We start from the raw sequence: 72,089 nt of genomic DNA on the forward strand, positions 1-72,089 counted from the left end.
TTTCCTTGATCAGCAGGGCTTCCTTCCAACCATGGAGCAGCAACACACTCACCTCCAGTTGGGAGAAGAGACCCAGGGGAGGGAGGGGGAAGGGGGTGTTCCAAACATTTTTTGCTTTTTAAAAAAACAGGACTTTGTAGGAGGAATGGCTGTTTTTCTGTCTGTCACTCTCTGGTTTTAACCTGCTTTTAAAACACTGTATTTTGTGGGAAAACCTCATTCACAGCCCTGTGTGTATGTTTAAAATATGCTTTTGGAAGACTGGCTGCTTGCTTTTAAAATTAGGTGGGGAGGAATGGAGGATTCTGTCCCTGCTTTTTTTTTAAAAGCTGGCTGAAACATGTTGACGGGGTGTCTCTCTCTATTTGGAGAGGCAGGGATGGGTTAAACCCCCCCCCCTCTGCTCTGTGTGTGTGTGTGTGTGTGTGCCCACCTCTAATCAAGATATTCTCTATCTTATTTTATATTTGTTTTGTACAGATTTTGTGAGCAATGGGCAACGGGAAGTTCTGTATGTATATGTACTGAACTTTGGTTTTATAGAAAACAAATGATTTTAACTCCAGTGGGATAGCCATGTTAGCCTCCTGCAGCCAGAACAATAAGAAGTCTTGCAGCACCTTAAAGACGAACAAATGTATAAGCTTCCATTGGTTCAAGCTTACTTCATCAGATGCACAGTATAACCTTTTGGCCCTGACTCCAGCCTGGTGGAATGCTCTCCCAGTGGAGATCCGGGCCCTGCGGGATTTATTGCAGTTCTGCAGGGCCTGTAAAGTGGAGATGTTCCACCAGGCCTATGGCTGAAGCCTGGCAATGCCCTTCCTTGGCAGATAGTGTTATGCCTACAAAGGCTATTTCTTCCAATGCCCCACCCAACTGCTGGAGCCAGGAGTAAGAAGAGGGTTTGATTTATTTCATTGTTACAACAGTGGGAGGGAACAAGGCCCTAGAAGCCCTCAAAATTGTTTCCCTCTGGCTCCTCCCTTGATCAGCAGAGTGGTTGTAACAATTATGACATCACAATATCAGTGTTCTTATCAGTGTATCTAACAATTCCTTTTCAGTGGGTAGCAACGTGTATGATTCCAAGTTCTCCTCTGACAGTGAATTCCTTAGCTTTGTCTTTATGATCTTTAGCTTTGAAAATGTCCTCTCGCATTGGACCTGAGTAACTGATAGTGTGCAGATGACTTTATAAAGTTCATAAAGGTTATCATATGCCTTATTATGAAGTCTGTTGGATGCCAGAATTTTTAGTACACACGATGGGCAAGTGCTACAAATTTTACACTTGTTGCAACTGGAATCCATATTCTCACCATCATTAAGCAATTGCTTTAATACATCAAAGTTCGAGGCAAAAGAAAACAATTCCAATATTATTTGATCTTTGCCAACTTGTGGAGACAGCTTAATAATACCTTCCAATGCTTCATCTTCAAGGCCCTTCTCTGCAATAGTTTTAAATTTTGCTGGGTCCAAGCTGGATAAATCTTTATACAACTTTTTGTGTTGTGCAAAGCGTGAATCGAGTGACTGGACAATGTGGTCCATTATTAGGTTAAACACATTTACTCGAAAATCAGCTAGAGAATCTGAGGAATTTCCTTCATCATCTATAAGCTCATCTGCCATTCTTTTCTTCTTCCTCTGCCTCTTACCTGGCAATGCTGTTTCCAAAGAGTCAATTTCCAATGTTTGATTTTCCATGCTGGTAGAGGATTTTTTTGCAAGGGGAAAATAAAAGGAGAAAGGCAGAAAAGGTTGCAGATATGGGGTAGGTACTGTGATAATGGATTTAACTGTTTATTAGTCGATGTTTGGTAAATTGAGATGGCCTATGGCTATAGACAATAAACTCTTTGGACTTTGGATATGGGGTAGGAGGGATACTGCATTTTGGGAATGGGGGATGGGTTGCCAGATCCAGGCTGGGAAACTCCTGGAGTTTTAGGGATGGAGCCTAGAGAGGACAGAGAACTCAGTGGGGATGCAATGCCACAGAGTCCATGTGCACTCGCACACACACACACGCGCACACACACACATACATTCTTTTGCTTACATTCTCCACTCCCTGCTGGCTCTGCAGCCAGCCAGACACACACACACACACACACACAGGACAGTGCTGGCTGCCCAAGGGGAGAAAATGGAGAGGGCGACTCAGCTCTGTTCTGTTCTCCTGTGGCGGGGCAGAGCACCAGGAGGACAGCCAGGCAGTAGGCAGCCACAGCTTCTGGGATGTAAACCTCTTGCTTGGTAGGGGTGAGGACTGCCTACTCCAGCACTCCCTGTACAGGGCCTGCAACCCCAGGCTGAAGGGGGGGGTGGAGCCAACCCATGAGGAGCCCTGCACTGAGCTAATGAGCTCTGAACTGGGAGAGGGGGGAAACAGTAAGCAGCCACCAGCAGCCAGGGCACTCTAGCCTTCCACTGATTGTTACCATAGAGATTAGGAGGAAGGAAATTCTAGAGTGTCCCCTGGCAGCCGCCATTTTTCTCCTGTTGTGGGATTCTTCTAAATTGGGGGATTTTTAACATATTGTCTAATGTTTAAGGGGACCCACTTCATCAGGGGCCCACAGGGCCCACTTGCCATTAGGCAAGCTGACACCCTGCCCAGTCCGCCACTGGCAACACCCTCCCCTCCTCAGTTCTGAGGCCCAAGGAAGTCCCCCTTGAGCATCCAGCAAGATGGCAGAGGAGTAACAGGGCAACTGGGGCAGTGCCCCTCCCACCAAATCAGAAAAAAAACTAACATGTGGAAGAGAAGAGAAGCTTGTTGCAATTCATGCAAACCTTAAATTTTCAAAATTCTGTGTAAGAGTAAAATGACATCTTAGCATCAAAGCTTTCAGAAACTGATTCTGATGAGAAACTTGAGGTTCTGATTCTTTTATTATTAAATGTGACCAATTTGGACATTGTAAGGATCTGCAAGGTAATTCTAAAAAGACTTCACTGCATGAGTTTAAAAACTTTATTGATAAGCTACCAGTTTCAGCTTTTACTCCATCTGCGACAGGAACGACATTTCTCTATAAGCACAGGACATATATAGGATTCTAAGCGCAGGTAAATTCCCAAATCCCCACCCCCTCAGGTAATGGTCATCTAAGTTCAAAAGGACTTAGGCAAAAATCTAGGCAGGGAAAAAGCAGAGCTACTGTATGCAAAGTAGTAAAGAGTCCAGTAGCACCTTTAAGACTAACCAACTTTATTGTGGCATAAGCTTTTGAGATGCATCTGACGAAGAGAGCTGTGACTCTCAAATGTTTATCTGACGAAGTGGCTCTCGAAAGCTTATCTGACAATGTGGCTTTTGAAAGCTTATGCTACAATAAAGTTGATTAGTCTTGAAGGTGCTACTGGACTCTTTACTATTTTGCTACTACAGACTAACATGGCTAACTCCTCTGGATGTATGCAAAGTATCAAGGTCATGAGTGTCCGTGCAAGCATTTCTTCCCAGGCTATGGAGAGAAAAGTTTAGGAAACATACAGATAACCATGGAGACAGCCCCTCCCCTTGCATAATTTATTTATTTATTTTATTTATTTACTTTGCATTCTATTCTGCCCTCCCCATGGAGGGTTTAGGACGAGTTACAGGGCAGATTCACATCACAGTCAGGAAATAGCTTCAGCCTTTAGTTATACCCATATTATTAGAGCACAAACATTACACAGGATCTTGTTGGGTATGACAGGTAATGCACTTGACAGACATAATTAAAATGCTAGTTGGTCTCTAAGATGCAACTTGACTCAAATCTTGCTCTTCTACAGCAGACCAGCATGGCTACCCACCTGAAACTAACTGCTGAATAGTCAGCTTCTTTATGACTTATTGCCTTAGAGCACAATCCAGCAAAAGCAAGAGACTCTTTGGTTCATGGACAGCCTGCTTTATAGTTTGCACATCAGAATATTTATTTCTTAACTGATTCTTAGCAATACTGTTGGCGGCTGGTGTGAGCAAGCTAAGCTTGGCAAGAGCAGTGCCACAAGATTCTAGAAAATCTAGGAGCTTCTGCAGGTTAATGGATCAATAATGTACATATGAAGAAAACAGACTTCCAAGTTCGCCAGAATTTAGACACAGAAAAATACCTACAGTCTTATTATTAGTCTTATATACAGTACTTGTTCATTCCTGGAGAGAAAGTAAATTCTTTCTTCAAATGTAAAGAAAATTTCAGAAAAAGATGAACTCATGGTTGGCAGCGTTGCATATTATTCCTGGTCTTCTATGAATAACAGTAACATCGCACATCTTTCCCTGTAATTGTTGCAATATTTTATGTCTCTATAACACCACACACACCCTGCATCTCCTCATAAGCATTCCTCCAACGTGCTGCCTAACTCCTCTCCAGAGTGCAGCACATAGTTTCAATCCTATATGACGCTCAGCGCATTACCTCACTTGATTGCTATGACCATCGTTGTGTAAACAAGCACTATGATGCAAAAAATATGTTAGAAAGAGTAACCAGAACATTGTGTTTCTTAACTGAAAGCTCAAAATGACATAAAACAGGCAAGCATCTTCAACAAGGATTTAAATGATTCTGCTGTGCAAAAACCGAGTAATCCCAGACTTGATCAAAATCCAAAAAAGTTGTATCCAGACACATCATTTTATTTTTAAATCAGTTTCCTAAGAGGAAAGTAAGGAAGGTCAGTGTGTGCAAACCTGCTCCTCTAGCCATGTGCTGATGTTCTCATTATGTAGCTCAAAAATTCCACTTAGGAAGCTTTGATTTTTCAAATACTACATTTCATCCTTTACTACTCTGACTAGAGTCTTAGCTGAATTAAGAGGTGAACTTTACCTGCATACTGGAGAATTAGAGTTAATGCGTGTGGTTGTACTTTTATTGTTTAATCTACTGTGGTAGTATTTTAAAGACTTTAGGGAGAGATATTTTGTTGGCATTCACAAGCAAAATGAAAATAGACACAGCTACCAAAATTCAGCATTTGTATTAGCAAATTGTTTTTTAACAAATATTGCTTTCTTAGATCAAGGAATTAACCTTATTGTCTAAACCACAATTCAGAAATAACACTGTCAGAATATCCTTGATTGATTAATTAATTAATATTTTCAATTTATATTCCACCCTCCCCGCACAAACTGGCTCAGGGCAGATTACAGTATGATAAAAAGCATTTACAGTATAAATTATATTAAAGCAGTTTAAGTAAGAGTATAAAAACATAGTATAAAAATAATATAAAATAATAATATAAAAATAACATAAAATAAATAGCAGCACTCAGTAACAGGATAAAAGAGCTAGACGATGGATGCATCTGATTGGGAAGGAATCTGATCTCCTCTGTTTGGCCGATGGAGGCCAAGCCCAGCCTCAACCATACACCTGGAGGAACATCTCTGTCTTATAGGCCTGGCAAAAGGATAACAAATCCTGCCAGGCCCTGGTCTCATCCAACAGAGAGTTCCACCAGGTTGGAGCCAGGACCGGAAAGGCCCTGGCTCTGGTCGAGGGCGGCTAGGCGGGTTTCCCTGAGGCCAGGGACCACCAACAGTTGCTTATTTCCTAATCGTAACATCCTCTGGGCACATACCAGGAGAGGTGGTCCTGCAGAAACGCTGGTCCCAGTCCGCATAGGGCTTTATAGGTTAATACCCAAACCTTGAATCTCATTCGGTATTCCACTGGTAGCCAATGCAGCTGGCGCAGTACCAGGGTTATGTGCACACCATTTGGCACACCAGAGAATTGGCCCCCAGAATGACCCAGTGCTTCTGCTTCATGCCAGAAGTTATGACATTTTCTGGCAATGCAGTACCCACCACAGTCCTCCCATCCCCTGGTTTGGTTCCCAGGGGACCGGGCAATACTGATTCAAAGAACTTATTGCCTTGAGCCCCCATTCTCACTTCTCAAGTTCCTCTCAAATAGGAATCCCAACAGGACTCATCTTCCAATACATGTTTGCCCTGTTTCAAAAGTTCAAGCTGCACAGATTTCTCACCTGTGGAACCCAATGAGGAAAAGAGACTCTTTTCCTTGTCTTCACAGATAACCTCTGGCCTCCGCGGTATCTGGTATCTTTCTCTGCCTACTCTCTGGGCTTTTGTTTCCTCCAAGAAGGGAAGTAGTTGGCCATTGCCAACTTGTATTTGCCACTCACTCATCATTTCCAACTCAGTCACACCAAGCTCCAAATGATGAACTCATTATGGCAGGAAATGGATGGGCTGCCTGTGGAAGCCAATTTCATAAAAAAAATTAATTCAAAGTCTGCACTGCTCTATCATTGGTCATTTTCACTTTTCAGTTGTGTGATTGTTTGCGTTTTGACAGGCTGTGAACTACCTTGAGGGCCTTCAGGTGGCAAATATGCTAATAAGTAAATAAATAACATTTCAGATTGGGGAAAAAGTCTAAGGCCAGCAGGGGCTGTAAATAAGTGCAGAGTATAGATGAACTGGTCAACACAAGGGCCCCAAAAATATTTGCAATGCAGTAGGTTATAGGGCAGAGCTATGGCAAGAAGACTAGACTGACGGATCTTGCTTATGTGGATGCAGCTGTATTTGTTATCCAGCCTAGAGGGCAGAAAGGTGTAAATCTGATTTACTAGAACCGTCATACCTTTCAATTCCTTCTAGATCTCTTCAGCATTTTTAGTACATTTGTTTCCATCATAAAGTTGGAGAAAAGAAGATCAGGCATCATACACCCAAAGCAAGTCAACATCCTGTCCAAAATTTGGCCCTTTTCATAGAGGAAATCTTTCTCCAGATCAGAAAGGCTTGACTTATTTCTAAATCTTGTTAACCCTCATTATATAAAAAATATAAACAGAAGGCATGCTGGAAGGTGGGATGGAGATATTTGGGGGGGGGGTCTATAGTGGATATGGTGGATATAGTGGAAAAGAAACCCTGAAAAAAATAACTCTCCTTGTTGTACTAGCAGCTAATCCATTGATAGATAACAACATCCGTGCTGTTGTCATTAAGGCAAAATTCGGAGCTGTTAGTGAGCCTTAGCTGAGCTCTGATATAAACAAAACTGCACTGAAGTATTTGGGGTAAATGGATATGTACATGGTGATTGTGCGGTATCACCTCATTAAACTACCACTCAGCTCCATCTGCATTTGCACAATGGCACTTCCTGTCATGGTATTTCATTTTTAAAATACGGCCGTCAAGCATGACACTACTCGTTTTAATCTCAGAGAATGAATTCTTACTAATGCACATACAGAAGATGAGCAACACCCCCACCGTCCTTTAAACCAAGGTTGTCCTTCCACCAAATGGGGAAACCTGGCCACTAATTACATCATTGCATATTGACATGTTCTACTGTAATAACAACAACAACAACATTCAATTTATATACTGCCCTTCAGGACAACTTAATGCCCACTCAGAGCGGTTTATAAAGTATGTCATTATTATCCCCACAACAAAACACCCTGTGAGGTGGGTGGGGCTGAGAGAGCTCCAGAGAACTGTGACTAGCCCAAGGTCACCCAGCTGGCTTCACTAGGGAATCAAACCCTGCTCTCCAGATTAGAGTCCTGCACTCTTAAGTTACCACTACACCAAACTGGGTCTCAAAGTGTAGACGCTTCTCTGGCATTGCTCATTCACAGTGGACCAACTGAGTCTGTAATTACAGTTGTGTCTCACCCTGTTGCGAAGGTGCACCTTAAACCAGGGGAAGGAGTTTGGCTGAGGCAGAGTATTTTGCAAAGAAAGATTAAATGCCGCAGTTTAGATTTGGCTGGTTGTGCGGCTAAGAGCATTCTGGAAATAGAGAGCACATTTGGTGAACCGTGAAGGCTACTGGACTTTGAATCTGTGAATCTAGCACTGCTGGTTTATGTGGGTTATTGAGTTACACAAAACTCAAAGTTATCTATGTGATTCAGTTTCCCTGTAATTTAATATACAGAGCAGTCAAAGAGGAGGAGGTTTGCAGTCAGAATATGTGAACATAAGAGCTGCATTAGAATAAAAAAACTGAATGTCCCACTTGTCAACCACTATCTCACTGCTGGTCACTCGGAGAAGCTGCTGCAATTTTGGGTTGTAGAATGTATACAGCATTCATCTTTGAGGTTGCACAAACTCCTCCAGATGTTGACACCTATGAGATTGAATGAAGAAGTGGACTGAACCTGCTATGTCTGAATGAGATTGGTTTCTATGGATGGATGCCTGCATTCCACGTTTGCCAGTTCTGATTTCTAAAAGCGTCAGTATTTTTTCCCCTTCTCTCTCCCTCCGCCCCCTCACCTTCCCTTGGGAGCAAGTTTCCATATCACATGGGAGATATTGCATTACCCTTTCATTTTATTATATAGCTGAACTTTATTGGGTAAAGGTGCCATTTGAGTGCAACTACAGATATCCAGAAAAATTGGAAACCTAGCACCAGGTTTGTTTGGAGATTGGAGAGCCTTTTGGGTTTAAAGGTTTCTTTATGCAATATTCAGCTCATTTGTAATTTTTGCTGTATAGAATATAACACCAAATAAAGAGATTTGTGTGAGTGCAATCACCATGTGAAGTGACCCACGGCCTGCTGCAATAATCTGTATCACATCACACAATATAAGAGGTAAAATTGGTTTTGTGTTTTTCTGAAAATGTTTTACAGTGTAGTTATTGCCATCATTATAATTCTTATAATTTTTTTCTTCCTCCTTTCTCCTTTCACATTTCCAGATAAGAAGATCAGGAGCATTTTTATACATATTCGTTTGTGGCCGTGTGGGTTGGTTGGTTTGTTACAAAAATTGTATGATTGACCCATGAGGAAGGCCCAGGGGCTGAAGCATGTATGGTCTGGTTTAGTGTTGGCCATTTGACAGTATCATCAACTATATTTGGAGAATGTTATACCTATTTTAAGCACATATGTGTAACCTGCTATTCAGGCCCTATGTTTTTGAGTACTGGGTACACTGTATAATAAATACTTATTTTGAATATACTTGAAAGGTTTTTAGCTTGACCCTTATAGTATCTATCTTTGTTTCTATACCCCCATAATGCCAGCTCTACTTGTAATGTGGTAAGTAAATAAGCAAATTGTTATAGATAGCAGAAATTTACATTTCTTTTTCCTTTGAAGAAAGTAACTTTCTAAAGGATACTCACATTCCCATAATTCAAAGGAGCAATATGAATGTCTGACATGAACATATTTTAGATTCTATTCGCTTTAAACCAAGATTGACCTATCGACAATGGGCCAGCAGGAGGTGAGGGCTGAGCAAAAGTTGCATAAAGCCAGGTGGGCCATTTATTTTACAGCTGATGTAGGTATATGATAAGAACCCCCTTGGTTGACTGATCCCATTTCTGATCTATTCTGTTGTCTTTCATTACACAAATGTAGCTTTACATCTGGTAAAGAGAGAGACTGGAAAAGAACAGAGATTGCCTAGAGATTTCCATTATTCCTTTCCTCATAAAGAAATAGATAAATAACTTGCCTGGGTTGAATTGGTTTCAGTGAAAGTACTTGTAACTGTGAGCAAGACTGTAGCCCGTGGGCAACACATTGTAAAGCATCCTCAAATCCTACCAAAATTAGTGGAACTTTAATATATTCAATGGTGCTTCTGGGATTGTACACAATTTAATGTAGATTCCATATAGGGACAGCAGTGTCAATATTGTTTATTAAATATAGTCCAAGGCTCTAAACTTTGGTTACATTCTCATGTTCAAATTCTCCAGCAAGACTGAATTCTCAAAGAGGATTTAAAATCATCCCTGGATTAATTTTAACTCAGGTTGGCACAGTCGTGTATAACACCAAACCTTGATAGCAGGAGGCCACAGGTTTGCATGCAAGAGGAGAGGCAAGGGGTAGGGGCATGTGATCCTACAGCTGATTTTCTGGTTTATTTTATAGTTGCATTGGGCAGCTCACATTTGTTTTCCTATTTCTACAGCTAAAATCAAGACATGTAAAAATGAAACAGATTTGGTGAAAACCTCTCAACAGTGAGTCCAATGCAGTGAGAACTTTCCCTGCAGAAAACACAGTGAATCTCTCATACAGTTTCAGTGGAGCTTTTGCAGAATATCCTGCTGGCTTGTGCTCAAAATAAAATCTTTTCTTTTTATTCAAGTGTTGTTTTGGCTGGAAGGATGAAACAGGCCAGTTCTACAACCTGAGTGAGGCAAAGGAAAATGTCAAGAGTAGGATGTGGATTTCTGCCAAGAATCCCAGAGGACTGGTTCCAACTCATCCTGGCTGGCCTTTTCTTGATAGGGCAATGCCTAGGGGGCACGGAGAAAGCACGGCACTCAAGCAGGGTTGCAAACTCTGCTTTGGAAAATTCCTGGTGATTTGGAGGTAGTTCCAGGGGGAGGGTGGAGTTTGGGGAGGGAGTGCATCAGGGATGTGATACTATAGAGTCCACCCTCCAAAGCTGCCATTTTCCTCAGGAGAACTGATGCCTGTAGTCAGGGATGGGTTGTGATTTCAGGAGAACTCCAGGCCCACCTGGAGGTGGCAACTCTGTATCCCAACAATGCACCTAAGGTGCATTAATGTACCTTTTCACAGTTCTAAAGAGTCTTTTGGTGCCTGAAAGTGCTTAGCTTAGGTCTCATCTCAGCCACAGATTCAGTGGGCAGCAGATGCACTTGGACTTCTCTGCCTCTGAGGAGTGGTTTGGGTTGGGGCTAGTTTTAGCAAACACAAGAATCATCCTCACATCTGCATTCATGGGAGCACTATTTTATATCAGGAAGGAGCTATTTAATTTCAGCTGTAAAGACACTGAGTATTTCAGAGGTTGTGAAAGGGAGTGATTGTGTTCTGCTTCACAAGTGTGTGGTGTGAATGACTGGCACCAGACTTAGAAACATAGAAACATAGATCTGAAAGGTACCTCAAGGGTCATCTAGTCCAGCCTCCTGCACAATGCAGGAAATTCACAGTTTTTCCACCCCCCACCCCCATTCACCTCCCTCAGTGACCCCTGTATGCCCAGAAGAAGGCAAAAAACCTCCAGGATCCCTGGCCAATCTGACCTAGAGGAAAATTCCTTCCTGACCCTGAAGTGGTAATTGGCATTATCTTGGGCATATAAGGTCCACAAGAGCCAAGCACCGGCTCATCCCTTCATACTCATCCCTTCATCTCTTCATCTGTGTACATTAATATTAAGTCAGAGATCATCATAGTTGTTAGGTAACCTTCTAGCCTCTTTTTAAATACCTATAAGGAAGGAGAGCCCATCACCTCCCGAGGAAGCTAGTTTCACTGAGGAACAGCTTTAACTGTCAGGAAGTTCTTCCTAATGTTCAGCTGAAAACTCTTTTGCTTTAATTTTAACCTATTGTTTCTGGTCCAACCTGCTGGGGCAACAGGAAACAACTCTGCTCCATCCTCTGTTACAACCTTTCAAATACTTGAAGAGTGCTATCATATCACCTCTCAGTTGCCTCCTCTCCAGACTAAACATACCCAGCTCCTTCAACCTTTCCTCATAAGGCTTGGTCTCCAGACCCCCTACCATCTTTGTGGTCTCCTTTGGACATGTTCCAGCTTGTCAACATCCTTCTTAAACTGTGCTCCCCAAACTGTACACAGTACTCCTGTCTAGGTCTAACTAGAGCAGAGTAAAGTGATGCCATCGTTTCACATGCTCTGGGCAGTATACTTATGTTAATACAGCCTAAAATCACATTTGTCTTTTTAGCTACAGAATCACATTGCTGACTCATGTTCAGCATATGGTTTACTAAAACCCTTAGATCAAGGACTGACAATTTAATGGCTTGTTCCAGGATCTTTCCAGGTATGGGCATCACACTAATAGTTACCTGGCTCCACTTTTCTCCCCCTCTTGATTATGGGGGCAACATTTGTCTGCCTCTGCCTCCAATCTTCTGGCACCTCACCTGTACTCCAATAATTCTCAAAGATGATAGACATAGGCTCCGCAATTACATCAGCAAGTTCCTTTAATACCCTAGGATGCAAGTCATCTGGCCCTCAGGACTTGAGTTCATTTAAAGAACCTAGGTGTTTATGTACCACCCCAACATCTATCCTATGCAGCAATTCCATTTCTTCCTTATGTGTTCCATTTTTGCCAGGGTGAGCGTGGTGCCCCTTGCAAGTGAAGACTGAAGCAAAGTAGGAATTGGGCCATTCTGCCCTCTCTTTATCATTTGTTATCATCTCTCTGCAGTGGACCTAACATTTCCTTATCCTTTTTCCTGCTCCGAACATAACCAAAGAACCCTATCCTTTTTATTTAGCATCTCTCGCTAGCCTAAACTCATACTGTGCTTTAGTCTTTCTAACACTCTCTCTACAAGAACTGGCAAGTTGTTTATATTCATCCTTGGTTATACAGCCCTCCTTCCATATCTTAAATGTGTCTTTTTAAATTTTCAGATCTTTAGAAAGCTGTTTATGGAGCCACCTCAGCTTCTTTAGGTATTTTCCATTTTTTTTCTCATTGGAAGAGTTTGTGATTGTGCCTTCAGTATCTCACTTTTAAGAAGCTCCCATCCATTTTGAATGCCTTTTTCCCTGAGTTTTTGTGACCATGGGATTCTCCCCAGTATGACTTTGAGCTTGTTAAAACGAGCTTTTCTAAAATCCATACATCTGTCTCTGTTCAAATTTAAGATCTTAAACTCCAGAATTGCATGGTTACTTGGTTGCCCACTACTTTATCCTCATCGACCAGTTCTTCCTTGTTGGTGAGAATCAAGTCCAAGACAGCAGAACCCCTTGTTTCCCTCTCCACTTTCTAGAAGATTCAGTTGTCAGCAAGACAAGTCAGAAATTTATTAAACCTTATGATTTTAGCAGAGTTTGACTTCCAGCAGATATCAGAAGACAAACATGGCACAGACTTTGCAGGTCACTACTTCAGTTCCCTCAACAGCTTATAAAATACTTGCAGTGCTTTTCTCCTTGCTCATCTGTTTCCCTGGTACATCTTCTGATTTTTCTTACCTCTCTCTATGCCTTTCAGGGTAATCAAGGAGGTGATCTCTCAGACGCACTGGTAACCCTGAGGAACCAGAGAGTCAGGCATGTTATGAGGTTTGTTTCATATGTTGTTTGGGTTGGGTCTAGGTGGTGTGATGATGAAGGTTCAAGAATAATTGTTATCTGGAAGGTCTTGAAGGGCCTGGTGCTGTTAGATGAATAAAATTCCTAAAGTATTCAAAGCAATTAAATGCATGGCTCTATTGGGTTTTGTTTTGCTTCTAAGCCCTTAAAGCACCATGTGGTAATGGCTTTTTCTTTGAAAATTTTATCTGCAGCATTTTTTAAAAAGCTAGATGTACAATCCAGCTGCTGTTAAGTGTTTTAACTCTTTACCAATGAAATCAGTGGGACAGATGATTAGATTTGGCTTCATTGTTCCCAGTTTTTTACTGGAAAAAGTCAAGATTTTACAGACAAAACTCAATTGAATGCACCCTTACATGTTCACGATTCTGGAGAGTCTGTTTTAAAGAAGATACTACCTCTGTTTTAAGGCAGCTGAAATATATTGCAAAAAAACATTTTCTGAAGTCATGGAGAAGGTACATAGTTAAGATACATGGAATGCTTAAATGATCCTACTCCTTTGATCAGAAGATCTAACTTAATTTGAAAACATATGGAGTTGGTGATGTCTGGGTTGATCAGTCTAGACGGGCAATGTGTGTGGGCCAGATGCAGAGTTTGGCTGTACTCTCGACTGCCTTCCTTTAAAAATGCTTATGCATTAGAAGCAGGAATTTGATTGTGTGTGTTTGATTTATTTATGTTAACCGAAAAATCAGCAACCAGCAAATCAGCTGGTGTCCTGGTAACCACAAGCAGCCACAGAATCTAGGGATTTCATTGTGGTAGAAAAGGTGGGAGCAGCTGGTATTATTTTTAGTTTGTTAATCAACCACATACACTTAGGAAACATTTCTGAGGAAACAGTGGGTTTAAAAAAGTCAAGACTTGAGGAATTGAACTGTGATCCTATTCTGGCAAAGAACATAGAGGCAGATTTCTCTTCAAGAGAACCAATTAGAGACAATATACCTCAGACAATAACACTTTGGCTGCTGCACAACCCACTGGGAAGGAAGCAGTGTGTGAAGTTGCTGCATCAGGCCAGCTGTCCAGTGCATTGGTTAAGGTCCACAGCCTGACCTTCAAACCCATCCATCTTAGCAACAAGATTGCTGTTTTAGTTAAGCATGACACAGACATACTAGGCAAAAAACGCCCAACCCTCCTCATCCATGTGTTCTGTGCATGCGTGTGTCCAGAATTCAAACAAATCATCCAGTGTAGAAATAAAGGGGATTAGTCATCTGCACTGCTACCCATTAAAGGGCGACAACAACAAAAGGGAAGCTCCCGGAAACAACACGTGAAATACAAACCGGAGAGCAATGCAAATCATTATATATCAAATTATTTATATAATTAAAGTGCAAAAGTGCAAAAGTGTGCAACACAGTTTACAGAATTTTCACTCGAATAAAGTGGTCCGTCGCAAAGAGCAATCACAAATTCATATATATACACAATCAAAGGTGGAGAGTGCGCAATCAGGGGAAGGCAGTCCATGTGTCTAGAAATGGAATTAATAAGACAAAACTAGCCGACGGGCATCAGCTGTTGTTCTCAATTCCCGTTTCGGATCTTCTTCTTCCAGGGCTAGTATCCATGGGCTGGTAAGTAAAATTACAATAATGAATTCTAATTACATATCCCATGTACCAATCAAAAACACAAGTCAAAGAATTTTTACTCACTCTGCAATGCCATCTCTCCTCACTCCCCACAACAATTTCAAGCGCAAGTTAATCGACATTTGATATATAACGATTTGCATTGCTCTCCAGTTTGTATTTCACCCATTAAAGGGCAGCTGCATAAAAATCCAGTCACTTAAAAAGATCTATAGATGCAAGCCATTAGCCAGTTCATATATTTCCTCTCTTGTGACCAGACATGGACTGAGTTGAAACTTCAGACAGCTGAGTTTCAACCAGAAATCTCATGATCTGGGACTGAGCCTAGTGAGCCCCAATGGACTGTGCAGGCTCAGTCCTCAAAGACCTCTTTAGGAGCAGAATGGCATAAGGGGGTACAACATCAGTCTCTATCATTTCAGGCAGCATGAAGGCTTCACAATGGTTGGGACTGATTGGCAGCTTTCTGCTCTTCCCTAGACAACAGAGTCATACCATCTGCTTGTTGCATTTCATTCTCTAACTCCCAGGGACCCACCATGTTTAGATTTTGCTATGGCAAGCCATAACCCTGCTGTGACTTGGTCTTGAAATTATGACTCTAAAAATCACCCAGGGCTGGATTTAGGAGGGGCAGGGGGGTCGCTTGCCCTGGGCACCACCAAAGAGAGTGTGCTGGGGATGGCCGCTGGCTGGAGCATGCGGAGCTGGTGGCAGCGGTGCGGGAAGCCACCAGGCATGACGATGCTCAATGTGGAGGCTAGGCTAGGCAGGAGGTGGTGTGGTCCCATGGCATTTTCCAGCCCTCCCCTCCACGCCCCTCAGCTCATGCTCCTTCCCTGATTTGCCAGCCACATCACCAGCACAAGTGCCAGTGGAGCCTGGCAGAGAGTGCCTTATGTGCAAATGTGGGCCAGACAGGGGCAGTCCGCTTTCTGCTCACAGCCCCATCCCTACCATGCTCTTCTTACCTCCGCAACCCTGAGAACTTGGCCAAGTGCCAGGCAAGATTGCCCTCTCCCTTCTGCTCGCCTCGCCAGCGAAGGAGGCGAGAACACCTCACCAGGCAGTGCCCCCAGTCCAATTAGCAGCCTTCTCTTCCTGGCCAGGCTAGCGGATGGGAGCCCTGCATGGTCCTGAGAGCACACGCACATGTGGTGACAGGGGCGCCACCTGACTGGGGTTACTCCGGATGCTGGCAACCCATGCTATGGTGCTGAACTCATTTTTGTCCATTTTTCAGGACACTTCAGCCTGCACAGAGTAAGAACAAGTTATGAATTTGTCAGCACATGTCTGTTTTGCCACAGTGAAACAAGAATTGATCTCAACTCCAACACCATTCTCAACACCAACTCCAACACATCAACTCCAACATCGCCTTAAGAATTGCCCCCTCCAATGCTTGAAAAGCTAGCAGGCCTTTAATGAATAACAGTCAAATCATAATCTCCCATCAAGTTTCTAAAAACACTAGCTAAGAAACCTTTTGCAAAAAGTGCAAGGCTGCTGCTTCCCCAACTCCTCCCTTTCAGTTTCGTCTGTCTGTCTGTCTGTCTGGATACAGAATCAGCTCCAGAGGGTAAAAGAATAGAATTAAAAAAGTAAGAATAAGAATAGGGAGGGCACATGCAGTGCAATGAGCACAGAACTGTGGGCACAGGTTGAAGGGGGGACAGAGATATGATACCTTCCTCTGTTAAGGAAGTTATTGATGGTCAGTCAACCGCTCGCGTATCCCACACACCTGAAGGCAAAATTTGGCAACTTTGCTAGTTATCTCCTGGGAAGAGTCTGCAAGAAGGAAGGAGACATAATGTTGTTCAGATCTTCCTGGTAAAGTTGACAAGATTGGAGCTATATAGTGAGATTGGATGTTAATGCAGAAGGGGCAGTGCAGCAGAACATGTTTGATAGACTTTAATTTCTCTGTATGGCATGGACAGAGCCATTGAAGAAGTGGAACACGATGGTATCTGCCTTCCAGGAGGGCTGAAGATAAAGTGTTGAAGCATGCAACGGTAAAGGATCTCTGATATTTCAAGATCTCAAGGGATCTAGGATAATCTGCTAGTTGGAAGCATTTAGTCCAGCACCCTGTTTCCCACTGTATCTAAACAGATTCCCTGGAAGCCCCACAAGCAGAGGCACAGCAGGAGATGAGATGGAAGTACAGATAGGATATGAATCTGAGATCAGTTTCAAGAGGATAGGCTAGTGGGCCCCAGCATCAAACAGAGGTGTATTAACACTAGGTAAATGAGTTCAGAAATTTTCAGAATCTGAACTACCCACATGAGAGTTTTGTTGCAAAGGAGAAAGTTTGTTTCAGACATTTGGCCAATGTAGACACATGCAGATACACACATAGGAAAAAGGGATCTGCAGTCCTCTCTGGAAGCTTCTTTTCTTTTCTTTCCTTGAATGAGTCTCTCATGCTTTGTCTCTTTCATTTGAGTGCTTCAAATAATTTCCCTTGCCATCCTAAAGGCCTTCTTGTATTCTTTCAGATGTGCTTGATGGGGATCTTTAATTGCTGAAGATGAATGTATAAGCCAAAATAAACAGGAAAAGCTAAAATTTTAGCATGGAGAGCTGAGGTTTAGAAAATGTCTAGGGAGAGCCTAGAACTTCTGTGTCTTATCCAACCTGTAATGCTCTTTTATGTTATATCTTTCTTTTTCTTTTGTTCCTTGTAGCATGCAAATATCCTAATTCTCTTCCTGGATACAGTCCATTTAAAAGCCAGCAATCCTAACCCCCAGATTCATGTACACCACAGTGTCCTTGATTGTACTCCCTGAAGAGGTGCACATTTATTGGTTGAGCAGAAATCCTATATCAGTTCTACATTAGCCTATGTGCTTATGTATAGACTGAGCTTGTCTCATCATAGGGTTCTCAAGGTAAGAGATTAGCAGAAGTAGTTTATCATTGCCTTCTTCTGCTTTGCAGTGCTAACCAGGGTTAGTTGAAGTAACACTGCCGTTGTCTGTGAAAGATCCTCTGCCAGTGTCACCTTCCACTACTGCTGCTGCCCAGTAGCTAGCCTTCAAGAATTTCTCCACTTTCATCACCATTGGAACATTCAATTCTCTTCTGCTGATGTGACCATTGATTCCTGAAGGGGGTGGATGCATCTTAGTCTGGTGTCTCAGTTTTGACCATTCCACCTTGAGTGACTCTTCCAGGAGTTTAGACTCTTGACCAAGCCTGTGCTCCTACTGATGGTGTTGCTTTCAGCTTCACTGATACACTCAAACCCCCTCACCACGTTAAGGTGTTCCCAAATTTGGCTCAAAGCTCCTTATCTACAGTGCCCATGCACCTAGTATTATGCTGTGTAAATTGGATAAATATCACATCATCAGGCAAATTACACCACATTAAGACTCTATTAAAGAAACAGGAAATTTTTCTCCAGGCAATTGCTAACCTTAGGTATATATAAGTGGAATTACTGGAGGTCAATTTAAGCACTTTGAGAGTCCAAAAACAATGTAGAAAAGATTACAGATCATATTTATCCAATTTTGACACTAAGTTGCACTAAGTATGCCATTTTCCATTTCGCCTGATTTTTTTTTAATTAAGGGTTGAGCAGGGTGCTCCATCTGTACAACCAGAAAACGGTCCACTTACATAGCATGATACTAGGTGCATGGGCATTGTAGCTGTGGGCCAAATTTGGGAACAAGTAAGTTACAGATAACCAAAGGCAATGCATTGTAAGAACTGAAACAGAACTGCCCCATAGTAAAAAGAACTGCACACTGAAGATCTGGCAGACATTTTATAGAACAATCCTAAGCAGCAGAGTTATATCCTGGACTCAGTGGGCTTAGAAGGGCGTGACTCTGCTCAGAACTGCAGTGTAAGACCACTGGGAAAAAATGTGTCAAAAAGACACAATTTTGTTCAAGGAATAATTATTTTAAAACATAGCTACAAGAGAATATGGCTGTGCTTGTTCTTCAAAAACAGTGTTCCTGAATATGGTTCAATTGATCAGGTTGTTTAGCATCCTGGAAAGATGTTAGTGAGGGCCTTGGAGTTGTAAAGTAAAAACTCATTTTAAAAAAGCATGAATGTGGGGAATATAGGCTGCACAATCTGAAAAAACATTGTAATTGCCTAAGCAGCATTACTTGAACACTGCACAATTTTGAGGGAACAAAAGAAGCTGTAATTTTGCCCGGAGGTACTATGACTTAATATCAGATGTGAAAAAAAGAGACTCCAGGGATGTTCTAAATTCAACAGAGGAGAAGACCCCCCCCGCCCTCCCACAACTGCACTCCAGTACTCAGTTTACTGTTTGAATCAAAGATTATTGTTATGACTGCAATAGTATTTGTAGAGAAGTGGAATTATAAAAGTAAATTGAATAGTTAATATAATTCTGATGATAGTGTAACACTTATTCTACAAAGAAGGGCAGTGTCCCTTGAAGGATAAGAGACAGCAAACTCTGCTTCCTTATGTTAAATGGTTGCAGGTGGGGGAGATAAGGCTTACTTTTTACTCAACAAAATGTGTAATAATTTTTTTTAAAAATTCTCACTGGGCTGAACCAAGAAACTTTCTCAGGGTTACTCATGGATGAAGGCAGCAGCAGACAGACTCCCTTTTCTAAGCCTTTGATGCCCTGTGGTCTTGTGTTCCCTCCTTCCCTTGAGCATTCAGAGTCCATTAGAACTGTAGCACAAACCATAGTTTGTGGTCACATCTGAACTGAATAACCATAGTTTCTGCAGTCCCTTAAAATCAAGATTGCAAACCAGCTTCAAACCATGGGTTGTAAACCCAAGACATTATGCCTGAACCATGTCACAGTCTATCCACTGCACTATACTAGCTCCCAATAAATGAGAGACAGATCCACATAGTTGCACTGTGGCCAATGTGATATCTGAAGCATGTGGTTCTAGAAACCTGTTTCTGCATTCTCATTTCTCTTTTGCACTGGTGTGGTTGATGTATCCCTTACAGCAAACTAAGGACTGGGGAGAGGGCTGTTCCCATCATTACCACTCCCATTGCCTCCTTCATTCACCGTTGGGAGGAGTTGTGGGACTTTCTTTAGGCAAAACAGAAGGTTCTAGTTTCAGCCCCTGGTACCTCCAGTTAAAGAACAAGGTACTAAGTGAGGTGAGATTCTGAAGAGCTGCTTCCAGTCCAAATAAACAATACTGACCTTAATAAACCAATGGCCTGCTTCGTGTCAATGTGCGTTTTCAATGCTGCCAAGATCAACAACTCTCCAACAGCCTGAGTGAAGGAAAGCCTCAACTCTTCAGGATAAAAACGGCTGGTGCTTCCTAGTTGCTAGGTAGTATGCTTTGGTGAGTGAGAGTTATTTCCTTTGTGGCCATCACAGAATCTTTGAAGATCAACAACTGGAACAGAAACATAGGAAAGTACTTTGCATCCCCCCCCCCAACTTATGCCTTCATAACTCACCATTGCTTTCTAAAAATTGTATTTTTATAGCTTAATCTTCTCTTATTGTCAGTTGCATTTGAAGCCTGTCATCAAAAATGGCATATAAGCACTACAAATAACTAAATAAAATGGTCACAGTGAAGGCACTCTCCTTTTTTTCCCTGTAGGAAATAATGAAAGAATACATGCCTTAATGTGGTGATGGGGTTTGAATGTGTTAGTGAAACTGAGAGCAACACTGTCAAGAGTGCAGATTTGGTAAGAATCTAAACTTCAATCCAGCATGGAGCATGTGGCAATGCCTCCCTCCTCATCCAGTCGGGATCAGGTGCAGCGCAGGAGGCTACACCCGCCCCCATTCACCCAGCTGGGATCAGGTACAGAGGAGGTGGCCTTGCCTGACCCCTCTTCCTTCATCTGGCTGGGATCAGTAATGGAGGAAGAGGAAATGCCTGCCTGCCCGCCCTCCCCTTTCTAGAGCCTGTTGTATTTTTCCCCACAATGGGCTTTGTTGCTAGTAGTTAAATAAAATACAAAGTGATTTGGAAGGGGGCTCACAACCCTGGGTACAAGTGAGAACAGAGATTCAGCATGTGCCCACTTCTTCACATACACTGAAATTGATTTCCTTGAATATTAAATGCAGGTAGAGCATAAGAGCTAATTAGAAGAAAGATTCATAAGTAACTGATCAATAAATACAACTGAGATTAGAATGACACATTTGGTAGGACATGTAAATAGCAGTAACTTGGCATACAGATAATAAAGGAGTTAACAATATGTATTTATTTATTTATTACATTTACATTCCACTTTCCCCAAGAACAAGGCTCAGAGCAGATCACAGAAAAAATATAAAACAAGCAACATAATAACTAAAACACTTCAGTAAAACACAGTGGCATTCTTATTGCACATTCCCTCTATATACAAGAACCCCATGGGGGTGGGTAACAAGCTGCTTGATGTTCAGCAGACAGGGGGGATCATTTTCCCCCTGGTGGGAGAACTATTGAAGGGGGGAGGACACCCACCACAACTATCGTATGCCTGGCAGAACAACTCCATCTTGCAGGTCTGGTGGAAAGATGATAAAGCCTGCCGGGTCCGGGTTTCTGCAGACAAAGAGTACCACCAGGTCGGTGCCAGGGCTGAAAAGGCCCTGGCCCTGGTCAAGGCGAGATGAACCTTCCTGAGGCTGGGGACCACCAGCAGATGCTGATCTACCAAACAAAGGGCTCTCCAGGGAACATATGGCAAGAGGCGGTCCCGCAAGTATGTTGGTCCCAGTCTGCTAAGGGCTTTAAAGGTCAGTACCAAGACCTTGAAACTAATTCAGAATTCCGCTGCGAGCAAGTGTAGCTGATACAAAACTAATGTTATATGTGACCAGAATGGTGTCCCAGTTAGAATGCACGCCACCACATTCTGGACCAGTTGCAACTTCTGGAATAGGGACAAGGGCAGTCCAGTGTAGAGCGAGTTGCAGTTGTCCAATCTGGAGGTGACCATTGTGTGGGTCACCGCAGCAAGGTCAGGGGCTGAAAAGCAATGAACAAGCTGCCCAATATGATGAAGGTGGAAAAACGCAGATCGGGCAAGTGCTGTGTGACCTGGATCTCCATTGACAGGGAGACATCCAAGGCCATGCCCAGACTCCTCACCACTCACACAGGTGTGAGTGGCACCCCATCAAGGGCTGAGAGTCAGATCCCTGAACCCAAGAGCCCATGGCCCTGGTGCAGGACCTCCATCTTCATAGGATTCAACTTCAGCCTGCTCTGTTTCAACCATCCAGTCACTGCTTCCAAATCCCTGGCCAAATTATCTAGAGTGGAGTCTGGCTGGCCATCCACCAACAGATAAAGTTGGGTGTCATCAACAGATGTGAGAACCAAGTTTGAGTCCAGTGGCCTCTTTAAGACCCACAATGTTTAATTTCTAGGTATAAGTAAGAACAGAATGGCTTAGAGTGTGTACTGAGATAAGAAGCTGATATCTCTGTTAAGCCCTGGGGGTTCCATTGTCCTGATGTTGTAATAACTTGTAATTCATCAATAAAACAGTTACTTTGAGGTCCCCCATTGAGGTTGAAATGTTCTGCTATGGGTTTCTCAGTTTTATTATTCTTGATGTCAGATTTGTGTCCATTTATCCTTCGGCTAGGATGCTGAGAATGGAATTTCCCACATTTTCCTGTACCAGCTAAAGACACCGAAAAAACAGAAGCTAAATTGCCTGTTTCTGCTTTGAAATCAGAGATGTATGGAGTGAGTGAAAAAAAACCCGCCAGAATTCAGTGAGTGGGCCATCTCTTTAACAGCATGTGGAAACGGCTGAGGCCAAAGTTCTCAAAAATTCAGGGGATAAAGGAAATTTAGAGGGAAGGTAAAAAGGGTCTAATCCCTCCTTGAGGCTTGGATTTAAATCAATAATAATGGAAACACGGACAGAATGTATATCACAGACTAGGTTGGCTAAATCTAAGAGCAAACAAACTACTAGGAACAATAGTCCCCCATGGAGTACTTGGAGTGACTATTTGCATCATAGAGCAAATTGCCATGAATGTTGACAGATGAGATGACTATTATGAACAGATATGAATGTATAACTTCCTTAATAAAGAGGAAAATGAAACAGGATTTGAGCTAGCAGCCTGTTGGATGGACTTTGTTTGATTCATTATACCCCTGCAGAGGGGATTTGGACAGCCTTGTTACATTTCACAGTCCAACTGGGTCCTCTGCATTCTGCTGCACCTGTCAACACACATTTTCAGAGGTTAACAGAGCGTACATGAGATATATTTTATGCCTATCAGCTACCTACTTACTTGCCTGAATGCAGCACAGAGCCATCTCAGACCCTTTTGGATGTTTGTTCCAGTGGAGAAGCAGGATTTACAGAAGCACCAGCAGACTGATGAGAGGACGTTGCATTTAACTATCCATGTATTCATTCATCATCTGGTTAGACAAAGTGAAGACTTCAAGTACACCTGTTTTTCATTTGTCCTGCAACAATATTCTGTGCGTTCTTTGTCATATTCAATATTTATTGATATTTATTGTTATATTTATTGATATTAGACCCAGCTGTTGATGGTTATGAATATATATAATGAGCACTTTGCAGTTTATAAATTGGATATTATATTGTTCCCTATGGGCAAGCATGCATTCTCTATTGGCAATCATGTATTGCCTATGGGCAATCAGTGTCCGTAGTTTTAGTATGTCCCTTGAACTCCTGTGTCTTTAATGCTTCTCACTGGGTTTTTAAAAAATCTTTATTGTTGCTCTTTAGAATTCCATATTACAGAGATTGCGATAGAGAATTCAATTTACAATAATAACAATTCAATATAGGAATCAAATGTAACAGTGTGCAAGAAGAGATTAAAACTGAAAATAGAATATATTAAAATAACATCAAAAAAGTTTAGCTTACCATTCATATGTAAAATTCCAACATATTTCAGAAGGAGGTAAGCACCTGGGGGACATAGGAGGGTGGTAGAATACCATGTTTACTGAGGTAAGTCAGCAGCGGAAACCAGATTTGTGTGGCTTTGTCTTGGGACCTCCCATAGTTTTTTATGCCATGCATGGGAGCAGCAGAAACCAGATTTGTGGGGCTTTGTCTTGGGAACTCCCATAGTTTTTTATGCCATGCATGGGAGCAGCAGAAACCAGATTTGTGGGGCTTTGTCTTGGGAACTCCCAGTTTTTTATGCCATGCATGGGAGAGCAGTTGTCTTTCCATTTGGCTGCAATAGCCATTATTGCTGCTCCTACTAGAATGGCTATAAGTTTTCTCCTTGATGACAAATCAGACCTGTTTTCCCAGACATTTAACAGCAATGATTCTGGTGAATTTGGTATGGAACACACAATTATTTCATGGATTTTTTTTATGATGTCCTCTCAAAATTTGTTCACTTTTGGGCAAGCCCTCCAGCTGTGAGCATAAGTGCCAGGATTCCTACAATTCTTCCAGCATAAGGGATATCTAGAGCTATCCATATAGTGTACTTTTGGGTGCGTGAGATACCAGTTTGTCAAAATTTTGAACGCTTGCAATTGAATAGGGAAGGCTTTCATTGAAAATGATTTCCAGATGTAATTCCAATGTTCCTCTGTCAAATCTATTGAACACATAGTCTGCCAGGTCTTTTGATATTTTGGATCCTTAACTGCATCCTCTCCAAGCAAAATGTAATATATAATTGAGAGTAAACCTCTCATAGCACCCTCATTTGTACTGAGTATTTTTTCAAAGTCAGTTTTAGGTCTCTTTAGTGCTTTCTGTATATTTAGGTCTCTCATTAAATGGTGTAACTGGAGATAGCTGTAGCATGGTATTTTCGTATCTAAAGATTATTCTAAGTCTGCCTTTCCTCTGAGAGTACCTTTGTGAGTAATGTCAGCTAGTGTTAATGTGCTTGCTTTTTTCCAATGAGGCTGGAATTCCTTACCTGGAGGAAACCAGGGTTGGTTAGTAAATGCCTGCAATGGAGAGAAATCAGGGGCTAATTTCTTTCTCCACTTATCCTAAATCTTTAAGGATGTATGTGGAAATTCATTTTTCATTGCCTGAATGGGACAGATGGAGGGACAATTCCAAAATACTTCATTAAAGATTTGGAGGTGAATATAAGTTCCTTCTGTGTGTATCCAGCCCTCTGTCACATATTTGTTTAGCATTTGAACTACATTGACCAATTTAGCTGCATGGTAATATAGTTTTATATCATATTTAACCCTCCCTTCTTAGAGTGATTACGTAATACTTTAAAGTTGACTCTATGTCTTTTATAAGACCAGAGGAAATTATTTAACATTGTTTGCCATTTGTTTAGTTGTGTATCAGATACCTCTATTGGGAGGGAGCAAAAAAGAAACAAGAATCTCAGAAACACAAAACTCTTTATTAGGTCTATTCTGTCAGGCCAGGTTAGGATTTGTTTATGCCATTTTCTCAGCTGATTTGTAATATCATTAGTTAATTTAGTATAATTGAATTTGAAAAGATGTTTTCATTCTAGAGGGATTTGTATACCAAGATGTCTCCAGCTAGAGGTGACCCAGCTGAATGTAAAAGTAGTTTTTAAAATCTCTTTTTCCTCCTCAGAAAGTTTTATAGGGAAGAGTTCTGATTTTTCTTGATTCACACTAAGACCAGAAACTCTGCTGAAATCTGCTAGTGTTTTGCTCAATTCTGGTAAAGATTGTATTGGATATGATATATAGAGCACCAGATATTCAGCAAACAAGCTTATTTTATGTTCTTGGCCTCCTACATGTATCCCTTTGATCTTTTTATTGGCTCGTATTACTTCAGCTGGGGGCTCTATCCCCAGTGCGAATAGCAGTGGGGATAGAGGGCAGCCTTGAAGTGTCCCTTTAGTTATAGGAAAAGAATTTGACATTAATCCATTTGCTCACACCTTTGCTGTTGGAGCTTCATATATACTTGATATCAGCCTAAGGAATCTTTTCCCAAACCCCATTTTAGTCAGCAAGGTCTTTAAATATGGAATTTCTATGGAATCAAAAACCTTTTCTATATCAATTGAAAGCAGTATTGAGGGGTCTGGCTGGTGTCTACCATAATTTATCACATTGAGAGTACATCTGACATTGTCAGTCATATTTCTCTTTGGAATAAACCTAGTTTGGTCCATATTGATGTAATTTGGTATTATTTTTTTCAATCTTTGTACTATCACTGAAGAAAAAAAATTGCATCTTGGTTAATCAGTGCTAATCGGTCTGTATGAGGCTGGGGCTAAGGGATCTTTATTTCCTTTTTGTATAGTCACTATTGTTGCTTCCTGCCAGGGTTTGGGTAATGTGCCATTCTCTAGTATGAGAGAGATCGCAGTCAATAGCCCAGCTAAACTATTAGTAAAAGACTTATAAAACTCTGCAGGGAATCTGTCAGGACCTGGTGCCGTATTATATTTTAGAGTTTTAATTACTTCCTGTATTTCATTCATTGTGATGGGTTTTTCCAAAATTTCCCTATGATCTGAGGAAAGTTGCTTCAAAATTTTATTTGAATCTAAATAGCTTGCAATGTTTTTCTGATCTGGCTCTCTGGTTGAATAAAGGGATTTGTAATAAGATGCGAGAATGTGAACAATGCGAGAAGAATTTTTGTTTTAAATATATTAAATTCCTCTGTATTTGGGATGTTTCTAATTCCCCTAATGCTCTATGTTGGGCAAGGAGTTTTTTGTAGATTTGTTTACCTCCCTTTTGCTTGTGTTCTTTCTCTAAATATTCTATGTCAGCTAGTAATTTATTTCTAGCTAGTTGTCTTTCCTTTTTTAAATGCATTGCCAAATTGATTAGTTTACCTTGAAGAACTGGCTTAATTGCATCCCAAACCACTGGTAATGACGTCTCCTTAGCTAGGTTTTCCTTTAAAAAGTTTAGAATCTCAGTGTAAATTTGTTCCTTTAGTACTTTGTCAATAAAATGCACGTATTCAATGACCAGGTGTGATCTTTATTTCGTAAACCAGAGAATGCTATATAGCATTCAATCCAGGTGTGATCTGTCCAGTTTCTGCCCAGTTTCTATTTTTGTAATTTTGTCAGCTAATGAAGTAGATGTTAGGAGATAATCTATTCTGGTGTAAGTATTATATTTTGCTGAGAAGTAAGTGTAATCTTTAACCCTTTTGTTATGAAGTCTCCACACATCACACAAGTGATATTTTTCCAAAAGAGGAAGAAGTGCAGTAATTATCGATTTATGTTTCAGAGATTTTTTTGTGAAATGGATTTGTCCATTTGCAGGTCAGAGACATAGTTCAGATCCCCTCCTAGAATAAGATCTCCTTCTGCAAAATTGTGTAGAATGTTTAGTGTTTTTCATTTGAAGCATAGATTGTGGCTAAAGTATCTGGATTATTTTCCAAGGACCCTTTCACAAATAAATAGTGACCTCTAGGATCTTTTTTGGCCTCTTTAAGCATAAAGTGAGCTTCATTTGCCACTAAAATGGCCACTCCCCTTGCTTTTGAGGAACCAGGAGCTGAATACTGTTGGGAGACATATCTTGTCTGTAAAATTTTCCCTTGTTTCATCTTGATATGAGTGTCTTGCAAAAAGACTATTTCTGCCTTCATTTTCATAAGGTGTGTTGAGATTTTCTTTAGCTTTATTTTATTATTGAGACCTCTAACATTTACAGAAATAATCTTAATCATTGCCAGCATTTTCTTAGTCTAGATTGAATGTCACTGTCATGTATGTGTCATTTCTAGTCAAGCTGTAATTATTAGTGGGTGCTTTGTCTTGTTTGGTAAAGATATAGTTAAGGTTCAGATTATGAGCTTTCCTTAAAACAGAGCTAAAGATCTAGATTCCTTATTGTTAACTATCTTTCAGTAAAATTTGGTGTTGAACGAATGATTTGTTCTGGCTTTAGAGATCTATATTAATTACGTATCTATATTCACCTCTTCATGTCTTTTTTTCTCACCCAGACTCTCACCTCCCTTCTGTTTAGATAGTATGTCAAAAAAGAGCTTCAAATGAATTTAGAATATGTGATTACTACCGTGCAAATGCGTTAACAATTTTAAAACATTAACAAAACAATGAATGTTTAATTATAACAATAATGGAATTGATTATAAGTATATTATATCTATATTATAAATATACATTTGTATTTATATATTATAAATCAAGAACAGTTTTGATTGCCCCAACTACTCCCTCCCACAGATATCCCCTAAAAACACTATTAAATATGAAACTAGAATTTCCTCCTCAATCCCTCCTTTAAAAAACTCCCGCTGTCTTTTAATTCTTAGATCAGATTAGTACAGTGCAAAAAAGTCAACAATTTTAAAACAGTAACAAAACAAAGAACATTTGATTATAAGTATAATAAAGTTGAATATAAATCAAGAACAGATCCATTTTCCCCAACTACCTCTCCCACAAAGTTCCTCTACCCTCTAAAAACGCTATTAAATATGAAACTAGAATTCCCTCCCATTCCCCCTCTTTTTTTCAAAAAAAGAATGTCCCAATAATTCCCCCCCTCTTCCCACTCCTAGAAAATTAGAATTCAATCCCTGTATTATATATTATTCCCAAATTCCCCCTTCCCTCCCCCCTCCCTTAACTATTCTGTTACCGACAAGAATGAAATAAAAAGATAATCACTAATTCCCAAGATGGATTAAGATAAATTGATTGTTAACAAAAATTGCTTGCTCCCTGACCCACCCCCTCCCCTTCTCAACTACTGATTTGCTCAAATGGGATAAAACATTTGTCTTTTCCTGTCTTTTCCTTCTATGTTGTCCATTCACCTAAGATTTCGAAGATTAATAAAGCGCTAGGCTTTGTTAAGAACTTTTAATTTGACAGGTCACACAGAAGAAGCCTACCAGCTGCCTGACCAAAACAAATGATCAAGCAGGGTTCACAGTTCTTTTTTCCCGTAGCCGGATGCTGACAAAACTCTTCAGGTACAACTTTTCTAAGGCTCTACCCTTTCCCCCTGTATATATAAATTGTGTGGTACTCCCCTTTTGCTATTAGACATCACATTATATAATATATTTTTATGGCAGCTATGTGAGTCATTTGATGTATACCACTCATACCCATCCACCTTCTGAGGGGATAACTTTGAGACTTATCTTATTTATAAATAAATATAACAACCATAATACAAACAGAATTAAAGCTGAAATGCCTGAAAAATACAAACTATTTCATGTAGTGGACCAGATTTCCAAATAGTAGGTTCAATTAGCAGCACAGATGACTAACTTTGAAAGTAGATTGAAGTGCAAGCTCTCTTTTAGATGATCGTTTCTCCATACAATTGTGGTCATCTAACTGCATAATTCTGATCATAGCCATTATATTCATCCACCACATAATAAGGTTTGCCTCTGTGAAAAACTTGAAGCTTGAATGGTGCTATCCACTTGTATCGACCATTTGCTGCTTGTAAAGTTGAAGTAATAATTTTGAGTTCTTTCTTCTTTTGTATTTCTTCAAAAGAGAGATCTGGGTAGACTTGGATAGCAGATCCTTGGTAATTTAAAGATCCTCTGGTTCTGACTAGATCCAGGATATTTTTCTTGACCCTCATGTCATCCAGTATTATGACAATGTCCCTGGGTCCTGTTCTAGCAGGATTGTTTAACGTGCCTTGTCTGTAGGCAGCTCTGATTATCAGAGCTACCCCTTCTTCTAGAGTCATAATGTGTGCCAGCCAGTTAGACATAAAGCAGACAAGGTCAGTGTTGCCTTCCAAGCACTCTGGCATCCCGTGAAATTTTAAATTAAATTTTTTACTTGAGTTTTCCAAAATTGCCACTTATTCTTCTGCTTCCTGTACATTTTAAACTTTTTCTTGAAGTGTCAGGCTTGATTCCATAGCCTCCTCAGCGACTTTAGAGACTTTTTGCAGATTGGTGTTGATTTCTTCGATCCTGTCTATCAGAGGCTTTATTATAATGGCAATCTTGTCAAGGATCCTTTCTTCAATACTGTTTATGTTTTGCTTCAGAGTATTCATAGAGCAGTGAAATTCATCCCGCGTTAAAAGAGAGTTATCTACTGCCTTCAGTCCCTCAGATGCCTCCATTTTGTTTCTGTCAGTTTCTTCTGTGATTTGCTCATTCTTTGACTTCCTGACTGGAAATAAGCTGGGAGGGATCCTGATTTCATCAGAGAGAGTTTATTTTTATTCCCCCCCCACACACACACACTTTCTTCATTTCTTTCAGGTTGTTTTGTGATTTATAGAAATTTCAATTGATTGAGACAGGAGTTTAGGAAGTCAGAGCTTTAGTCCGTAGTGTCTGCCATGTTCACTCAGGCACCACATCCGTATCTTATCACTGTGTTTTTGGTACTAGCATTTAGTTAGTGACTGTTCCAGCCTGCTCTGTGGTGTTCTGGGAGGATTTTGGCAGGAAAAGGGTAAATGAAAGCCTGGTGTTTCCACGTTTTCATTTACAGAATATTGTTCTCTTGTGTCTTTAATGCTTCCCACTGTTTCTTGTGGTCCTAGCATTTCTTTAATGCCTGTTCCACCTGTTCCAGGAGCATTTTAGCAGGGAAAGGGTTAATAAATGCATAATATTTCCATGTTTTCATTTCTAAACTCTTATTCTTCAGTGTCTGTAATGCTTCCCACTGTTTTTTGTGGTACCGTCATTTCTTTAGTGCCTGATCTGGCCTATTCTGTGATGTTCCAGGAGCCTTTTGGCAGGGAAAGGGTTAATAAATGCATGATATTTCCATGATTTCATTTCTAAAATCTTGTTCTGCAGCGTCTGTAATGCTTCCTACTGTTATTTGTGGTACTGGCATTTCTTTAGTGCTTGTTCCAGCCTGTTTTGTGCTGTTCCAGGGGACTTTTGGCAAGGAATGGCTTAATAAAAGCATGATATTTCCATGTTTTCATTTCTAAAATATTGTTCTCCAATGTCTTTAACACATCCCACTGTTTTTTTTTCCAGTACCACTATTTGTTTGATGCCCATTCCGGCCTGTTCTGGCTTTTACCTCTTCCCTAAAATTAGAGAATGCTCCACAGCTCCCCCTAAGGTACAAGTGGACTAAACTATTTTTTCAGGAGTATTTACAGAAACTAAACTCTTAGCAGGCTGTTGCTTCTGCAACAGGCCCTTCAATTATCCCATTTACCTGTGTCAGGTCTCTTTATTCCAAATTACCTCTTTATTTCTTTTTTTAAAGGCACATCTCCACACTTGCATAAAGGAAATTGAAAATTTATGCTCTCTAAGGAACATAACAGCAAGCAATACTTTTTTGAAGTATGTATGTATAACTTAGAGTTTTAGACATTGATCTTGTTTCTTGTTCATGTTTCAAATAGTCCAGTCTGATTTAAGTCTATGACAAGGTCTACAGAGGTTATCAGAACTTTGAAAATACTAGAGGAACAGAACCAAAAAATGATTTGTATTCCCTTCTAATCTCTTTATTGGGAAAACAAGTACAAAGATTTTACTGGCAGAAATCACTGGTTGCCAATCTGGACACCAGTTCTCCTTTCTATAGTAAGTGCCACTATAGTAAAAGGAAGTTTACATTTCATAGATTACACATTTTGTTTTCATGCCAAAAGCATGGAAGGGGAAATTATAATATCCCCACATAAGACTAAAATATTGTTTGTCGTGAATGTCGGTTAAGTAATGTTTTCTTAATCACAGACTATGACAGGCACAGACTGTAATCAGATGCAAAAAATAAAGGGGCAACAGAGAAAATCTAATATATTCTCTGTACTTTTTCCTGCCTGCCTGCTTTCTTTGCATTGTTTGCTCTTTTTAATTTATTTTCCTTTGCAGCAGTTTAGAAATTGTAATCCTCAGAGCCAGGCTATGGAAACATCCAAGGGACAGTTATAAATGGAAGGAGTGGGGAGAAAGAACTGCACCTCAAATTTATTCAGTCCTAGTATATGTTAGAGGCAGCATATAGCAGAAAAATCTATAGTTTGTACATGATAAGTATCTATATACATGTGAGGAAATGACAGCCAGGACTGGCCTTGGTCATTTGCCAATCTACAATATTGTATTGTATTGTATTGTGTATTGTATATTGTATTGTACTTACTTACTTACTTACTTACTTACTTACTTACTTACTTACTTACTTACTTACTTACTTACTTACTTACTTACTTACTTACTTACTTACTTACTTACTTACTTACTTACTTATCGATAGTTCACCCTTCTCACCAAGCCTTAAGGTGGATTACATAATATCAATACAAGCATTCAATAAAAAATACAGTAAGGGAAAGATAGCATAAATTTGAAAACAAGCAATACATTGCTGAAAAAAAATTGAAATAAAACATAAGTAGGTTGATATGATATATTAAAAAGAGTGGAATTATCCAGTAGAAGCATACTTACAGAAACAGGTAGTACGTAGTAATATCTGCTGTTTCCACACGTCCTTATAGGCATGACCCACTCACAGAACTCTGGTGGCTTTCCCCCAGGGTTCCACACGCCTCAAATTGCAAAATGTTTGCAGACTGTTTTCCTATCATTTTTTAGGCTTTTTTTCTGGGATTGTACTTTCCCTGGTATTTTCTTTTGCCACAGGTTGACGGAGTGCTTCTTCTGCATTGTTTGGCATGTGAATGGTTACAGTGCTCTGAGGAATCCTCCTATCACAGCCCAGTTCCTCCCCTGAAAGCTCTCTACATGGGATCACACATGGGATCACACATGTGCAGAGTAAAAAAAATTATAATAATAACATTTGATTTATATACCCCCCTTCAGGACAACATAATGCCCACTCAGAGCAGTTTACAAAGCATGTTATTATTATCCCCACAACAAACATCCTGTGATTTGGGTGGGGCTGAGAGAGCTTCTAGAAGCTGTGACTGACCAAGGTCACCCAGCTGGCTTCAAGTGGAGGAGTGGGAAATCAAACCCAGATTAGAGTCCTGTGCTCTTAACCACTACATCAAACTTGAAAGGGAGGTGGGTGACGATGATTAAAATGCCCAACCTCCCCTCCCAAACTGCTTTTTGTATGAACCCTGGAGATTGTCCTGCAACCTCAAAGCACAAGGTAAGCACTTTTGGGGAGTGTGTGTGGAGGCTGAGTCTTCAGAGCAACTCAGCAATACACACAATAAGCGCGAACAGGGCAGGAATGACCGGCTCTGTGGAAACAGCCATAGTCTACAGTCCCTATCTCGGTGCCAATGCATCTCTCCAAACCATTAACTTACAGCACAGCCCTATCGCCTGTGTAAGAAATCCCTCTTGAATAATTTGGTAAACACTGTGGGAAGTAGGTGGCATTCTGGTGACAGATCTTTCCCTTCACACACATACACACATGTATCACCCACCTCTTCAGACAACTTTCTAAAACTTTTCTTGAACTTGTATTTTTTAAAATGGACTTTAAGATGCATTGTATGTGCCTCTTTACCTTGCCTCTGGTGACAGAGGAACAAAATGTTAGACACGGGTAAAGGGTTCAGGGCATTTGATAGGATAACCTCCTGGAGAGTTGTGTCATGTGATAATTGTATCCATGGCCATTGAGGAGAGGTAAATGGTTTGAGTGTTGAACTAGGGCTGGAGGTATTCAGGTTCAAAGCTGCACCAGGGTTCTAGGTATGCATTGAGTCATCCCATTTGTTAGAAACTTACAGTGCAACCCTAAGCAGATTTACTCCAGTCTATTTCCATTAAAATCAATGGGTTTAGACTAGAGTTACTCTGCTTAGGATTGCACTGTTAGTTCCTGGCAGCTGCCACTTGACTGTAAGAGAGTTAGGTCAGGGGAACCCTGACCCAACTCATGGAAAAATGGCACCCACGACCAGCTCATTGAAAAACAGCACAGCTGGTTTGGCGCTCTGAGAGTCAGAGCAAGGAATTCAATGGATAACCTTGTAAAGATAAAACCAATCCATCTATGACATTTTATCCCATTTTTCCTCCAGGGCAGTATTCATGGTTATCTACTTTTCCATTTTATCCTCCCACGATCCCAAACATTTCCTTTAAGCGCTGAAAGACTTCTTATTTGGACTGGCTTTTCATTAATTTAATTCAATACTGCACTTTAGTGTTTTATATGTTCATGAATATTTTTATTAGTATTATTCCATTGTAGCTTTAGTTAGAAATATAAACAGCATGCTCATCATGACATTTTTAAAGACAGAAAACAAAGTTTATTTGATTTACTAGCATTGTTCAGAAAAGTGAGAGGTCAACCCATTTTCTGTTGACCATTTAGTTAGTATCTCAATTATGCTCTGCTGTATGGCAAAGAAGTATATATGTAAGTGGCAATGTCAGAGTCACAGAACACATTTTCCCTCTGCCCCAAGGCACAAAGTTTGTATTCTTTCTCTGGCAGTCTGGGATAAGAAGAATCTACCTTGGGGATCTGAAGAGCCCAAACAGTAAAATATCTTCCAAACCACCTTTATAAACTAACATAACCTAAGTAGCTTCAGTTTCCTTTTTGTAATTAAAATAAAATTCTACCGGAAGGTATACCTTGATCTTGTCCTATCCGATTTTTTATGGCTGTCTCCAGGTGCACCTGTGGCAGCTCCTTCTGAATGACATTTCATTAGTATTGAATGGACTATGATAACAAACAGTAAAACGATACTGATTATTAGCGGGATAGAATGCAAGGTGACAAGTTCAAATGAGTGATGAATGGTTGGTGTAGCAGCAGCAGCTGGCCTATATAAGTAGAAAATGAGGCTGTTGTTTACATTGACTCTTTTCAGTTTCTTGGCACTGATACCTTGTTAGGGCAACTCTGACATATAAGTCTGTTTCTGCCACATCTCCTGCACTGACAAGCAAAGAATTAAACAGGAAACAGTATCTTTGTTTTCCTCCAGAAGTACAAAGCAGTCTTGTGTGGCCACTATGGTTACAAAGAAGCCTATCTTAATTACACCCAATGGGGCAAAAATGTTTTCCCAGTACAGAGAGGTAGGATTGGCCTAGGGATATATTGCCCACTGGGAGATGAGTTGTGATGATACAACACAGCTATAATCTTCCTTTTGTTGGAGAATTCACTGAGGGTCTGATGTCTGCTCAGAATGAAGCCCAGCCAGCTTCAAAGCCCCTTTGGAAAATGATATATTGGCTCCATTGACAGAAACTCCCGAGGGAAAGAAGTAGCACATATCAGTGATACTATAAGACAGTGAGTTTTTGGAAGCTCATGCATTCAGAAAAGAATATGTTGAGTTCTTGGTCTACAGGCATATGAAAAAACATTTTAAAAAACTTTTACTGATCCTATGAAGAATTCATAAAGTGATGAGAGTCTTCAAATCCAATTATCACAACCTTTATCATAGGGATAGTTTCAGGTGGTTAGCCATGTTGGTCTGCTGTAGAAGAATCATAGGGTTGGAAGGGACCTCTAGGGTCATCCAGTCTAGAGCAAGATTTGAGTCCAATAACACCTTAAATAACTAGATTTCCAGGTTATGAGTTTTTAAGAATCAAGGCTCCCTTCGTCAGATAGGAGTTACATCATAATGAGTTTCTAAACTGGAAGTTCTCCAAGAGGAACCAGCAACAAAACATAATGGCTTATATCCAACCAACTCCTAGCAGAAGGGGCTATCAGATGCAGTTTTTATCTACACATCCCTCCCCCCAGCAATCCCTTTTGAACATCTGAAACATTATTGAGGAGTTGAAGAACCCATGTGGACAAAAAGTGGAGTTCCCTAGGTAAGAGAAGGAAGACAACAAATTTGCCCACCTCACTGCAGCCTTTCATCTCATGTGGCTTTTTGTCCATACAGTTCGCACAGCCCCAAACATCATCTTTGCAGGGGTTGAAAAGGACTAGTGGAGGAGCTGCATGGGCTCCGAATAATTGCTTCATGTTTTCTCATTACTTGTAAATTAGGAGATAAGAAGAACCCCAGACTTTCGGAAGGAAAAGGATTTATTCAATAGTTAAAAAAATGTTCCGGTAAAAGGGAAGTATTTTGTAGTCACACCAGGATTTTCACATATTCTTCCCAAGGATTTAACTGATAATTATGCAACAGTTGAAGCGATTTACACACCAGGAGGCATTGCCGCCAATCAGAAAAGCGCTAAACACTAACAATGACAGGTATAAACCAAAAAACAGTAAACTAAAATGAAGAAGAAATGAATTCAGATTTAGGGGAAACAGAAGGACAGAAGGATTTGGGATCCTCAAACATGAAAGAATCTAAAAAAAATTGAAATGTATAGTTGTATAACAATGGGAGGGAATGTAGCTGATGGAAGACTTTACTATTACCACATGAGAGGTATGTGAATTGGGGTGAGGGGACCAGTGGAAAAATTGGATGCATCCATGCTTGCTTTCTGAAGAACATTTGAAGGAATGGCTACCTTAATTGTAGTATGGAGCTGTCATTTAAAAAAAAAAAACTTTAAAAGTTTGGGCAGTTTCTTTTTATTCAAGGTAGACTTAAAAAGAAGCCCTACTTTTTCTGCCAAGAACTATATGTAGTCTGTCGGCATTGGTCATTTCCACACGTCCCGGCATAGCACAAAACTAACGCAACAAGGGTGTATTCCTGGCGTGATTTCTGATGTCATCGCGCCATGAAAATGGGATCGTGGCATGATGATGTCAGAAATTGTGCCAGGAAGACGCCCTCATTGCGTGAGTTTAGCGCTATGCTGGGATGTGTGGAAACAACCATAGTCCAGCAACAGTAACAGCATTACATTTTTGTTTTGTTCAGTGCCCAGCTTTTCCAGGAAATTACAGAGGGGAGTTATAGCAGGCAACTGAGCAGTGCCTAAAATCCAGAGTAGTGAGTAGCTCTGACAGAGCTTTGCTGAAATTCACAATGAAAGTCTTTCACAGTGAGTGTGGAATAAAGAAAGAGTAGTTGTCTCAATACTGGCTACTCCATTGTAGAAATTCAGTTTGATATTTATTTCCCCAAGCAAAGGCATTTCTCTTTGAAATGAACTTATTTTTTAAAATACACATATATCGACATTGCAGAACTAGTTTTTTTAAATGAGCCCAACAACAACAACAACAACCTACTTTGACTCTGCTTAGATGTACAATCTGATCATGCATGACATGGCATGAAGTTATTTTGTGTGAGAGTTCCTGCAATACCACACAAACATGGTCTCAATTCAAATACGGTCTCCATTCTATGCATGGCTGCCACATTCAGCCACTACAGGGAACCCATTTGTTTACTAAAGGTCCTTGTTGTGTTTAGTTGATGTGTTATGGTAATAATAAAAAAGGAATTGACAGTGCAATCCTATGTTACTCCAATTTAAGCCAATTGATTTCACTGTAGCAGAATTCTTTCTGTGTGCTCTAAGAACATTTCCAAGAGAGCTAAAGTGATTAAAGCAAACTGTTCATGGAAGAGGATTTAGTTATTTAAGGTGTTGTCTCTATTTGAGCTCGTGATTCTATCCTAGGGATCTCAGGTCCCTGCATGAGTTGGGGGATCACCCACTTCTATCCCCTGCAACTACTCACCTAGCTGGTGGGGGGGAAAGGCAGGGGAATAGGTCTCCCTGGTGATTCCTGAGGCAGTGTGATAATGTCATTGCCAAGACTGATGTCATCGCACAGGGGCTGGGAGCACTCCTATGCTTTGTGGCAGGTTGATTTGAGCCCCAAATTGGCTTGCTGGAAAGTGTGAGCATGCTCCCAGCTCCTGTGCAATGATGCCACCTCCTGGAACTGACATCGTTGTGTCACCCCAGAAGCACTCTCATGCTCCACAGTGGGCTGATTTGGGCCCCAAATGGGCTGAATTGAGCCTGTTTGGGGTCTAAATCTGCCTGCTGCAAAGTGTGGGCGTGCTCCTGGTTCCTGCACAATGATGTCACTTACCAGAACTGACATCATCATGCCACCCTGGGAGCACTTTTACACTTCATGCATGTGAAAACATCTGAATAGGTGAGTACGAGCCCCCACCCCCGAGCCCCCACCCCCAACCAGGAAAGTAAGCTGACCTGGCAACAGTATTCTATCCTCAGAGCTAAGTTTCATTTTCTCTGCTAATTCATTAACTGCTTTGCCTAATTCTAATAGAACAGAATATATTTTCTCATCCTCTTACTCCCAAATGCCCTGCCTCGTTTGTTGTCATATGAATCAATATAGTCCACTATATTGGCTTAGCACACACTTATGTATCTATTTGCTGAATAAGCCTCAATGGGAGGAATCTTAGCCAGGAATGTAGGAGTTCTCAAGCAAAATCTCTGACATTGCTCATTTTAAGAGACTTAGGTAGCAAGGAAAGACATCTAACTGAATGTATTCGTACACATGAGGTTTACACTCCCCCCCCCCACCCCCAAATTGTTTTATAATAAGCCCACATTGGCCAGAATGTTCATTCCAATGACAATTCTATTCCACACTTAGAAACGATCACATGTTGACATGGAACACATTAGAACGGGTTGAACAAAGCTTTAAACATCACATGTTAAAATGCCCATTCTGAACAATTGCTGCCAGACAGAGTAGAAAATATATTATCGAAGGCTTTCATGACTGGAGAACATTAGTTGTTGTAGATTTTCCAGCCCAGAAAATCTACAACAACTAAGAGTAGAAAATGGTGGGATAAATGACTTCTTGGCTTGATTTTTTTACAAGATCACATATCACTTTGGTTAAACCCTTATTACCATAGTGTATACTTACTTAGCTTAATTCGCTCCTGCGAAAGGATTGCCCTCTATTTTTAAAAGGAAGAACTGCTTTGCTTTTAGTATCAAGGACAGATTTAACAGATAAAAAATTAACCGTTTATTTTATCGTATTTATTTATCGTATTTATATTCCACCCTCCCCGCAAGCAGGCTCAGGGCGGATAACAGCATTAAAACATTTAAAACATTTCATATAAAACATTTAAAAGCATTGTACAAAAATATTAAAAAATAGCCGCTTTTTTTTCTTGATGGCGGCAATACAGTTAATTACAAATAGTGCAACAGTGCAGTTGAACATAGCAGCAGCTTAAGAACAGTGGTGGGCAGCTCTCATAGGGAGGGGAGTAAATGTTGTATTCTCCAGCCAGTGGAGGCCCAGACTCAGCCATAAGCCTGGTGGAACAACTCTGTCTTACAGGCCTGGCGGAAAGATAGTAGATCCTGCTGGGCCCTGGTCTCGGTAGACAGAGCGGTCCACCAGGTAGGAGCCAGGACTGAGAAAGCTCTGGCTCTAGTTGATGCCAGGCGGGCCTCCTTGGAGCAAGGGACTGATAACAATTTCTTTCCTCCTGACTGGAGGGTCCTCTGGGGAATATACCGGGAGAGACGGTCCCTCAGGTACGTTGGCCCCAGTACGCACAGGGCCTTATAGGTCAATACCAAGACCTTGAACTGTTGCTGTATCTCCATGGCAAAACAGTCACAACTATTGAGTTTATGTTAAACACAGATGATAAGCTCATAGAGCCCTGCCAGGAAAAAGAAAATGTGGTGAAAAGGACTTACAGCAAAATAGTACATGCAAGTTGGCAGAATGGGAAAAATGTGCCTAGGATGCAATTCATAAGCCAGATCAAAGATGGTCAACTCCAGGAGAAAGCAATACCACTCTAATTAATTTGCCTAGCACCATTGTGTAATGTGAAGCAAAGAAATCCACAGGGCCTCGTCTACTTTCAGGGCCCATCCACTGAGAATGCTTAAGTAATGTCGTAACTTGCAAAACACACAATTACAGTTGAAAATGTGTTGCATTTTTCAGCTGACCATTGCTAACTACACCATCCAAGCACACAACAGAGTTCTTGAAATGTCTTTGGACATAATGTTTCTTGCTTATACACATCTCCATTATTATAACATATTGGTCAATGCCTATAAAAGTATTGCAGGTCTTTGGGAAGGTCATGGAAAAGAGAGTGCATGATAGAAGGTTTTTAATACGACTATGTAATTAAAGACTGTAATGGTCAAAGTTGGAGGTTGTTGTAGACATTTACATTATTTGGCTTTTGGCCTTTGGAGTGCTTCAATGCTTGCATAAAATGCTTGCATAATACTCACATAAGTGGCTTTTATCTATAATGTACATGGGGAACGGATTCTAAAATTCAATTGACAAATGTTTTAAGCTGAAATGACCTAGTGCTATGATTAACAGATATGTTCTTATGACTTAGAAGGATTGTACTGTCTTTTGTTTTATGTTTTGATGCAGTAAGATAGGTTTTAATCAAACAAAATGCACAAGGTGGTCAATGGCCACAGAAGTGAACCCACAGAGGGTAACAGTTGATCTTTTGTCACCGAAATCTTATTGAGAAAGGCTTTGATGACATACTCCACTGTGAAAGGATTCCTTTGCCTCTCCCAATTTGATTCCTTAAATACATCAGCCACAAAACATCTGCCTTTTGGCTTCTTTTATGGAACTAGAAGTTAGAGAATATTAATCTGAAAAGACAATGTGGCCATCTGCTGATGGAAAACTATAATTAAAGCATGTTGGCCAATACTTAGGGCTGCTTTGCACATCAAAACAGGTTCATATGTGTAAAATCAGTTTCTGATAACACATGATATCAACAGACTTTCACCTTCATCTGTCATGCAAACATGTCATGCAGAGGCACATGTACATAAAGATGACATGATACTATGCAATGAGAAACTTCTTTAATAAAGCCATGAGAAATTGTTTTTAATAATGCATTACTGGAACATGTGTTACTGGAAATGACTTCCTCATACATGTAACCTGGTTGTTTGATATATGTAGAATTGTGTTGGCTTTCTAGTTTGAATTGAACTTTGGTAATTCATGTTGCTTGTTTTAGGTCGCATAGTTGCTGAACATATTTGATTCACAGACAGAGAAAATTATGTTGATATTGAAATGTCTTTCAAAATGGTCCATTGATATTTCTCAGTGGGTGAATTGTTGAGAGATCATTCTCCAGACTGCTGAGGTAAAGTTGTAGTCATTTTGGAAAGTGATCATGGATTCATGAAGAAAAGAAATTCAGCATTATAGAAGAGCTTGGTTTAAAGGAAAGTACTTTTCAGTCATCTTGACTCTTCGATCCCTCTAAATAACATGTTGCCATCTGCAAAGTATGTTATCTTGATATTTCATCTGACACCAGACAATTTATTTAAAAAGTATGTGCCCAATATATTTCATATTTACTTACTATTTATTCCTCCCCGTGCACCTTGATTTTTTTTTTAAATATAATAAATTTTATTGAAACATTTGTTGCAACAAATAGTTTACAAGCAGTAAACATCATTACAAATCTGATTAGTAGATCAGTGTACACTACATAGTTAGACTTGTATTCTTATTAGTTGTCATAAATATATCCATGTATTTACATTATTATGCTATTAATTTAGTAGAAAGAGAGATATCCATTGTTTGTTATAACTTGTAAAATTTTTGATTTAGGTTGTAGATTTTTCTCTTCTATGTATTCCAGAAATGGGAGCCATTTTTCAATAAAACCAGTATTTTCTGTGAAGTGTTCTGCATTTTGTATGTCGTTGCTTATTTTTTCTAATATGAAATGGTTCCAAACTTTAGAAAACCAAGACTCAATGGTTGGTAATCTTTTTGATTTCCATACTGTCGCTATGGCACTCTTAGCTGCTATAAAGAATGAGGCAACAAGTTCCTTTCTGATTTTAGGGATGTGTACATTTTCCCACAGGTCTAAAAAGATCATTTTCGGGTCAAAGGGGAGTTTATAATTAGTGATTTCTTTAATTTTCATTAGTATCTCCTCCCAAAATTGTCTAATTCCATTGCATTCCCACCAGCAGTGAGCAAAGGTTCCCTCTTCACCACAATTTTTCCAGCATTTTGGGGATGATCTAGCTGATATTTGCGCTAGTTTTTTGGGTGTCAGGTACCATCTGTGAATCACTTTAAACGTTTGTAGTTTAGTTACTATGATTTTTGAGGTGAATATTCTAGACGACCATATTTTCTTCCAATTCTCCGAGGATTGTTCAATTGCACAGTCCCTGCCCCAGCTAGATTGACAGCTTAATTTCTTGTTCATCTTCGTTCTTCTGTGCCTCCACACATGGGGACTGCGCAGGCGCAGGCCAGCCGCCGGAAAATTTTCTAGAGCTTCCATGGCTCCGAAGGGGCCGTTTGTCGCGCGCCTCAGCGACCGTTTTCCCGCCCAAACGGTCACGTGATCCTCCAGCGACCAACGGCCCCTTCCCTCAGTTCTCTTCTTGCCGCCGCTTGGAGAGAACGTGAGCTTCGTTGCTCTGTGCTTTTTTGTGCTTCGTGCTTTATTCTGACTGATTGCTTGGCTTTTGACTTCGGACTTCGTGACCTCGACTATTCTTCGGATCTCGTTTTGGACTTTGTTGTGGACTCGGTAATTTGACTCGGACTGTTTTTGACCTTCCTTTCGCGTGCCCCTGAAGATGGCCTCAAAGGCTCTCTTCAAGCATTGTCTCCAATGCCACACGAAAATGGCCAAGACCGATGGCCATGAACTGTGCCTGTTCTGTTTGGGGGAGACCCATAATGTGACGGCCTGTAAGATCTGCCAGGGCTTCACCAACAAGGCCCGGCAGGAGCGCAAGGCCCGACTGAACTCCTCCCTGTGGCAGAAGGTCATGTCCGGAGGCGCTCCGTTGCCCTCCTCCAAGGCCGGCCCAAGCCCCTCTGCCGAACGGCATTCCAGAGCTGGCTCAGTGGCCTCCGCGAGGTCGGGGTCGAAACCGCGTCCCCCGAGTACCTCGGCGTCGAGAGCGGCCTCTCCAGCGCAGGGACCGGTGCGGCCGCCCCGTAGCGCGTCATCTACCAGGTCAGATCCGAGACCAGCTTCGGAACCGAGGATCCTGGTACCGAGTCCCCGGTCGGAACCGACGGCCGGATCGGTTCCGATGAAGCCTAAGAGGTCGAAGCCGAGGTCCCCTTCGAAGGCGAGGAGCGCGTCGGTTCCGAGGTCTTCTTCGGAACCAGCGAAGAAGAAGAAGAAGACCAAGCATCATCGGTCGCCGCGTCCCGCTCCTCAGGAGGAGGTCATCGTGCTTCCTCACACGCCTTCCCCTCACCTGGGCTCCCCGGAGCCAGAAGACATCTCCGTGCAGGTGCCGGATCCGATGGCCTTCGAGACGGTGCCCGCGGAATTCTCGTCGGGGCCGGAGCCGAGCCCGCACCGTCGGAGCCGACCATCGCTTGCCCTTTGGTCGCCGAGGCTGGAACCGAGCCCGTCTCCTCGTCGGAGCCGTCCGTCGCCTGTCCGTCCGTCTCCACCTCTGGTCGGTCGTGAGCGGCATGGTTCCGGGGACAGTGTCCGATCAGTCCGGTCTGCTGCGTCCCGGCATCGACAGGCTTCCTACCTCCCCTCGCCATACCGTTGCCAATGGGAGGGGGCACCTGCGGGCTTCTCCGTGTTGGAACCGAGGCCTTCGACATCGAGGTCGGCGTGGGCTCCCCCTCCGCTCCAGGTTCCGGAATCCCAGCTCGGTTCCGATGAGGAGGAAGTGGGGAGCTTTGGCGGCTACCAGTCGGAGTCCTGGTCCGAACCATCGCCGGCTGAGGAGCTAGTGCCATCGGCGGACTCGCCATTCGAGGACCTCCGCATCTACGCCGACCAGATGGCTAGGATGGCCAAGGCTCTCGAGATGGACATCTCTTCGGCAGTCCCCCAGACCAAGGACAAGCTCCTCAAACGTATTTACGGGGACAATCCGGCGTACGTTGGCTTCCCCATGCTCGAGGGTATTGAGGAGATTGTGGAGAAGGTGTGGCAGGTGCCCTGTGATCAACCTCCAACATCCAAGCGCATCGAGCAGCTTTACAAGATCAAGCAGGGCACCTGGCCGGTGTTGGTGAAGCACCCTCCACCTTCCTCCTTGGTCACAGAGGAGTTCAACCCCCGACGATCGGGTCACTCCTCGGTGCCTGCCGATAAGGAGGGCAAGAAGCTGGATGCCATGGGCAGGCGCCAGTACATTGTCTCTTCACTGGGTCTGAGGATTGCCAACTACCAGACCATCATGGCAGGGTACCAACTGTACCTCTGGGAGAAGTTGGCATCCTATACCCGGGACCTCCCTCCTGAGCAGAAGGCTGTGGTGTCCCTGCTGCAAACAGAGGCTGTCCGGCTGTCTAAACAGCAAATGAACGCTGGGAGCCACGCTGCTGACACTGCTGCTAGGGGGATGGCGTCGGCGGTAGTCCTCAGGCGCCACTCCTGGTTGCGGTCTACGGCCCTGTCCCAGGAGGTGCGTTCCAGGGTGGAGAGCATGCCCTTTGAAGGGGACTCGCTGTTCTCCAAATCGACCGACGAGACCCTGAAAAAGAAAAAAGAGGACAGGCAGACGGCGCGGTCCTTGGGTCTGGCTCCAGCGGACAAGCCCTCCTCCAGGTCACGGTACGCTCCCCGGTCCGGCCCTTACCACTACCAGGGCAGATACCAACAGCAGCGGCCGGGCTACCATCAGTATCCTGCTTACCAGCAGCGGCCTTACCCTCCCGCACAACAGCAGAGGAGGCGTCGGCCCTTCAAGCCTTGTCAGGCACAGCAACCGGCCCAGCAGAAAGACCAGCAGGGCGCCGGGAGGCAGTACTGACGGGTCGCGCCAGCCGTATCCCCGAACTTTTCGGACAGACTTAGTCCACTCCTCTCTGAGTGGGAGTCAATAACATCTGACTCATGGGTCTTAACTATTGTTGAACTGGGGTACGGGCTGGAGTTTGTTGAGCTGCCTAGATGCAGTTCACCCCTGACAGCTGTCAATAACACTATGGCCGAGCTGGATGCGGAGATCGTGTCGCTCTTGGCCAAGGGTGCTGTGGAAGAATTGCCCTATGAGGACTCTGTAAAGGGATTCTTCTCTAGGTTCTTCCTGGTCCCTAAGAAGGATGGGGGCTTACGTCCCATCTTAGATCTGAGGGGCCTTAATGCCTTCCTCAAGGTGACCAAATTCAAAATGGTAACGTTGGCGGCTGTGATCGCCTTGCTGAAACAGGGAGATTGGTTTGCGGTTCTTGACTTAAAAGACGCATACTTTCACGTGGGGATACGGAAGGAGCACAGGAAATACCTGAGCTTTGTTTACCGGCAAAGGGTTTTCCAGTATAAGGTGCTCCCCTTTGGCCTTTCCACTGCCCCACGAGTGTTCACAAAATGTGTGGCCCCTGTGGTTTCCTTCCTACGGGAAGAAGGCTGTACCATCTTTCCGTACCTCGATGACTGGCTCATCGTGGCTGAATCGGAGTCTAGGCTGGTGCAGGACATTGGCTTGGTACTTAGCACTTGCCAACGCCTGGGGCTCCTGGTGAACTTTGAAAAGTCCAAACTGGTGCCCAGCTGCAAGGTGTCCTACATTGGTGCACTGTTAGACTCTGTGGAGGGTAAGGCCCTGCTCCCCTTGGAGAGGGCTCGGTCCCTAAGGGGTCTAGTGTCCATGTTTAAAAGGAACCGATTCCAGTCTGTGCGCACTATCCAGTGCTTACTAGGGCATATGGCAGCGGCCACCTCTGTGGTGCCTTTTGCTAGGCTGCGTATGCGCCCGCTCCAGAACTGGTTTGTGCGGAGGTACGATGCTCTGCTGCACCCTCCGTCCCTCAAATTCTCTATCCCGAGGGTCATCCTCTCCTCCTTGGACTGGTGGCTGTCTGATGACAACTTGTTTAAGGGAATCCCCTTTGGGTATCAACACCATGACGTCACGGTTACCACTGATGCCTCTCTGTTGGGATGGGGGGCTTACTGTGGTGATGTGTCTGTGCAGGATGTCTGGTCTGACAGGGAAAAGACCCTCCATATCAATGTGCTTGAACTAAGGGCCATTCGTTTCGCACTTGTGTCTCTTACAGCACTACTGAGAGATCGTCAGGTCTTGGTGCAGACGGACAACACGACTGCCATGTACTACGTGAATCAGCAGGGGGGCACAGTGTCCATGGCCCTGTGCCGGGAAGCCACACTCACTTGGCAGTGGGCTATCAAGAACGGCGTGTCGCTCCGTGCTATACACGTGGCTGGGTCAGACAATGCCCGGGCAGATGCCCTCAGCAGGGTCCCTTTGCTGGACCACGAGTGGGAACTGAACGTAGAGTGCGTTGGGCCGATCTTCCAGATGTGGGGTCATCCAGTGATAGACGTGTTCGCCACTGCGGCGACCACCAAGGCCCACACGTTCTGTTCCAGGGCAGGGAGCGACCCCCTCTCTATTGGGGATGCCTTCCAGTTTACGTGGACGCAGGGCTTGCACTACATGTTTCCTCCATTCCCCTTGATTCCCAGGGTCCTGTGCAAGATAGAGGAGGACGGGACGGACTGCATCCTGGTGGCCCCCTTCTGGCCACGGCAGGTTTGGTTCCCGAAGCTCCTGCAGATGTCCCAACGGACGTATGTGAGTCTGCCCCCTCGGCAAGACCTTCTCCTAAACGGGAGCCTGGTCCACCACGATCCCAGGAAGCTGCACCTAACGGCTTGGCGGATCGTTCCTCCCCGATAGGCTTTACTGACGAGGTACAGAGGGTCCTCCTGAATGCTCGTCGGCCATCCACTAGGCGCGCTTATGCGGCCAAGTGGCGCAGGTTTGAGCTTTGGGCACTTGCCAGAGGAGTGGTGCCCGACAGCAGTCCCTTGGGGGTTGTGTTCGAGTATTTGTGCCACTTGCGTGGCCTGGGCTTGAAGGTGTCCTCCCTCAAGGTCCACCTGGCAGCGATATCAGCTGCTCACACCCGAGTTGAGGGGGCTACGGTGTTTTCTCACCCGCAATCCCACCAGTTCCTTAAGGGCATGTACAATCTTTACCCACCTGTGTCGGCGCCAGTGCCTCAGTGGTCACTATCCTTGGTGCTCTCACGTCTCATGTTGTCTCCATTTGAGCCTATGGCTACATGCCCCTTGGATGTGCTATCCTACAAGGTAGCATTCTTGGTGGCCGTCACATCGGCCAGAAGGGTCAGTGAGCTGTCTGCACTGCGGTCTGACCCTCCCTTTCTTGTGTTTCATCCCAACAAGGTGGTCCTGCGTCCCTGCCTCGGGTTCCTGCCCAAGGTGGTGTCCGCCTTCCACCTCTCGCAGGATATCTCACTACCTGCATTCTTTCCTCAACCTTCCTCTAAGGGGGAAAAGGCCCTTCATTCCCTAGACTTGAAGAGGGCCCTAGCCTATTACCTGGATAGGACGAAGGGATTCCGCTCCTGTCCTCACCTGTTTGTATGTTTTGGGGCCAAGGACAAGGGTAGCAGGGCTTCCTCACAGACCCTGTCTAGGTGGATTGTGGCGGCCATTAGCAAGGCCTATTCCCTGGCAGGGGTGGCTTGCCCGCTTCATGTCAGAGCCCACTCCACGCGGTCCCAAGCATCCTCTTCGGCACTCCTCAGGGGGGTGCCCCTGGTTAACATTTGTAAGGCAGCCACATGGTCCTCTGCAGACACCTTTGTCAGGCATTACGCCGTTGATGTCAATGCGGAGCAGGATGTATCTGTGGCCAAGGCTGTTTTACACTCCCTCTTTTCCTGAGGGAGTTTCTGGTATGACTTTCTTGGCGTACCTGTTGGGTACCCTTGAGTGAAAGTGTGTATATATGTACCTGGGGGTGTGTATATATGTAAATATTGGGTATTTATGTGTCCTTACACAGTATTTTTACATAGATGTATATATGCATATCTATTTATTGTTGTTCTTGTTTGCTTAATAAAATTGTGTTGGACTTCACCCCCGCCTTCCTTATTGTGTGAAGCTTGGTACACTCCCATGTGTGGAGGCACAGAAGAACGAAGATGAAAACAGGGTTAACATACCTGTAACTTATGTTCATCGAGTTCTTCTGTGCTGACACACAACCCTCCCTCCTACCCCGCTGTGAACTCCAATGCACAATAATGTGATGGCTGTAACGGAAATTGGTGTTTTTAAGGTGTTATGGCTGAGGTGTGTTGGTCAAGCGGCGGCAAGGGAGAACTGAGGGAAGGGGCCGTTGGTCGCTGGAGGATCACGTGACCGTTTGGGCGGGAAAACGGTCGCTGAGGCGCGCGACAAACGGCCCCTTCGGAGCCATGGAAGCTCTAGAAAATTCTCCGGCGGCTGGCCTGCGCCTGCGCAGTCCCCATGTGTGTCAGCACAGAAGAACTCGATGAACATAAGTTACAGGTATGTTAACCCTGTTTTCACAGTGGTGCTTAGTAGTAAGTTGTATATTTTAGCTATCATTCCTTTTTTTTGATGTAAAGGTGAGTTTAGAATTTGTTCAAATTCTGTCAAGGGTTCTTTCATGATGTTCCTTAGCTTTATTTTTTCTGCCATATGTGTAAGTTGTAGGTACCTAAACCAATGTAGTTTCTGTTTTATTTTATTCTCTATATCCACTTTCTCTAGAAGACCCGATTTGGTGGCGATGTCAATTAATCTAGTCATTTTTGTTTGTTGTAGAGTTGTGATAAGTGATTGGTCCCAACCTGGCTTAAACCATTCTTGGTTAATAAACGTAGAGAATCTAGATATTTTTGGAACGATTTTGGTCTTGATTTGGTCCCATGTCTTTAAGATAGATGGGATCAAGAAGCTTTTTTTGAAGTTTTGTGGCCTGTTACTTGGTTTATTCCAAACCATATCTTTTATGTCACAGAGTTGTGAAGAAGGTTGTATGATCGTAACCCAATCTGGTTGGGGAGAGTTTGAGGTCATTTGCAAGAGATTAACCAGTCTTGCTGCTGATTGATATAGATGTAAATCTGGATAATTAAAACCACCATTTACTGATTTCCTTCTCATAGTGTTGAATGCGATTCTCGGATGCTTGTTCTGCGAAAGAAATTTATTAATTAGTATTTGCCATTGAGCTATTTGAGTTCTGTTAATAGTGAGAGGGAGTGCTCTGAACATAAAAAGAAATTTTGGTAGTACAAATGCTTTTATTAAATGGAATCTGTCATACCACGTAAATTTTATCTTATTCCAATTGATAATATCTAGTTTAATTTGATTTATTAATTTGAGGTGATTCAATTTTATCAGATCTATCAAGTTGGGGGTGATTTGAACTCCTAAGTATGTAAGATGTGTTGGGGACCATTGGAAACTATATAATTTATTAATTTGTTGGATCATTTCGCTGTGGGTGTTAATGGCAAGATAGTAAGATTTTGTTTGGTTGATTAGTAGTCCTGATATTTCTCCAAATTTTATGAGTAAGGATGAAAGATAGGACAATGAGTTTAGTGGTTTAGTCAAATATAACATCATGTCATCTGCGAACAAGCTAATTTTAAATTCTGTGGAGTCAACATGTATTCCTTTTATCTGGCTGTGTTCTCTAAGGGCAGTCGCGAAGGGTTCTAGAGCTATTGCAAATAAGAGAGGGGATAGGGGGCAGCCTTGCCTTGTACCTCTTTTAATAAAGATGTTTTCTGAGTGCATAGCATTTATTTTGATGTTTGCTATGGGTCGGTGGTATATAGCTCTTATTATATTCAAAAAATTTTCTCCAAATTGCATATGTCTCAATGTTTTAAATAGGTATGATGTTTCTACCGAATCGAAGGCTTTTTCGACATCTAGCGATAAAAAGATGGCTTCCGTATTGTTTTGGTTGCAATGGTCTATTAAGTTTAGTGATTTGAAAATGTTATCTGTAATGTCTCTTTTTGGTATAAATCCTGATTGGTCTGTGTGGATATATTCGGATATGAATGTATTTAAACGATTTACTATAATGGAGGCAAAGATTTTATAATCATGGTTAAGCAATGAAATAGGGCGATATGATGCTGCTTTTAGAGGATCTTTTCCCTGCTTGTGGATTACTATGATGTCAGCTCTCTCCCATGTGGGTGGCATTATACTCTTATCCAGAATCGAATTGGCTAAGTCAGTTAAATGAGATGCTAACAAACTCATGTACTTTTTGTAAAATTCTGCCGGATATCCGTCCGGCCCTGTAGCTTTGTTATTTTTAGCAGCTTTAATTGCATCTGTTGTCTCCTGAATAGTGATGGGTTTTTCTAGGAGTTTTCGGTGTTCTACCTCTAATTTCTTGAGATTTTTTAGTGAATTTAGAAAGTGGGATATTTTAGTTTGGTCTGGATTTTTTGAGGAATATAATTGTGTATAAAAGTCCTTAAAGACCTTAAGAATTGACTCTGGTTTGTATTGCATTACATTCTTACTGTTTTTTATTCTGTTGACATTGTTTTGTGTTCTCTTTTGTTTTGCTTTATTTGCTAGGATGCGTAAATTTTTAGGTGTGTTGTTCCAATGTGTCTGTTTGATGGCTAATAAATTTTTGTATACAGTATTACTTTCCAAGGTTTCTAGAATCTTTCTTTGTGCTAAAAGATCTCTGTATATATTTTTACTGCCTGTTAATTTATGTTTATTTTCTAATACTTTTATATTACTCATTAACTCACGTTTTTGTTTCATTTTTTCTTTATTAATTTTAGCAGCGAGAGCAATTATATGACCTCTAGCCACTGTTTTAATTGTGTCCCAAAATATGTGTGTCTCAATTTCTTTTGATAAGTTGTCTGTAATAACTGTTTCTATTATTTTCCCAATTTCTTTAGTTGCAAATTGATTGAATAATAAGTGTTTTGGTAGGCACCATTGAGTATTGTTCTGTGTTCTAGCATCTAGATTGAACGTCATGGCTACCCATGCATGGTCTGAAATTGTGTTGCTCCCTATTTCTATTTTCTCTACTTTATCTATTATATTATTAGAGCTTAAAAGGTAATCTATTCTAGTATATGTGTTGTGTCTTTGTGAAAAATATGTATAGTCCTTTTCTCCTTCATGATAGTGTCTCCATGTGTCTATTAAGTGATATTTCTGTAAAATAGCTGCTAATTTTGTTGGTTTAATTTTTTTTGTCGTGTGTATTTTGTTGAAGTTTGATTTGTCTAATTGATGATTCACTATGTAATTTAGGTCTCCTCCAATTATTAAATATCCTTCCTGAAAAGAAATCAATTTTTGCAATGCTTCTTCTATAAAATTTAATTGATTCATGTTGGGGGCATATAGTGAAGCCAGCGTAAGTGTGTGTTCCCCTACTTTCCCTTTAACAAAGATATGCCTGCCTCTTTTGTCTTTGAGTGTTTTAATATGTTGAAATTGTAAATCCTTTGCAATCAATATGGCTACTCCCCTTGATTTGGAATTTCCAGCTGCGTGGTATTGAGTTTGTAGCCACCTAGCTTTTAATGAGTCTGTATTTTTATATCGTAGGTGGGTCTCTTGCAGAAATATAATTTGTGATCTAGTTTGAGCTAAGTTTGAAATTACTCTCCTTCGTTTAATTGGGTTGCCTAAACCTCTAACATTAAAAGTTAAAACTTTGATTTTAGAGCACATTTTCCGTTTTGGTTGTAACAATTAATTGTGCCTTTTTCTCCCCCCCCCCCCTTTTTTTCCCCTTTCCCTTTACCTCTATAAATTCCAAATTCACTATGTGTCTTAAATGGTATTAAATTTAAATTCTTAGTACAAATTGAATCCTTTCAGCTAAATGCAGTTTTCCTTCTCAATACTGGTTTTATTGTTGTTGTTGTTGTTGTTGTTGTTGTCGGTGATTGTTTGTTTGTTTTTTAATTAATAAACAGCAGAAGAAATAGTTTCTGGATCTCTTTCTCTCTTCTTCTCCCCCCCCCTTTTTTTTGGTGTGGTTTGTAAATGTTCAATGTCAGTTTTAACAAACAAATAATGTACCAATTTCGTAACTTAACTTGTAATTCCTTAAGTAATTACTACGATATAGCTATGAATATAGTAGTTTGAATATCACAATAATATTTCTTATAAAGCTTTTTCTTAAGTTCTATATTTAAACCACACTCCTTAGGTCTATGTACAAATACCACGGTTTAAAGACTTCTCTTATTTCTTACACAATAGATCTTTCCTAGAGTTCAAACCATTCAGGTGTTGACAAGTTATACCTCTTCCACTCCTTATATTAACACAGCTTCTCCCTGTGTTTGCACCCTGTATTATTATACTATTCCCCCCTTCCTTTCTTTTCCTGCTATTATTTTATTTCCTTTCCTTTTTCTTTAGTTTTGTTGCAATTTCTAATCTACTTTATAAATTTTTTTTCTCCCCTCCCCCTCCCTATGTCCACCCTAACCTCTACTTTAACCTATACCCTCCGCTCCTCACTTCTATGCTAATAAGCTATAACAATTATCTATATAGATTTTTTTTAGTTTTATTGATTTTTGATTTTTTTTTACCCTCTTATTTTCCTTTTTTTTCGTCTTTTTTATTATTTTTCTTATTGTTGATTTTATTAACGTATATAAATCTATTTAGCTAATATGTGCAACTAACTAACTATCCCTACCCCTTCCGCTTCCCACCCTCCCTCCCTCCCCAAAATCACCTTTATACTTTGATAAACTTAGGATTCCACTTTGTTGATTGAATAAACAGTATTCTTTGTTTCTATAAAGACTTTTCAAGTTTAGCTCTCTCAAACTGGTGGGTTACCTTCACTCACCAGTTCTGGATGTCTACCTCCCTTTTCATCCACTTATGAGAGCTAAAAGAAACTATGTGAGCTCTGTTAAGGGCCCCTCCCCCCTTCCCCAAAACCTCTGTATTTATAATTCTATTAACAAGCACACTACCATATATTTAATCAAGTCACATAATTGTTATTCCTTTTTACCAGCTTGCTGAAAGTCCGGGTTAAGAAGATTTAAGTGTTTCTAATTGGGATCTTGCTCCCTTTCTGAGGAGAGAATAGTTCCGAGGATTTTCTTTTCTGATTTTGTTTGCTCGTCTCCATCGGAGTTTCCAGTCCAATTGCACTCAGTAGCTCTAGTCCCGTATCGATATCAGTTGCTATGTATCTTTTGCCTTGGTGAAAGACCATAAGTTTGCATTGATCTTGCCATTTGTACCTCATATTCGCTTTTTGCAAAGTCTCAGAGATTGGCTTAAGATCTCTTCTTTTAGCAAGTATTTCCTTTGGGAGATCAGTGAAGATGTATATCAGTTTGCCTTCGCATTTAAATGATCCCCGCGTTCTAGCTTCCTCCATTATTTTCTTTCTTGTCCTTTGGTCGGGTATCTCGATAATTATATCCCTCGGGCGATCTTTATTTTTGTTTTGTTCGTAAGGTCCCACTCGGTAGGCTTTTGTGATGTAAGGGTAAATTCCTTCCTCAAGCTTTAATTGTTTAGCTAGCCAGTTAGCAATGAAACATGTAAGATCTGTATTATGCGTATACTGTTCATCTATCCCCCGTATCTTAACGTGATTTTGCCTGGCATTTAGTTCAAGTTTCATTAGTCTGTCTTGCTGTTCCGTAATTATATTTTGCATATCGGCGACATCTTGTTGGGTCTTCACACTCACATCCAAAGCTTTGTCGGCTTTATGGTTAGCCGTTTGCAAATCTCTTTTTATTTCCGTGAGTTGTGTAGTGATAGGATTGATTAATTTAGCCATTTGGTCCACAATATCTTGCCTTAATTTCGCAAGTTGGGGGTCTAGATAGCTTTCTGATGGGTTTACCTTAGTAACGTCTTCGTTTACAGTGAGTTCCGCCATTTTGTTCTCCTCCGTTCCGCTGCGTTCTTTCCCCGCTGGCCCTCCTGAAGCCGCGAAAAACGCTTGTAAGTCTTTCACCGCCTTCGGATTGTTTTTCTTTTTCTTTGTTGAGTTTGTGAGCATTATTTTTTCCAAATTAATTTTCTTTGTAGTGCTTATTATCGAGGTTTTGGGTCGGGAGGGCTGGAGCGCTCTCAACATGCGTCCATTCCTCTCCACTGCGACGCCACGCCCCCCGTGCACCTTGATTTTTAAATCAGTTTCAAATCTATAGAAGTACTTATTTTCTTATCCCTCAATTGTTGTTTTACTTAACTGACCTTAACAAGAGGAATTTTGGGCCTCATTATCAGCTTAGAATCAGAAATCATGTAAACATACGTAAAAACTGTAATTTGAACTTTGGAGTTTAAAAGGTAAGAGGTTTTTTTCCCTAACCTGCAGCTTTGCTGGCTGTTAATTTCTTTGATACATGGATAACTCAGAATGTTGGTTGGTGTTTCCTTAATGTTTATTATTAGGAGATAATCCCCTGGTCACATACCCTCCTCCTAATGTGAGTTTAATTTACCCATTAGAAGAATTGGAAAAGTACTGAACACTAAACATGACAGACATAAAACAGGCATTTTAAAAAGGCATATAATAGCTAACTAAAATTCAATAAAACAGCTAAATTAGGATTAAGAAGAATTTGGACTCCTTGAGCACTAAAAGAACTGAACATTACTGCTACATGATGCCCAGTACTTGAAACCATACATATAACTTTTTGAAATGCATTGTATGTGTGGTAGATGAACATGAGAGTCTTTAGTTGTGCCCAGTCTTTTTGAAAATAGAAAAGTATTACACAAGCCATGGGGAATCGACTATAATGAGGGCCCCATTTTGTTTAAAAATAAATTTGAAAAACTATGAGAACAAATATTCTACTACATTTTTATAAGAACACATTCATGATTTCCATATATCTTTGCTGGTCTAGATGAGCATTACATTAAATATATATTCTTTTTTGTATATTTTAAATGTTACTAGTTGCCTTGGCCATGACCTGGATAGCCCAAGCAAGCCTGATCTTGATGGATTTCAGAAGCTAAGCAGGATCAGCCCTGTATAGTAATTGAATAGGAGACCTCCAGAGAAGGAGCTGCTAACCAACTCTGTTAGTCTCTTGCCTTGAAAACTCCAGCAGGGGTGTCCATAAATCAGCTATGACTTGACTGCACTTTCCACCAGCAGTTACCTTCAGTCTTCAAGGATAATGTGGGCTAAAATCTAAAAAGCAAAGTTTCTTTAACTTGTTCAACAGAAATAAATTACTAAAAATGAATTTCAGTGCTGTCTGTATTGGAACTCAATCTCTCCTAAACAGGCAGCTCATCTATTCTATGAGTTGTGGTTACTCCAGGAAGAGAGAAGTGCATTCTGTGCCTACTGAAAGTTACTTGTTTCTTTATGTTTTTCTCTTTATGCTTTCCACAGGCTTTATAGCTGAGCTATGGTACCACAGCTGAGCTCAAACTCAAATGATGTCCTTGCATTTGCTTACCACAACTGTACAGCAGTGAGATAACATATTAGCTTGGGGAATTCGATAAAGTATATGATTGACATGGGGTTAGAACTATGGAATGTTCCTATTTCTGATTTGTGTTGTTGTATATATGTATTTTAAAAGTCAGGATAACCATCTTGGTTTCTAATTCTGTTCTGTTTTTTTCCCTTGAAAATCCATAGCAGCCAATTAAAATTTGTACAGTGCCTCCTGCTGAAAAGTAATTGTTCCACAGATGGTTGTTTCATAGAAATGGATATAATCTAACACGTAGTAAAGATGCAAGCTTCCTAGAGGTGTTCCAATTAACACAGGCTTTCAGCAATCAACATTTGAGCAATGCGGAAGAGGACAATGTCACCTTTTCAGTGTCAACCTCTCTGTGAATATTAATCAGAAAGAAAGCTGAAATCACACACATAGGCAACATTTAAAGCCAGTTATACAAAAAAGTGACATTTTGACAAAGCCCTCTAGTGAAACTTTTCTGAGAGCAATGCAGATTGTTGTCCCATTAAGACTGCCTACTTGGATCTGAAGCATCTTCACATGCCACAAAAGTCTAAATGATGTCCGGATGCCTCTTGAAATTGCGAAGGGATTAATCATCTGAGGAGGAACAGAAGGAGCTGGGGACCACTTTTGAGGAAAATCAGTGGCTCAAGGACTCCATGTTGCCAGACTGCCTCCAGCTTATGGATTCAGAGGCCTCGGCCAGAAGCCGGTTTCTAGAGTCCCTCCACCAGGCAATACTGTTGACGCTCCAGATTCCAGGACAGTTACCAGCTCAGGTTTTCAAATCTGGGTTAGAAAATTCCTGAAGATTTGAGGATGGAGCCTGGGGAGGGATTTGGAGAGGGAAGGGAGCTTTGCAGGGATGTGATGCTATAGAGCCCACCCTCCAGAGCTCCTGTTTTCTCCAGGGGAACTGATCTCTGTAGTTGTAAATCCCAGATAACTCCAGTTTCCACATGGAGATCACAACCTTACTCTCTCATAGGATGCCGACTACCACCCCTTCTCTCTCTCCTCTTGACAAGACAGGTGAAGGCAGCAGGCAAGTGAAGAAGCCCAACAAAGAAGATGCTTCAGGCTCATTGTCTATGCTCTAGCCACCAAACCAGATTGCAGTCCTGGTATACTTAGCTGTTTGCAAGAGCATGGCCCAATGAAACCCTGGCAGGAAGAGGCCCAGGAACAATCCTTAGTATGGGTGTTTCCCTTTTAGGTATTTAAACCCTACTCTGGTTCAACTGATTCTTATGGATCTTATGACTTCTTGGCCCAGCAAACCCCAGAGCTTGATATATATTTAGCTGTTGTCCTGAATGGCAGATCCCAGCTACCAATTATGGAGTGGTTTACTTGCTTCAGCTCTCTGCTGTTAGTGACCCATATGTGTGCCAGTTATAAAGACAGGCTTTAATTGGGTGCATATGTTGAGATCATCAATCTAAAGCTAATCACATATTTTTAGTATGAACACCCAGAGTAATCCACCTATATGTGAATGACCCAATTTTGCTTCATTCAAGTGCCATCTTTGTGTGTGTGCAGAGCCTTTGCATACAAAGAAGTTGCACAATAGTTTTAGACAACTAAACATTAATAGAGAGAGGTATATAATTTGAGAGACCTTTAAACATATACCAGACATACTACTGATTCAGAATTTTAGTATTATAATAGAATATAGGAGCAGACTTCCTATTATCAAGGTACCATAGAGCATGGATAAACTCCACAATCCTAATCCTTCAGTATTATCTTTGTTTTTGCCCCTATCTGTTATAAAAATGGATGAAGAGCTCTAGATTATAGTCCACTATGGACCAGATTTTTTACAGATATAGAAGCAGGAGCTCAAAAAAATTATACCAAATCCCCTTTGTCTGTCCAACATTCATAATGTTCCTAAATATATACGGTGTTAATGTTCCTAAAATATAAGGTGATGATGATGTTAAATATGGACGCAAGTTTGGAATTTTGACAAGCTGGGACTGCTGGGAACACCGCCCCACTGGTTTACGCAACTAAAGAATTTGTTCAAAAACACACCTTTTAATTTGTGATGTGGGAGTTTCCACTGAAAGAATTAGAACATCTTTTTAACATAGGAAAAATTCTGGTTTTAAAAAAAACATTGGTGGGGCGTGGCGTCGGCACCGAGAGGAATGGACGCCTGAAGTTGGAGCTCCACTTCAATCCCACCTCGAAACCCCATTAATCGCTTCAAAACACGTTCAACATACCTTAGCATGAAGGGTAAGCAAGACTTGTCCTCCAAGAAACAGAATATTAAGGCAGTGAAAAGCTTGCAGAGCTACTTCCCGGCATCGCAGTTTGAAGGTGCGGAGGGAGAGGGGGAAGGAGCAAGCAAAAACATGGCGGCCGCTGTGCCTAACGCTGAGGCGCGAATAACGCAAAAAATCTCATACGACCCAGCATTGAAAGCTCTACTGCAAGAGCTTGAACTGAGCTTTTCTGACAGAATTTCCCACTTAATGGAGCCCCTATCCCAGCAGATAAGTGATCTCAAGATAGTTATGGACTCTGCCGTCTTAAAATCAGACCTGGCTCTTAATCAAAATGCTGTGTTGAGGGAGGAGGTCCGCTCCCTGCAATCAGAAAACGACCATATCCAAAACAAGATCTTGGACATGGAGGTCCAAATTCGGGGCTCTAACTTGAAATTTAGGGGGATAGAGGAGAATGCTGCTGTGGATGCAGACCTCCCTAACTTTTTGGCGGAATGGCTGATGACAGAGCTGCAACTGAAGGAATTTCCTGCAATGTCTCTAACCAAAGCTTATAGAGTGGGCCCCAGGAATCCAGACAAGAGGAACGGTCCCAGGGACGTTGTGGCTGTTTTTGCAGACTGGAGAATAAGAAAGGCAACCCTTGAGACGGCAAGAGCGCGAAAATTCTTATCCTATAAGGGGGGGCGGATTAGCGTCTTCACAGATCTGCCGACGGAGATCCTAGAGCGTAGAAGGCAGTTCAAGCGCGTAACTGAGGAACTTAGAAATGCACGCATAGAATACAGTTGGACCCGCTACTCGACGCTGCGTCTCAAGGTGAATGGCAAGCAACAGCTGATCTCCACCCCTGAAGACGGCCTTCACCTCCTTCACGATCTGGGCATTGAGGTTGCCATGGAGACAGAAACCGGCTCTCAGAAGAGAAAGTGGAGCCCTCCGATATCTCCCCAGAAAAACAGCAAAATACCAGTTCGGGACGCCTGATTTCATCTATACAGATATGTGGCTTACTATATGTGTTAGAACGTCCCCATCTTATTGTTCTACATGCAGATGGGAGTGGTTGAGGTGGGATTGAAAGGGCTGCTTCCCTATTTGCCCTTTCCACAGACAGTCCTCCTTACTGTTTTATTACAGCAGCCTCGTTACAGAAACCGTTCGCGAGGCTGCTGAGGACTGTTTCGCACTCAATTGTTCTCAATACACTGAAGAATTTACTACTTGATTAGTGCAACCTTGTTATACTTGCATATATATGTGATTCTCTTTCTTCTTCAAGATCATTTGTACATATACAATAGTAAAGTGCTAGACGCTTGTTATATATAATTTTTATAGACGGCTAAGTCAGGTTAGTGATTAGATATTGAAGATAAATTCACTGGGTTGGTTTGCTCTTATTTAGGCTAATAAAGCAAAGAATCTTAATTAATTCATAATCAATTGATTAATCTGTTAAATACCCAGGATTTATTGAATTCCAGTGCATCCCCTATCAGGCAAACTTGTCTTACTTGTATATATATATATAAATTTTCTCTTTAATTTCCTTTAAAAAATAAATAAATAAATAAATAAATAAAAAGTTTAGTAAAGTGCTAGGTGCTTGTTGTATATAGTTGATATAGACAGTTAAGGCAAGTTAGTGGTTAGGTATTAGAGATAACTTCATTGGGTTGGTTTGCTCTTACTTAGGATAATAAAGCAAAGAATCTTAATTAATTTCTAATCAATTGAATAATCTAGTAAATACCAAGGATTTCTTGAAATCCAGGGCATCTTGTGGCAGTCAAACTCGTTGTTCTTGTATATATAAACATATATCAATTTTCTCTTTAAAACCCTTTAGAAAAATTAACAGTTTAGTAAAGTGCTAAGTGCTTGTTGTATATACTTGATATAGACGGTTGAGGCAAGTTAGAGGTTAGGAATTAGAGATAAATCCATTTGATCAGTTTGCTCCTACTTAGGTTAATAATAGAGAGAATCTTAATTAATTTCTGCTCATCTGAATAATTTCTGGACTACCCAGGACTAACTGAAATCCAGTGCATCGTTCAACAGGGAGAGATATCATAGCAGCCTATTGGAGTTACTCAATTCTAAATTTTACGCGTTGACTGTCTGTTTGTCAACGCACTCAAAGAGACGAAGAGGTTTGATTAAATACTATTTATTGGTACCATATCCACTTGGTTCTCACTCTCTGTACTCTGCTGAATTTATTTTGCATACTAGGAATCTCTTTTTTACTCGTGACCTCATTGATTGATTGCTTTTAAGGTAATGAACTTCTGATTGTTTGATTAATTGATTTATACTAGACAGTAATTTTCATATCTGAATCTCAGGGCTTCTGTATATCAACCCCTTAATTGGTGTTTCAGACATTTCTAACCGTCCTACTCCAACTTTCCATAAAATTCTGGGCCAGAAATTTCACCACACCTCCTAGAGGGCTAGGCGTATACGATCCCTGATCGATAATATTTGATTTCTCCCCAAGGATCACCCTTGCTAACTTGGCTTTTCCTTCTTAAGATGGCATCGCAACCAAACCTACATGTTATCTCTCAAAATGTGAGGGGACTAAATAATTTAGTGAAGAGGAAGAGAGTTCTGTCAAACTTAGCAAAGCTTAATGCAGATATTGTCCTCCTCCAGGAAACCCACCTGCATGCTGATTTTGAGGCTGAGCTTAGGGCCCCATGGATACGGATGCAATACCACGCAAAGGGCTCATCCAAGTCCCGAGGGGTGGCCATCTTATTGACCAAAAAGACTCAATTTGTGTTCAAAGCCTCTCTCAAAGATCCCAGAGGCCGGTTCTTGTTTGTTAAGGGCCACTTAAATGGGCATTTGATCACACTGGCTACAATCTACGCGCCTAATTTTCAACAATTAGACTTCTCTGAAGAAGTTCTGCAAAAGTTAAAGACCTTCCAGGAGGGTCCAGTAGTAGTAGGGGGGGATTTTAATTATGTAGCAAATTACAGCTTGGACAAATCCTCTTTTGCCCATACTAAAACTTCTAAAAGGCTAAAAATTCCCAAAAATCCCAATCAGGATACGAAACTGCTTGCACTATTCACTCAATTCCATCTGGTAGATATATGGAGGGAAATGAACAAACTGGTCAAAGACTATACGTATTACTCAGCACGTCACAATATCTACACCAGGATTGATTATATTCTGGTGTCAGTGGACTTGACTGATAGAGTTCACCTATCGAACATAGGAAACATAGACTACTCGGACCATGCCTGGGTAGATTGCAAACTGTCCCTTGATAAACCGTATAAAAGTGAGAGACACTGGACCTTTAACAAAAACTTATTATTAAATGAAGGCAATGTGTTAAAAATCGAACAACACATCTCTCAATATCTTATAGACAACCAGACAGGCACGACATCGCCTCAAATAGTGTGGGATGCTCTCAAGGCTGTACTAAGGGGACAATTAATATCCCTGTCGGCCGCCCTAAATAAAAAGAAGAGACTCCAAAAACAAATTATACTGGATAAAATCAGCCAACTGGAAAGTCTGCACAAAGAAAGAGGGGGCAAAAAAATCTATAAACAATTGTTAAATGAGCGTAAAGCCTTGGAGTCTCTTGAGACTCACCAAATTCAGAAAAACCTTCTGTATCTGAAACAGAAATACTGGAATCACTCCCCTAGGACACTGCGCTGTCTATCTTGGAAGGTTAAGGAGAAAAGAATCAATAGGCATATCAGGCTCATAAAAAATTCCAAAGGACAAGTATTCTCTAAATCCCCTGAAATATTACGAGTGTTTAAGACATTCTATGCGGACTTATACACATCAACTAAACCTGATAACAAGGCAATTAGAAACTATCTGTCAAACCACAAAAACATCAAGAAATTGGCATTGGCGCATAGCCAAATAATGGACGACCCTATCTCTACTACGGAGTTCTTAGACTCCATTAAAAAATTAAAGGGGAATAAGGCCTCGGGACCGGATGGATACCCGGCCGAATTCTATAAAAAATTTGCCCTGGTGTTAGCCCCGCCCTTACTGCTGGCCTGTAACGATGTATTTTCCTCAGGGTCCCTCCCCAGAACCTGGTCTGAGGCAATAATCACCATGCTTCCCAAGGAGGGTAAAGATCCCTCGAACCCTGGATCTTACAGACCCATTTCCCTGTTGAATGTTGACTATAAAATCTTTACCTCAATTTTTGCACGCCGTCTTACCTCCTTCATTGGGAATTATATTTGCACGGATCAGATTGGCTTCATCCCCAATAGAGACATCTCGGATAATATCTATAAGGCACTGAATATTCTGGCATTCAGTAAACATTATAATATACAGACCATATTCCTCTCTTTGGATGTAGAAAAAGCATTCGACACCCTAGAGATCCCATACCTGCGAACGCTTTTCTCCCAAATGAATTTCGGCTCTAAATTCCTGCAGATAATTAAAGCTATATATGAGGAACCCCGTGCGACAATTAGGCTAAATGATATGACGTCTGACTCCTTCACTCTCCACCGAGGCACACGTCAAGGCTACCCCCTATCCCCTATTCTATTCGCTCTGGCTATCGAGCCTCTGGCAGAGGCAATAAGGATGGATAGGAGAATTCAAGGCATCGAAATTAATGACCGCGCCTTCAAACTATGTTTATTTGCCGACGACATCTTATTGTTCATCACAAAACCCCTTGAATCTCTAAAGTTTCTAAATACCGAACTCTCCCAATTTGGACAAATATCAGGCTTGAAAATAAACCAAAGCAAATCTACCATCTTGTCTGTAAATTTACCCGAGACGACATGTAGTGATATAAAACAGCAATTTGATTTCCAGTGGGACAAAACACACCTCCACTATTTGGGTATAAATATTCCATCTAATCTGGCTCAGCTTTTCCATGTGAATCATGTCCAAAAGATGAAAGAAATTAAACACCTCTTGCTCAAATGGAACAAGCAAAACCTACCGTGGTATGAAAGATACCACTTGATAAAATCCTTTGTCCTCCCGAAACTGATCTTCTTATTCCGAACGATTCCAATTGACGTCCCTAGCAAAGTTGTGGGCCAGTGGCAGACGACCTTTAACCGCTTCTTGTGGCAGAATAAGCGCCCCAGGATAGCCTTTAAGGTCCTGTGTGCCCCTAGGGCAGCAGGAGGCTTTAATTATCCGGACATAGGGCTTTATTACGACGCGGCCAGGCTGTCGGATGTCCTTCAAATCCTTCATCCTTCAGGGCGATCTGATTGGGCCAGCATATTGTGTGTCTTCTCTCAGCCGCAAACTTTGAAGGAAACTTTTTGGTCCACGCCTAGCCTACGTCCCCCTTCCATACATCACAACCTATTTCTTAAGGCTCTTTTAAAACTTTGGGACAGATACAAGAAGGTTCTCCTCCCAGCTGTTTCTAGATTCTCGGTACTCACGTCTCATAAGGGCATGCCTCAACAACATAATATAACAGCACTACACTCTTGGAAAGATCTTAGAGATTTAAGATTACTAGACATAGCTACTAAGGAAGGTATCGTAAGCAGGGTAGAACTGAACAATAAAGTGGGCAGGGAAATCCCCTGGTTCTTCTATCTTCAACTAGGATATCTCTTGAAGGAACTGGATATAAAAGGTATAATGGCCAATCCGATAACTAAATTTGAAACTCTTCTAGACTCCCAATCACTTATCCGTAAAGGTCTCCTGTCAAAATTCTATCACATTCTGATTGCAGCCAAAAAACCGCACACTGAGGTACTGCTTGACAAGTGGCAACAGGATTGCAGGACAGTAATTTCGCAGGACGATAGAGAGCAAGTCTGGGCATCTGCACTGTTTAATTCCCCTGTCACCTGTGTGAGACTCCAAACCTACAAGCTTATCCACAGGTGGTACCTCACTCCTCAAAAGCTGGCGAAAATATATCCTAGCAGGTCTTCCCTTTGCTGGAAAAAGTGCGGAGGGCAAGGTACTTTCCTGCATTGCTGGTGGGAATGTACCTACGTAGCTGACTTCTGGCAGGCGATTCTCCGTGAAATTTCTCGTATTACATCTTATGAGATACCCTTACACCCGGAACTTGTTTTCCTGGATCTCTGGAAAGATTTGGCAATTCCCAGACTAAGGAAAGATTTGATCAGAACTCTCTTGGTAGCTGCAAAAAATGCGATTGCACTCAGGTGGAAATCGCACTTTCCACCCAATCTTGATATATGGTACAGAATAGGGATGTGCGTTTCAGCATTCAGAATGCCGAAAGAATGCCGAAACAAAAGTGTTTCGGCATTCTTCAAGAATCCCGAAACGTTTCGGGGAATGCCGAAACGTTTCGGGATTGCCGAAAGAAAAACCCGAAACGTTTCGGGATTCTTTCGGCATTCTTTCGGCATTCGAGAATCGCCATTTTGTTTTTGCTAGCCGTTTGCCTTAGCAAGCGGCTAGCAAAATCCTGCTGGAAGCAAAGGCTTCCTGCAGGCTCTTAGAAGAGGGGAGGGGGGGGAGAAGGAGTGAATCACTCACTCCTTCTGTCACCCCCCACCCCTCTTGCAAAGGAGGATAGGGAATCCTGCTTTGCCTTGCAAATGCAAGGTGCAAGCATTGCATTGCACTTTGCATTTGCAAAGCAGCAGAGATTTCCGCCAAAACTAACAGGTAGGGGAGGGGGAGCAGGAGGAGGGTGGCTCTTGGAGTGTGGGTGGGGAAAGGCAGGGGACTGGGGACTTTAGGAGTCACCAATCCCACTGCTGCATTCTCATGCCAGCCAATAGATTTAAATCTTTGGCTGAGGCTGCAGCAGGGGATTTAAATTTGGAGCAAGACTGTCTGGAACACTTCTGTTGCTGCTGCTGCTGAGCTGTGACCGAGAGAGGAGAAGAAGAGAGACTGCACCTGGAGCCTGGAGGACATCTGCCTGGAGGATCAACTGTGCTGGACATCCTGAGAGGACACCTGGTAGGCCTTTTTAAAATTTTTGTAAATTTTTCTGATGCTGGGCAATGTGCTGCTGTGGCCTGCCTCTGCAAAAAGGTGTTGCAGTTTATTCTTGGCATGGCCTGGGGGACAGGTTGGGCAGACAATGTTTGATGGTGGGGTGGGGGTTTCAGCATTGGTTGTTGTGCTTGCCTTCTTTAAGCTTGATCCACTGTTTTAAGATTAAAACCAGAGTGTGCCAGCTTTGGGCCTACACAGGCCAGAAGCCTTTCTTCTGGCTGGCTCTCACAGTTGTGCTTCACAATCTGGAATGGTGTGGCTTGCTTTTCTGTGTCTGGTCCCCTGCTTGCAAGGATTCCCAACAGGCTCCGTCCTGATCAACTGTGCCAGCCTGTGGGCCACACACAGGTATGGCCTGGGGGACAGGTTGGGCAGACAATGTTTGATGGTGGGGGGGGGGGGTTCAGCATTGGTTGTTGTGCTTGCCTTCTTTAAGCTTGATCCACTGTTTTAAGATTAAAACAAGAGTGTGCCAGCTTTGGGCCTACACTGGCCAGAAGCCTTTCTTCTGGCTGGCTCTCACAGTTGTGCTTCACAATCTGGAATGGTGTGGCTTGCTTTTCTGTGTCTGGTCCCCTGCTTGCAAGGATTCCCAACAGGCTCCGTCCTGATCAACTGTGCCAGCCTGTGGGCCACACACAGGTATGGCCTGGGGGACAGGTTGGGCAGACAATGTTTGATGGTGGGGGGGGGGGGTTCAGCATTGGTTGTTGTGCTTGCCGTCTTTAAGCTTGATCCACTGTTTTAAGATTAAAACAAGAGTGTGCCAGCTTTGGGCCTACACAGGCCAGAAGCCTTTCTTCTGGCTGGCTCTCACAGTTGTGCTCCACAATCTGGAATGGTGTGGCTTGCTTTTCTGTGTCTGGTCCCCTGCTTGCAAGGATTCCCAACAGGCTCCGTCCTGATCAACTGTGCCAGCCTGTGGGCCACACACAGGTATGGCCTGGGGGACAGGTTGGGCAGACAATGTTTGATGGTGGGGGGGGGGGTTCAGCATTGGTTGTTGTGCTTGCCTTCTTTAAGCTTGATCCACTGTTTTAAGATTAAAACCAGAGTGTGCCAGCTTTGGGCCTACACAGGCCAGAAGCCTTTCTTCTGGCTGGCTCTCACAGTTGTGCTTCACAATCTGGAATGGTGTGGCTTGCTTTTCTGTGTCTGGTCCCCTGCTTGCAAGGATTCCCAACAGGCTCCGTCCTGATCAACTGTGCCAGCCTGTGGGCCACACACAGGTATGGCCTGGGGGACAGGTTGGGCAGACAATGTTTGATGGTGGGGGGGGGGGTTCAGCATTGGTTGTTGTGCTTGCCGTCTTTAAGCTTGATCCACTGTTTTAAGATTAAAACCAGAGTGTGCCAGCTTTGGGCCTACACAGGCCAGAAGCCTTTCTTCTGGCTGGCTCTCACAGTTGTGCTTCACAATCTGGAATGGTGTGGCTTGCTTTTCTGTGTCTGGTCCCCTGCTTGCAAGGATTCCCAACAGGCTCCGTCCTGATCAACTGTGCCAGCCTGTGGGCCACACACAGGTATGGCCTGGGGGACAGGTTGGGCAGACAATGTTTGATGGTGGGGGGGGGGGGTTCAGCATTGGTTGTTGTGCTTGCCGTCTTTAAGCTTGATCCACTGTTTTAAGATTAAAACAAGAGTGTGCCAGCTTTGGGCCTACACAGGCCAGAAGCCTTTCTTCTGGCTGGCTCTCACAGTTGTGCTCCACAATCTGGAATGGTGTGGCTTGCTTTTCTGTGTCTGGTCCCCTGCTTGCAAGGATTCCCAACAGGCTCCGTCCTGATCAACTGTGCCAGCCTGTGGGCCACACACAGGTATGCTGCTTTGGCCAAGGTAACCCTTTTTGGTTGCTGGCCTAGCACTCACAGTTGTGCTCCACAATCTGGAATGGTGTGGCTTGCGTTTCTGTGTCTGGTCCCCTGCTTGCAAGGATTCCCAACAGGCTCCGTCCTGATCAACTGTGCCAGCCTTCGGCCCACACACAGGCCTGCTGCTCCGGCTTTGGTAACCCTTCCCGTTTGCTGGCCTGGCACTCACTGTTTTGCTTCACATTCAGGTTGTTTATCGTTGGTGGACCTCTTCTGGACTGGACTGCACTTGGTGGACATCGGCCTGCAGATCTCTGCGTGGAGGATCAACATTGCTGGACATCTGCACTGGTGGACTGGTAGGGTTGTTGTTAAATTTGGTTTTTGAGCTTATGTCTGCTGCTGTGCCTACCTGCGAGCATATGCTTTGGCTCTGTCTTTATGGCTTGGGCCGGGGGGGGGGCATTTTCTGGTTGGGCAAGAGGATATTGTTTGGGGGTTAGGGGGGCCAGCATTGATCGCAGTGCCTGCTTTCTTTCATGTTTCATTTTTCAAGTTTGAGTGTGGGGTGGGCATGAACTGCTGTTTCACAGGACTAAAAAATGAGTGTGCCAGCTTTTGGCCTGCACAGGCCAGAAGCTCTGCTGGGTGGATGTGTTTTGTTTTGCTGCTGGTTGGCCCTAGCCTTTAAGGGGGGGGGGGCTGACTTGGCTTGTGCAACGGGGCCTTGAATTTTGGGGTTGCGTGTGCGGCGTGTGGTGTTGACTCTGCTAACATTTCCAATTTTCTTGACAGCATCGTGGAGGAGAGGAGGACCAGCTGCAAGACCGCCTGAACATCGCTGGACTGCAGGACTGGTGTTACTGTGAGCGAGTCCGGGTTCACATTTGGGTGGCCTTGGGGGTGGGTTCTTGCTAGCTTGGGAGGGGGGAGGCTCATCTTCAAAACACCACATCCACACCCCACACCGACATACCACAGATACATCGGTCCCGCTAAATAGTGTCTCTTAGGTAGGTAGGCCAGTTGGTAGGTGATCAGTGGATAATTGCCCTCAACATAATTATTAGGGAAACCGAGCCTAGTTTTTTTTAAAAAACTAAATAGGGACTCAGCAGGGAAAGCATTAGTGAGTGAGTGTTAGGTTTGAATTCTATATATATATATATATATATATATATAAAAATTTGTAATAGCTGTCAATAGGCTTCCCATTAGTGCCCCCATAACTAGGGTTCCACTGCCCATCTCTGGCACCCGTGGTGGTGCCAGGCCGGCCCGGGCATACTAGTGTGTGAGTGTTTAAGGCTTTGTCACCTGTTATTGGGGTTTAGGGCCAGCTCAATTCCAGAGGAATTCAGCTGATTGGCAGGCTCAGGTTCCCTGACATAAATAGGGTTGCTTAAAAAGGCACTTGATTGTTCATCTCCAAGTCACAGAGCCACTAGAAGCACAGATTTAGAGCAGGTTAGTTAGGTCTTGAAAACAAAGTTGACCTTTGTTTTCTAAATCTTTTCTGATTAGTTAGGGTTGAATTTGGGAGGGGAAAGTATGTCGGAGAGGAAAGCAGAGAGGGGCCCCGGGGGAAAGGCTAGGGAGAAATCTAGAGGGGAGGAGGGGAGGGGGAGGGGGACTGCTGCGGCAGCCCCTCCATCTGAGCGGAGGAGGCCCTCCCCTGCGCTGCTGCCGTTCACCAGCCTGGCTTCTGGTGACAGGAAGAGGGTTCGCAAGACTCTCTTTCCTGAGGCAGCTGCTGGAGGGCCACCCCCAACCCGGGTGCGTGAGGCAGGGGCTGGCACTGGGCAGGGGCCTGCTGCTGAGGCTCCTCCTCCTCCAGTGGTTGCGAGCCAGCTGCTGGAGGAGGGGCAGCATGTGGTGTCTCCTGGGATGGGCGCGGAGCACATGACTTTCCCTGCGCTCCCGCTCACCCCAGGAACCCGGAGGATGTTGGAGGAACTGCCCGTGAGACCCCCCTGGGGCGGTCCACCCCAGTTTCCTCTGAGGCCAGCAGCAGGCCTCTCGCGGCTGTGCAGGAGGAGAGGACGCGGGAGGAAGAGGCAGAGACTGTGGTGGAAGAGCCCACATCTCTGCCCCTTCAGCCTCGTCCATCCCCACCTGCCCGGCCGAGAGTGGGACACGGTGTGTCCGGCCAGAGCACCTCACAGGAGGTGCCGCAAGGTGGTCCCGAACGCGCTTCTCCTGGGAAGCGTGGGATGCCCTTTTCCTCCGAAATCTGGAAGCACTTCCAGACAACGGAGGATCCCCGAGCAGCCCTGTGCCTGCATTGTAGGCAGCGCGTCAGCCGTGGCAAAGATGTGTGGCATCTCTCCACGTCTGGGATGAGGTACCATATGAAGAGGCACCACCAGGCGGTGCTTCTTCGGGAGGAGGGTTCGAGTGGCGCCGCACGGCCGCCAGCTAGCCAGAAGGAGGCAGGCTCCTCTGGTGCTCTCCCCCCAAGGGTACCTGCAGGAAAGGGACGCCAAGCCTCTCTCCCGGAGATGCTTGGTATGCAGGGCGCTAGTGTGCCCAGAGAGGGGATCCGGAGGGCGAGCAGGCGCATCACGCGCCACATCGTCAACATGATAGCAGTGGATGGGCAACCGTATTCCGTAGTTGAAGACTTCGGCTTCTCAGGGCTGCTCCAAGATTGCTTTCCCTGGTACGCCGTCCCTGCTCGCACGTCGTTGAGCAGATCGGTGGTGCCCTCGTTTTACAGGGCTGCCAGGGATCATGTGAAGGCACAGCTGTCCCGGGTTGCCGGGAGAACTGTGCACTTCACATCGGACATCTGGACCTGCCCAAGTGTGCAGCAAGCGTACCTCTCGCTTACTGCTCACTGGTGGGAACCCGAGTCGGTTCTGGGTGGGGGCCGGGGGGAGGTGCCTAGCACAGCTAGACAGGGAAGGATGCGAGACCGCCAGGCCGGCTACTGCAAGGCCTTGCTTCACGCCGAGGTGCTCGACGTGTCCCACACGGCGGAGAACATCGCTGCCACCTTAAGGAGACAGTTGGACGAGTGGATAGGCCAGGGACCCGCCACCGTGGGATGCATGGTGACGGACGGTGGCAAGAACATGAGGGCAGCGGCGCATCTAGTGAGCCGAGAGAGCGTCTACTGTGCCGCTCACAAGCTTCACCTAGTGGTGAGAGATGCGCTGGGGTTGGGCTCCTCGAAGGAACCCGTGGATACCCGGACCCGTGAACTCCAGTTACTTGTCCAGAAATGTCGGAGGCTCACGGGTCACTTCTCGCGCAGCGTGAAGGCCACGCACGAACTGCGCCAGACACAGGTCAGGACAGGTGTGCCAGAGCACGCTCTGATCACTGACGTCAGCACTCGCTGGAACTCCACCTGCGCCATGCTTGAGCGCTTGGTGGAGCAGCAGGCCGCACTCCACGCGTGGCTCTCCGAGCACCGCGGTGCGAGTCAGGTGGGTGAGTTCAACCGGGAGGATTGGCTCACCATCACCCAGACAGTGGAGGTCCTGAAGCCCTTCAAGGACTTCACTGTGGCGGTCTCGTCAGACACGGCGACCCTCGGTCTGGTCATTCCCCTGGTGCACACGCTCCAGAGGAATCTGGCCACCCTTGCAGACCGGGTCGCGCCCCGTGCTGACCTTGTTCCAGCGGTGCGCGCATTAGTGAGAAGGCTGCAGCAGGGCATAGCTGCCAGGCTAACTCCTCTCACTAAGGAAGAGTCATACATGTTGGCGACCATGTGTGACCCGCGCATAAAGGGCACTTTCGCCGAGCGGGACGGGAACCTCACCCAAGCCAGAGACGGGCTCTGCTCTTGGGTGAGGCGCAGGCAGGCCAAGAGGGGACGCCTGTCGACAGGGGGGACGCAAGAGGGGCCCTGCCGTGCGGGTCCCTCTGACGCCCCCTCTGCGCAGGCCCCCCCCGAGGCCACCACCGGAGTGCTGATGGAGATGGAGATGCTCCGGTGGGCCCTCGTCCCCTCTGGGGTCGTGAGGACCGTGAGAGAGGATCCGGCGGAGGCGATGGTCAGGGACTACCTCGCGGAGCCCTGCGAGTCGCTCTCCACCGATCCGCTCAGCTACTGGGCCAGGAAGGAGTCGGTCTGGCCGGACCTCTCCCTCGAGGCGCAGCGGCTGCTCTCATGCCCTCCGACGAGCGTGGAGAGCGAGCGCGTCTTTTCACATGCGGGCGACATTGTCGGCCCACATCGCACTCGCCTTCTCCCATGGAGAGTCGAGCAGTTGACCTTCCTGAAGGTCAACTCTCGCCTCTTCGATTTCTCAGGACTGGACTTCCAGAGTGACTGAGGTGAGCCCAACTTGTGGCCTGCATCCTCTATGAGTCCAATCCTTTGGAATCGCGCTCTCCCCTGTATAAAACCCTGTATATACAGTTAAAACCGGCCAGTAGAGGGAGGGTGGTTAGGAACCAGTGGCAAAGGGAAAACACCCAGCAATTTGAAAGCCCCCCCCCCAGGGTATTCAAAACATCTCCCATCACTGAGACATACCCTGTGGGACCAAATTTATTATGAAAAATAATGCCCCAGAAACATGGATTGCTACTGGAGGGAGAAACAGGTTAGATAGGGATTGCTTAGGTGTTTTTATCAGATGAAATCCTTGTAAAAAAAAATTGTAGAAGAATTGTTGTACTGTTTTTTGAAAGTTGATGTTCCGTTCATGTAAAAAAAAGGAAAAAAACCCAAAAAAAAATGTTGTGATTATGTTTTTTAAAAGTTGATTGAATGTTCATGAAAAAAAAAAACCCAAAAAAATGTTGTGATTATGTTTTTTAAAAGTTGATGTTCTGTTCATGTAAAAAAAAGGAAAAAAAACCAAAAAAAAAATGTTGTGATTATGTTTTTTAAAAGTTGATTGAATGTTCATGTTTAAAAAAAAAAAATTTGATGTTAATGTTGGGTTTGCATGGTTGGGGGATGCGGGTAGAGTGGTGGATGGGCACCGGCCAATGATGATCTCTCACAGATGTTCCCAGGTAAATTCTGAGGCTGGTGTGGGGGTGGGGGGAGACCTCTGCAGAACTGCTCCAGAAATACCATTGTCCAGTGCCTTGGAAGTGCCCAGTTCAGCTTTGTGTGTCTGAACTGAAAGCACAGCCACAGGAAATGACATAGGTTCTGCTGGACCCTGTTGCAGTGGTTCCCCCCCCATTTAGTCATGTTATGGAGGGAGAGTTGTATTAGGCTGGTAGTTATGATCATCTTCTGTTTCCATGCCCTGTTGTGCCCGCTCACTATGTAACCTGCTGTAATGTTCAAAACTTTACTGTTTGTCCATTTCAAAAGAAAAATTGTGTTTAAGATTCTCTGATGTGTAGTTAATTGTGTTGTGTTGTGCTATGAGGGACAATAAGTGTAATATGTTGTGATTTGTTGACCACTTGTAATTTGAAAATGAGAAAATAAAGTTTTTTTTAAACTTAATGATTGTGTGTCTGTGTTCCCTTCTTTGATGGGAGGTTGGTTCCCAGCATAGGGAACAATGGGGCAGGCTGGCCAGCCTGTTCCTGGGGTACTGGGTGTGGGGCAGCTGAGGGTGGTTTTGGTTCTGAGAGGGGCTGAGTGGAGGATTTGGGTCTGTGTGTGGCAGCTGGGGTGGGGGAACTGGGTTTGTGTGGGGCTGTAAGGAGTGGACTATGGGGGATGAGAGCACTGGTTGTCCCTTGTGCCCAAGTAGGCCCCTGCTACTGTCCTGGTGTGGGCTTCCATGCCTCTATCAGTTGCTGGCCCTCCTTTGCCATCTTTTTCTGAAATTTTCCTAGGGCTGCCAAACTCCTGGTTGGGCTTGAGTTCAGGTTAGAGAGAGTAGTTCCCTACAGAGAAACTGGCTGCTTCCAAGGGCAATCTCTTTAGAGGGCAAATGCGGACCATGGATTCTGGGGGAGATCCCTACTCAGATTTTCCTTTCCACAAGTCCCACCCCCAAATTGCCAGTAACTTCCAAGGCCAGAGTTTGCCACCCCAGAGAGATCCTGTTCCCACCCTCTTAGCCTTGGCATGAAAGTTGTAGCCCCCATGGAACGCTTCCAGGTTCCTGATTCCAAGCCCAATGACACCAATGTAAGACAATCCAGACCTCCATCAAAAATGGATTTTAAGTAGCAGTGGGATTGGGCTGCATTTCAGTCATTCAC

The sequence above is a fragment of the Eublepharis macularius genome, chromosome 8 (assembly GCF_028583425.1).
Source record: "Eublepharis macularius isolate TG4126 chromosome 8, MPM_Emac_v1.0, whole genome shotgun sequence".
In the NCBI taxonomy this organism is placed as follows: Eukaryota; Metazoa; Chordata; class Lepidosauria; order Squamata; family Eublepharidae; genus Eublepharis; species Eublepharis macularius.